The sequence below is a fragment of the Dendrobates tinctorius genome, unplaced genomic scaffold (genome assembly GCF_039654945.1).
Source record: "Dendrobates tinctorius isolate UK_male_01 unplaced genomic scaffold, ASM3965494v1 ptg000060l, whole genome shotgun sequence".
Classification (NCBI taxonomy): Eukaryota; Metazoa; Chordata; class Amphibia; order Anura; family Dendrobatidae; genus Dendrobates; species Dendrobates tinctorius.
In genome coordinates, this window is record NW_027361728.1 from 77,726,017 (window position 1) to 77,798,105 (window position 72,089).

A 72,089-nucleotide genomic window follows, 5' to 3' on the forward strand; every position below is an offset into this window, starting at 1 on the left:
TAACCGATACAGGGAGAAGTACACACCCTTAGTGAAAACTCTCTGATAACACCCACTTGAACTTTACTAAAGGTAACTCATTCAGTGCCAAATATTTGATTACTAATATCTCGGCAATAGAGAGTCCAAATAAAAAAAAATGCTTTATTCCGCTCTGCAGCCACTATTACATTGTGTGTCCAGCTCATCATGAAAACTTTAGTGAAATCTCATCTAGGAGGTTAAACTGCTGGGATTGAAGCTACGAGTTGCAGCATGGCCATGCATTACAGGGCCGCTGCTGTCCCTGATAATGAAAATGTACATGGTGAAGGAACCAACTCTGAGTCCTGACCATGATGTACATTTTCATTATGGTCTGGGAACGGCTTAAACAAATAATTTTTAGTGCAGGATGGTTCCCAAGAACTGGGATGTTTATACTTTTCAGCAAATATGAAAGTTGGGAAGACAAATGTTTATCTTTACTTTAGTTTTTCACCTCAGGATAACTTATATAAGACCATGTGAAAACAGGGTGCTCTATTTTTTCCTGGGAACCAACTCAACGGATTCGATCTTGAAAACACTTATTAATTAATTTTTTAATGTGATAGATTGAAGAAAACATTTACTCATTAGCAGTTCACTGCTTATACAAGTCTTCAGAAACACCGAGCGATCCCTAAAGGGGGTTTTACACTAAGCGATATCGCTAGCAATATCGCTAAAACGTCACTGGTTTTGTGACGTTATAGCGATATTGCTAGCGATATCGCTATGTGTGATACTTACCTCCGACCGGCTCCGCCACTGTCCATCGCTGATCGCGCGAGATCGGGCGGCTCCATTTCTTGTCGGGCGCTTCCTGCTGGGCTTCCTGCTGTGTGAGACGAGCGACGCGTGGAGGCGGGTGGGAGGACGTCTGGATCGCTGTGTGTGAAAGGTGAGTATCGTGCGCTGCGTTGCTGCTGCATCGCTGTGAGATCTTCCTGTGTGGAAGCTCACTAGCGATCATTTAGCGATGCACCAGCGATCCTGACCGGGTCGGATCGCTGGTGCATCGCTAAATGTAAAAGGGCCTTAAGGGCCTAATAATTTGTTTTTGTCCCTTAATAATCTAATGTGTTTACCTTTTTTATATATATTTTTGTGTTCACACAAAACAGATTGTTAAAGGGATTGTCCACTTTATCTTTACGTTAATAAATGTGTTTGGGGCATGAGTTGATGGCACTTACTAATACATACTGCAAGTATTGCAGGTTCTCCTGTTCTTGTTAGTGCTACCTTCCTCATAGACTGCATAGAGGAGTATGTGACCAGACCTGACCATCAGTTTAAAAAACATGGCATGTGGGTATATGGTAGAGCTGTAATTCAGTTGTAGGTGGCTGATGGAGGGATCTGATTACATACTCCTCCACCATCAGCCATGGACAGGAGAGCTGTACAGTCTGTGATGAAGAGGAGGACTAGTTAACTGTATTTTACTAAGTGCAAGAAAATTATGTTCCCAACACACTTGTTAAAATGAAGTGGACAACCCTTTTTTGTTGTTCAAGCTTGAAGTCTTTAATGCTTTCATGAGTGGATTCTCTTGGAGGTTAATAATGGAAAAAATAAGTCAACGACATTAAGACTACACACCTAATCGGCCATGCCAGTCTATGGAGTCAGTATTGTGTGCTCATTGTCTGTTGGTGAACATAGACTATGCTACTGAACATTAGTAGATTATACAGTTGTGGTCAAAAGTATTGGCAACCCAGCAATTCCGTCAGATAATACTCAGTTTCTTCCTGAAAATGATTGCAAACACAAATTCTTTGGTATTATTATCTTCACTTAATTTGTCTTAAATGAAAAAACACAAAAGAGAATGAAGCAAAAAGCAAAACATTGATCATTTCACACAAAACTCCAAAAATGGGCCAGACAAAAGTATTGGCACACTCAGCCTAATACTTGGTTGCACAACCTTTAGCCAAAATAACTGCGACCAACCGCTTCCGGTAACCATCAATGTGTTTTGGGTCATTGTCCTGCTGGAAGACCCATGACCTCTGAGGGAGACCCAGCTTTCTCACACTGGGCCCTACATTATGCTGCAAAATTTGTTGGTAGTCTTCAGACTTCATAATGCCATGCACACAGTCAAGCAGTCCAGTGCCAGAGGCAGCAAAGCAACCCCAAAACATCAGGGAACCTCCGCCATGTTTGACTGTAGGGACCGTGTTCTTTTCTTTGAATGCCTCTTTTTTTCTCCTGTAAACTCTATGTTGATGCCTTTGCCCAAAGAGCTCTACTTTTGTCTCATCTGACAGAGAACATACTTCCAAAACGTTTTAGGCTTTTTCAACTAAGTTTTGGCAAACTCCAGCCTGGCTTTTTTATGTCTTGGGGTAAGAAGCGGGTTCTTCCTGGGTCTCCTACCATACAGTCCTTTTCCATTCAGACGCCGACGGATAGTACAGGTTGACACTGTTGTACCCTCGGACTGGAGGTCAGCTTGGACTTGTTTGGATGTTAGTCGATGTTCTTTATCCAACATTCGCACAATCTTGCGTTGAAATCTCTTGTCAATTTTTCTTTTCCGTCCACATCTAGGGAGGTTAGCCACAGTGCCATGGGCTTTAAACTTCTTGATGACACTGCGCACGGTAGACACAGGAACATTCAGGTCTTTGGAGATGGACTTGTAGCCTTGAGATTGCTCATGCTTCCTCACAATTTGGTTTCTCAAGTCCTCAGACAGTTCTTTGGTCTTCTTTCTTTTCTCCATGCTCAATGTGGTACACACAAGGACACAGGACAGAGGTTGAGTCCACTTTAATCCATGTCAACTGGCTGCAAGTGTGATTTAGTTATTGCCAACACCTGTTAGGTGCCACAGGTAAGTTACAGGTGCTGTTAATTACACAAATTAGAGAAGCATCACATGATTTTTCGAACAGTGCCAATACTTTTGTCCACCCTCTTTTTTATGTTTGGTGTGGAATTATATCCAATTTGGCTTTAGGACAATTCTTTTTGTGTTTTTTCCTTTAAGACAAATTAAATGAAGATAATAATACCAAAGAATTTGTGTTTGCAATCATTTTCAGGAAGAAACTGAGTATTATCTGACAGAATTGCAGCGGTGTCAATACTTTTGGCCACAACGATACATCACTGGCGCACTTCATGTGATTAAAGGAAGGATGAATGGACAAGTGTGCCAAGGCATTCTTGATAAAAATCTGCAGGGGTGTCAATACTTTTGGCCACAACTGTACATGGTATTGATTACCACCGATAAAATTGGAATGTCTACTTTGTATAACTTAAATTTGTGCAAAATTTAAAGGGGTATTCCCATTTCCAAGATCTTATCCCAATATGTAGTAGGTGTAATAATAATAATATTATCAATATCTCCAATTAGAAATTAAGTATTGTTTTTTGATTAGCTATGTTGCTTACCCCATATGCAGGACATTGCAGTAGCCTAGTTATCCATTATCCATTCCCATATGGTCTAGCGGTTAGGATTCCTGGTTTTCACCCAGGTGGCCCGGGTTCGAGTCCCGGTATGGGAACGCACCTTTTCTGTACTACTGCCAACAATCAAAGACAGAAATGTGTTTTCCAGACAATAATATTTCAGGTAAAAATGCTGAACATCAGGGTATTAATCCATTCCCATATGGTCTAGTAGTAGTTGTTATCCATTGTTACAAATAGTGAGAGCTTACTAACTATCCAACTGTCACTATATGAGTGGTCATAATCATGGATACCTAAGCTACTGCAATGCCCTGCACATGGGGTAAGTGACATAGCGAATCAGAAGAACTATACTACATTTCTAATTGAAGGTATTTGTAAATATTATAATTATTATACCAAGTACATATTGGGATAGGATATTGGAGGTGGGAATACCCCTTTAAGATATCTCCTGACATTATGGTAATATTGGGCACATTTTCTGTCTTACTTCTGTGGGAATGAAGCTTAACTGTGTGGATTAGTGCTAATTAAAAACAACAGAGTCTTTACAAAAGAAGAATCAGACAGTCATACATTTTAATCACAGAGAAAAGCCAAACTTACAGATAAAAGCCTAATTCTAAAAAGAATCCAAAGAGTTACAAACATATATGATGGAGGAAGCAGAGGTGCAGAATACTGCTATATTGCTGCTCAAACACATCATTCATGAGGATTGTGGCTGCTTAGTATTACAATGACACAGAGATAAGGCTTCTACAAGGGTTTGTGCACATCGCCAATTTTCGAAAGGTGGGTGGTAACAATTGCCCTGATTGTATGGACCAGCCATAATGTTAAGTGTGTAACAGTACAGACACAGAGGTCTAATAGATGCATAAAGCATGTGGGAACATGATGTGGGGAACCTGGTTATGGCAAAACTTTTGGCTGTGCCATACAGGGATAAATTGACTGAGAGGAGACTTAATTGCTGTCTACAAATATCTAAAGGGCTGTCACATTGTAGAAGGATCAACTTTATTCTCATTTGCACAAGGAAAGACTAGAAGCAATGGGATGAAACTGAATGGGAGGAGACACAGATTAGATATTAGAAAAAACTTTTTGACAGTTAGAGTGATCAATGAGTGGAACAGGCTGCCACGAGAAGTGGTGAGTTCTCCTTCAATGGAAGTCTTCAAACAGAGGCTGGACAGACATCTGACTGGGATGATTTAGCGAATCCTGCTTTGAGCAGGGGGTTGGACCAGATGGCCCAGGAGGTCCCTTCCAACTCTACGATTCTATGATTCTATGATTCTAAATTAGGTTAATGTGTTGAGACGGTAGGCCAGTCTGAATAAAAACGTTTTTAGGGCACGCTTAAAATTGTGGGGATTGGGGACTAATCGTATTGACCTGGGAAGTGCATTCCAAAGAATTGGTGCAGCACGTGTAATGTCTTGGAGACGGGAGTGGGAGGCTCTGATTATTGAGTATGCTAACCTCAGGTCATCAGCAGAACGGAGGGCACGGGTAGGGTGGTAGACTGAGACAAGGGAGGAGATGTAAGGTGGTGCTGAGCCATGGAGGGCTTTGTGGGTGAGGGTAATAAGTTTATACTGAATTCTGGAGTGGATGGGTAGTCATTGTAATGACTGGCACAAGGTAGAGGCATCGGTGTAACGAATGGTGAGGAATATGATCCTGGCTGCAGCATTCAAGACAGATTGGAGAGGGGAGAGTTTGGTAAGGGGAAGACTGATTAGTAGAGAGTTGCAATAGTCGAGACGAGAATGAATAAGAGAAACAGTAAGAGTCTTTGCGGAGTCAAAATTAAGAAAAGGTCAAATTCTAGAAATGTTTTTGAGGTGCAGATAACAAGAGCGAGCCAGTTTTAAGCGTGCCCTAAAAAGCACTTATTTAGACTGGCCTATCAGCTCCCCTCACTTATCGAACAATACCCATTTTGCCCATACAAAATGTTCTTGAAAATCAGGACCCTCATATCATCTGTTCACACCCTCCATGCACTTAATAGCGCTCCATGTCCACATACATACTGGCTGGTGACCGGTTCATGCAGCATTACGTGAACACCTTATTTCTAATATTGATGGCTGGACGTACAATACAAGCACTTTTTACCATTCACTATTGTGACTCCCCAGTTCCTCATAGATTATAAGCTTACAAGCAGCAGGACCCTCACTCCTCTTGGTATCTGATTTATGTCTTGATCTCTAATGTCTCTATTGTCTGTACAAGTCCCTTCTAAAATGTAAAGTGCTGCGGAATATGTTGGCGCTATAGAAATTATTATTAAATAGCTTAATCCAACATAATAGAAGTGAACAATCTGTGACATTGATCGCAATCTGCTCATTCTGAAGTTTGCACATTGTTTCCATGTAGTCTTTTATGATCCAATGTTCATGGAGCCCCCCATGACCGGAGCGTTATGGTCTCAGAAGAAATGCAGTGTTGGAGCAGGCAGTGTGCCGGGAAAGTACATCATCTTCTTGCAGCTAACACTTCTTCACTGTAATATCAGAGTGCACGTAGCACACTTTATAGCCAGTTAATTCCAAGCCAGCACACAGTGCGTTCACTTTGAGATATGGCCTCAAGCTGATTATTTGAACTTTTTCTGTTAGTTTCTCTTTGACAAAAAGACTAAACTTCTTATATAAGGCATCTGCAGGAATGTTCATACTATTGCATGCTTAAGCCCTTACAGGATATTTTATTTCATCTGCTTATTACCACTTATTGCCTATTTTTCTTCTACTGTAATTTACTATTTCTCATACAAAGTCAATGTAGTAATGGAACAATGAGGCTCATAGTTCCTATAAAATTTCCTGCACGTTCACAAAAAAGGATTTCATTTTAGGGCTAAAGATATCTAGGAAGCAAAATGACTTCTATAGTTGGCATTAAAGGGAACCTGTCACCAGGTTTGGCCGATAGGAGATGCAGCCATCACCTTTCAGGATTGATGGTTCAAATCCCACCAAGGACAACATCTGCAAGGAGTCTGTATGTTCTCCCCGTGTTTGTGTGGGTTTCCTCCGGGTACTCCGGTTTCCTCCCACACTTCAAATACATACTGATATGGAATCTAGATTGTGAGCCCCATCAGGGACAGAGATGATAATTAAAGTGCTGTGGAATTAATGGCGATATATAAATGAGTAAAATAAAAAAATATACAGCATTCTATAATGCTGTATGTATATCTGCCCCCAACCTGACCTGAAGAAAAATAAGTTTTATTATACTCACCTGCGGGGCGGTCCGGTCCAGGGGGTGTCGCTCTTATTGGTCGGATGCCTCCCTTCTTCTTGTGATCCCGTCCTTCTTGGTTTGTGTGGATGATGCATCCCTGAGTCATCCACACAGGCTCCCCGGCACCGTGCTCCTGTGCAGGCATATTTCTCTGTCCTGTTGAGAGGCATATTTCTCTGTCCTGTTGAGAGGCATATTTCTTTGTCCTGTTGAGGGCAGAGCAAAGTACTGCAGTGCGCAGGCGCTGGTTCTCTCTGACCTTTCCCGGCACCTGCGCACTGCAGGACTTTGCTCTGCCCTCAATAGGACAGACAGGTGCACCTGCGCAGGAGTACGATGCCCGGGAGCCTGTGTGCATGACGAAGGGACGCATCATCCACACAAAGCAAGGAGGACGGGATCACAAGAAGAAGGGAGGCGCCAGACCAAGAAGAGCGACACCCGTCGGACCGGTCCGCACCGCAGGTGAGTATAATAAGTTATTTTTCTTCTCTTACAGGCCAGGTTGGGGGCAGATATACAGCATTATAGAGGGAAAGAAAGCTGGCTTAAGGCGGTCTGCTTACTATGTTCAAATACATAAATGGACAGTACACAGTTCTGTCTAATAATGTTTTTAGGTCTACAAGATTCATCATAAGTCATAGATGTTAAACTCTGGTCTGAGGGTCAAATGTGGCCAGGGTCATTACAATATTCAATGTCTACTATAGCTGGCCCGCTCTAGTACACAATGCATGCTAATTCCACTAATCATTTGTAAAGTCTTGAACCCCCCATCCTTTCTTCTTCTTTTATTTGTATGAGTTTTGTCTTGTACATTAGCAACTTTGTTTTAGTTTCCATAGTTTAGTTTCCATGGTTACCTCACCTGCCCTCTTATTGATTGTCGTAGTGTCCACGGCAACCTTGCCCTTTGTCAGCACGTGCGCTGTCAGCCCCATCATGGTGCAGGTCTCTCCTGGCTGGTGGTCCAGTTATGTGATTTGACTCCCGGGTCACTTGTATATCATATGCGGGTAGGGATTCAGGTCCCGTAAGCCACACGGTGATGTGTTCGCCCCGAGCTGTCATCGTACCTTGCACCAATTAATGGGGCTTTTACATCTTGGTTGACACTACTGTTGCTTTCTGTCGGCTGAAGCCCAGTCTGGCTTATGTGTCTCTGTTCTGCCTTTCTACTCTCCACCAATGAAGGGGGCTGTTACATTCTCGACGTTGTTGAAGTTATCCTTGATTGGTTGGTGACTGATACTGTATGAAGGTGCCCTTTAAGTTTGTTTCCATATGAAAAAGTTCATTGTTATATATTTGATGATAAGGAGAAACTTCCTCAATTTTAAACATTTTTTTAAGGAAATATCAAGGTCAGCCAACGACTTTGTCCAAGTTTTTACTTTTGGCCCTCTGTGTATTGGAGTTTGACCTCCCTGACATAGAAGGTGATGCTTTACTGTAATGCTGAGATTACACATATCGCCAGCAGCCTTTAAACGACGGCCAATCAGCTGCATGGAATTAGCGATCATTTAATGGCCTGTTTACACATGTCGACCACAAAGTTAATAAAATATTTTATCGGGGTATATTGTCAGTGCACATGGTGCTTGTTTCTTCATGGAACAAGTTCAAAAACGGATGAACGACTTTCTTGAAAAATCTAATATTACAATTTATGAGTAGTAGAAGTGGTACATTATAGAGGGGTGAATGTTTAGTTTTTACCATTTAGTTCAGTATTGTCTTGTATAAAGATGATTAAATATTGCTAGGACTCATAGACAAAGCCCCCGGAGTCCTGTTTTCTCCACCCACAAAAAAAGAATTGACTTTTTGTTGCATGACTTTGTACATAGGACGAGCTGTCAATCACTATGTGCGGCTGGGAGAAGCAGGACTCACAGGACTTATTTTCGAATCCTTGCAATATTTGAAGGGACTTGGTCACCAGGTTTTTACTATCCCTTCTGTGAACAGCATGATGTACGGACAGAGACCCTGATTCCAGTGAAGTGTCACTTACTGGGCTGCTTGCTGTCATTTTGATAAAATCACTGTTTTCTCTGCTGCAGATTTAGCGGTTCTCTAATGCTGTGCTCTGTATAACCCCGCCCACACCACTGATTGGCCACTTTCTGCCCATGTACAGCCTATACAATAAGCTGCCAATCAGTGATGGGGACAGGGATATGCAGAGCTCATGAATATGCTTGACAATATGGCATGCGGGTTTACTAGTCCTCTAATGATGATTTTCCTGCTGGTAAAATAGTGATTTTAGCACAACTACAGCAAGCAGCCCAGTAATTAACACTGGAATCAAGGTCTCTGTCTCAACTCTCAGATCAGGTGGCAAAACTTGGTGATAGATTCCCTTTAAACAGCATTTAACACAAAAACACTGATTCAACCCACTGAAAATATTTCACAAAGATCAGCATCTCCCCTCTGCTCTCAGATAGGAGACATGACAGATCCACTCTAACAAGACATCGTATTGCAGCAGTCAGCAGAAATCAGGTTAGCCTTCTGATCTTGTAACATTCAGGATCATGACGTCCGCTGTTATAAAAACATAATACTAGATGGAGCTCTGTCATACAGTGAGGGATAAAGGCAACCTAGGCCTAAATAGGAGACACCATCCTGATCACCGTGGGGCTGCCTTCCCAAACCATCAATGATCAGAATCAGAATTATCAACTGTTGGGAAAATGCAGCATTTCATCTGAATGTCTGACCATGTAATGCATGCACAGACACGGTCGTTCTCCTTCATGACTCTTAAGAAGGATGTATATAGTCTTCAGTTGGGCAAGTGGCCAGTGGTCAAGGATTGTCTTACAAGTCCTTTAATACTATATAATACATGTCATGGGAAGCTACATCCTACAGAGACTATAAGGGCTCGCTCACACCACTGTAGTAATGGGACGAGTGCTAGCTGATGTTTTTCTATAGGACCGCACTCTGACCAGTGTTATTCAATGAGGCAGTGCTGGTGGCATTTTTTTCATTTTCCCTAATAGAATCTGGCTGTGAAAAAAAACACTGCACGCTGCGTTTTCATTATGGGATGAGTATGAGAAAAAAAATCGGATGCCATGGGGAGGCACAGTAGAGCATCAGATTATGGCCGGAATCACACATGCGAGAAACTGGGACGAGTCTCGCTTCTTAATACGCAGCACTGCCGCCGGCACTCGGATTGGAGCGGGCGGCTGCATAGAAATACATGAAGTTGCACGCTCCTGTCCGAGTGTCGGCGGCAGTGCTGCGTATTAAGAAGCGAGACTCGTCCGAGTTTCCTCGCATGTGTGGTCTCGGCCTATAGTGGATACTTTGCAGTTCTGTAACATAGGAAACTGTAAAGGGTTAATATCTGCTGCTGCAATAAAAAAAACGGATTGTACACGGGTGACAAGTAAGAAAAAGAAATCAGCCCACTTTTTTGGATCGAAATCTGACCCATTTTTTATATGCTCATATGATCCTGCCCCAAGGGTAGGTTCACATGAGAGAATAAAAAAAAGTTCAGAGTTTTAGCCAGAAAATTGGGATGTTTTTTTCTCACTTGTCATCAGTGTACAATCCATTCTTTTACAGTAGTCATTATTAATCATTTACAGTTTCCTATGTTACAGAATTGTAAGGTCTCCGTAATTATGGAGGCTATACTGTGTCTCCGCATGGCAGCTGAGTTTTTGCGCTCACCCATAGAATTGATTGGGCGAGTCTAATCTGATTTAAGGAAAAAAAAAATGGCTGAGATTTTTTTTCATGAGCAGACTCAGTCAGTACAAAAAAAATCGCTCATCTGCACGGCCCCATTGAATAACATGGATCCGAGGGCTGTCCGTTTTTTTTCACAGACAGCTCTCGGACCGAAAACACTGTCGTGTGAATGAGCTCTAAATGTGAGTTAGGCCGGTTTCCCATTTGCGTTAAAGGCTGCAGCGTCGGCCTGCGCACAGCCGCCATTAAGCCCCGCCCCCTGCAGCGCCTCCGCCGGTAGCTCCGCCTCCGGGCGCATGACGCTGCATGCGTCATGCGTCCCCTATCTTTATCACTGAGGCCTAGGCCGTGCGCAGTCTGCGTTTGGTGGCGCCTGCGTCCTTTTGACGGTGCGCCGAGCGCAGCCAAATTGCAACAGGTTGCGTTTGGCGCTGGTCGGCGCACCGTCAAAAGGACGCAGGTGCCGCCAAAACGCATACTGCGCACGGCCTAGGCCTCAGTGATAAAGATAGGAGACGCATGACGCATGCAGCGTCATGCGCCCAGAGGCGGAGCTACCGGCGGAGGCGCGGCAGGGGGCGGGGCTTAGTGGCGGCCGTGCGCAGGCCGACGCTGCGGCCTTTAGCGCAAATGTGAAACCGGCCTTAGGTCCTGTGGTTAAGTAGAGATGTTGCCATCAGTAACGTATATTTTCTTTTATACACTACACTCAAACATTCCACAAAAACTCTCTGTTTTAAAATGGTTTGTGAAAGTCATAAAGCTTATAAGCACTGATAATGTTGGCACATTTTTTTTAAGTAAAACATGATTTCAGATTTCTGGTGTAAAACAAATAGTTTGTACAAATATAAACCGAATTAATAACATATAAAAACCTCTTTTTTTCTTGATAATATTGATAAGAACGAGCTTGCATGACTATAAATTAGAGATTTTATTTTAGAGTGTGTTTATCTGATCAATGATAAGCAGGAAATATAAAACTGGCCAAAAGATGGCAGCATTGAGTCTGTGTTCTGCATGGGACCAGTAGAATATTTCTCCTGGATTTCTCAATGAATGTCTGCCTTCCACATGTGGGACAATCCTGATCCAATATTTAGGAATTAGCTGTTGCACATAGATCAGTAGTGCTGGTTTCTAGAACAAAGGCTGACAATCCAAAGGCTGGTTACCCGTCCGACTGAGGCCGCAGTTCCTTTTCTGTATATCAAGCCCAAATAAAAGTCTCAAACATTGGTCTTGTAGAAGTGATCACGTGTGTTTCAGACGCCCCCAATAAATATTATCTGCAATCTTGTGATCCATACCGTCCTAGCAGCTAGGGAGGGGAGGGATGAGTTGGGGAGATGGCTCTATCCTTGCAGACGTGTAACAAGCAAATAAAAAAACAAAAAACAATGCATATAAGATGGCATTGACGTGTTTGACGCGTGTCACATATGTGGAACAGATTTTTTTTAAAATTCCACTCAATTTTTTTAAGAAAAAAAAAGGCATCCAATGCTTTTGCTTAAAGCTGCTATATGCAGCAATGTCATTTACTCTGTGACGCAGATTTAGCATACGTGACTTTATGGGCCCAACGGTGACGTATGCACGGACTCTGTACAGGATATGTGTGGCGCCTCCCTGAGGGCACTGTGCTCCCCATAGAAATGATTATTCATTCTGCATTGCTTATACAGCACCATCTTACTCCTCAGCGCTTTACAGACATCGCTGTCCCCATTGGGGCTCACAATTTACATTCCCTATCACTATGTTTTTGGGGTGTGGAAGGAAACTGGAGAACCCAGAGGATTTGACCCCAGGACCCCAGTGCAGCAAAGAATAAGTGCTAACCACTGAGCCACCGAGCTATTCTCCTTCCTTAATCTGAAATGATGTATAGTCCGAAAGTACAAAGTGTTACAATGTGGCGCATAGTGAAGTGATCGGAATTATATCAGCAAAGAAAAGGGGAGCTACAGTATTGGTAGCATGGATCTTTGGGAGAAGTGGGCAGAGCTCGAGCAGAACAGGGCGAGACCAAGCGTAGCGGACACATTCATCATAATTTATGCTACCAAAATTGGCGTAAATTATGACAAAAATATCCATCATCCCGTGACTGGAGTAACATTTCTGTCAGTGGGGCACAGCAGGAGAAAGACGTTCCAGATTTATTAAAGCACCACTCCAGCAATTTTATTTTTCCAGCGCTGGAGTGTTGCCTTTAACGTTACCCATTGGATGGCCATGTTACCAGACGGGGGCGCTGCATTGCTACATACACGTGTAAAGAGCGAGGTCACGGCCACTAGTCGGGCTCTGCCCGGGAGTATGCATAACTCATTCATACCCTCCAGTCCTGGCTCAGAAACTGGCGAATCCTCGCAGTGCACAGTGCGTGCCAGGGCCGGACTGGCCATCTGGCAATTCTGGCAAATGCCAGAAGGACCTGTCTGGTCACAGGCTGCCTTGTCTGCTATGTTGTTAGCAGAATCGGAGTTCTCAAATCACCCATACTGCTACGAGTTGTGACGAAGCACAAAGTCGCTGGCTCCGTCACTTACCCCAGCAGGCCACGGGTATCATTAGAAACATTGATCTTGTAGTAAATCTTCCTTTCCTCCATCCAGGGTAATATTAGTCATATATCCCGCCTGGTGCCCGGGGATTCGCTTTGATTTAAGCTTATCATGGCTGTGTCCTGAACCTCGTGTACGCACTGTTCTGTACGGTTGTGTAATGTAGTGTGCACAATGACTCTCCAGCACCGAGCCGGTTAGTCATACAGAAGGGAGATCAGAGGATCGGCCCATCATTACAAGCCTTTGATACGTTGCACTCTGTACTTCAGATTCTTGGAAAGTCTGATAATAACTTCTTAAAATTCTTCTTCTAAAGTACAATACCACTTCCTTGGAACTAATTAGCAGTAATAGTACAACGTAACAATGTCAAATAGGAGGAATATGTAAAAAAGATAGAAAAACAGGTTAACGAAGTTTTCCCAATCTCAGAAGAAAAGTCTGGGCTGCATGTGACTGCAGAATCATGACTGCCACTATTTACCTGTGATGGGGCACGTAACCGCATGCGTATGATGTGTCTACTTGTGGTCACATGACGACAAGACTCTTCTGCACTTCTCTAAATGTACTGTTCAGAGAAACATGAAGGAATCTAGTCTCACATGACTGCGATTATGCTAATTAGCTAAACGCGGTCACATGACTGCCCCTTCGCATCGGGAACCCAGGAGCCTAGTGACAGTTGGCGTATTGCACACTGTCAGGGTGTGGCAGTCTGTAGTCACACCGAGTGACCGAAGACTTTTCTTCTCAGCCTGGAAAGCCCCTTAAGGGCTCATACTCACTGGAGAGAAAATCGGACGAGTGCAATCTGATTAAAAATCGGATTGCACTCTGACCAATGTTAGTCAATGGGCGACATCTCACTTCCCATCCGAAAGCTGACTGTGATAAAAATCGCAGCATGCTGCAATTTGCTGCGATTTTTGCTTTAAAATCGCCAATGCAAGTCAATGGGTGCAATTAAAAACCGGACCAAAAATGGACCATCCGTTTTCCATTCGTTTTAAACAGATACATCACCATTCTGTGGTATAGAACACTGTGAATGGTCATGTAAATGACTGTAGAAAAAGAGTTGCTGAGAAAAAAAACGCATTGTATACGGATGGAAAACGGATGGAAAACGGATGAAAAGATTAAAAATTGCATAGAAATCGCATGACACTCGCATAGCACTCCTCCCTTTTTTACCGTCCAGAAATCGGACCTTTTTTTTAATTGCAAATGGGGATGAGCCCTAAAACTTTAAATGTAAGGGACACATTCTCCATAGGTCTGGTGTGTGAGCCCATTGTGGTAGATAGAAACCAGGTTAGTTTCATATGACAATATCAGTTTCAAGGTTTGTGGCAAGAAGACAAGCCCTGCACATATTCTTTATTAGGATAAAAGGACATCATGGAGGAACGTAGCCCTCCCCTGCGGAGGACCCCGGTAGGCCATGCTCCCGTGCGGCAGATTCAATGCAGAAATGTCTGCGACCGAACATCAGTCCCACTTATCTGAAAGGGGTTGTTCCTGCCGCATGTGCGAGGATTTCTGCTAGCGCTATTGAGATGAGATGGTAAGTGTGTGATTATACCGTACCCGTAGCCAGGAGTGAGAGTTACTACTAAAGAGCACAGACTCGGCCCCTGCCAGGATTGCCAACAGTCCCGAAATTCCAGGACAGTCCGTAAAAATAGGACACTTTTTAGCTCTGTCCATAAAAAAAATTAAGGCGTCTGTGATTTTCTTGAAGCTGAAGAAACTCTACAGATTAATTTGCCAGTAACTATCGTCACTTTACAGTTATGGGCTGTAGATATGTATCAGTTATAATCTTAATGATTTATTATGGTTTTCCAATGTGTCCGTAAAAAATATTATCTCTGTGATGTTTTCATAACCTGTCCAGAAAAATAAAAAGTCATGTTGGCAACCCAGGTCCCTGGAAAGTGCTGATCACATGATTGTCAGCCTGTACTAGTTGTACAAAAAAGGTGATCTTCCTATCATATTGAAATTGTATGCACACATGCACAAAGGGATTGTTGGCAGGGTGTGTTGCTGACACTTATTGCCCCCATTAGAGAGCTGTTGGACAGATGATGGTTCGACCAATTGTTTGGTAGCAGCTATCTCACCCTACTGTCCTGTAAGAGAGCCACTGCCACACATCTCTGGTGGCAGCTAATCACTTGGAACAAAAGGATTGGCAGTCTGAGATGGCTGTGCTGGAGCCTTATCTCCCATTTGTCCAGGCCCCCACACATATTAAACTGTCTGCCAAGCCGTCCATATGGACAGGTTTGGACGAAGTTATGTGTATGGGACCTTCACTCCCTTCTTCCTAAGTACAAGCTCAGCCAACCAGGCATAGGTTTAGGGGGCTTGATCAGCAAGATGTGTCTGACTTCAGTCTAAGGGTATGTGCACACGGTGCGGATTCCATTGTGGATTTTTCTGCACAGATTCTGCAGAATCCACAGGTAAAATGACCTGCGTTTTACCTGCAGATTCACTGTGGATTAACTGCAGATTTTATGAGGATTTCACCTTAGTTTTTACACCCCTGCGGGTTCCTAGAATGGAAAAAGTGTAAAAACGCTGCGGATTCCGCACAAAGAAGTGACATGCTGCGGAAAATAAACCGCTGCGTTTCTGCGTAGAATTTTCTGCAGCATGTGCACAGTGATTTTTGTTTTACATAGGATAACATGGTATTGTACACGAGATTCTGCTGCGGATCCGCAGGGCCAAATCCGCTGCGGATCCGCAGTGTGTGCACAGACCCTAAGAGTATGGCTAGCCTCCGATATAGAGGTAGCAAATGATGAAATGCAACCCCAAAGTTTTGATTGGGGGATAAAGACTTTAGTAGGGGGATTTCATTTTTCATCTGACCCAGGGTTGCCAACTTGACGTTTTAGTTTTTCTGGATTGCTTATCAAACAATCACGGATAATTTTTGATGGACACATTGGAAAACCTTAAAAAATCATTAAAAGTGATACATGACTATTGACCATAATTCTGATAGGAGAAATTAGCTGTGTGCACAGAATCGAGGCGGAAGCTGGCTTTTGTAGGGTTTTTAATTCCTTACGGATATGTGACACGAGAGTTCGCCACATGTCAGTTTCCTGTCCAGGATCCAGGTTCAGGGCTTGAGCCTGCACCTTTGTTGGCAGGTCGTAGCTGAGTGATTTATCTGTCATTTTCCTCCAACAGCCACGAATGGAGCGGAGCTTGCAGCTGGGGGTGCACGGCTCTTACTGCCCCCCTATGTCATGGTGGCACTCCAATGGAGAGGTGGCTCTGAATTTTCCTAAATTGCATGTATATTGCACAGTTAGATGATCGCAGGCTCAAGTGCCCTACAAAGTACAGGAAAAAGTAAAAAAAAATGTTTTTAAAAATATGAAATTTTTTTTTTATTGTACTCATTTATATAGTGTCATTAATTCCACAGCGCTTTACAAACATTATATATATATATATATATATATATATATATATATATATATGGAAAACCTCAAGTGATCCCTCTTTCGACCATTAAAAATAAACACAATTCAAAAAATACTCCTATGTGATATCGCTCCGGCCATAAAAGTCCGGTCTATGAAAATATAATTAATCTGATCGATAAATGACATGATAAAAAATCTTAATCCCAGAATAAGGTTTTATTCAGCAGCCGAATGGGAAAAAATGCAATAAAAGCGATCAAATCATCAGATCCACCCCGAAAATACCATCGATTAGGGTGTCGGTTTAGGACACAAAAAAACAATTCTAAACGGCCTCCAAAAATGGCGACAAAAGCAGAATTTTCTTGCCAAGTTTCCATTTTTTTTCCCACCACTTGAATTAAATGCAAACCCCGGGCGTGATTGGTATGGCCATAATTGCACCAACCCGTCCAAATAATGGACGTTGTGAAAACAAAACCTTAACGATAATGGTGGAGTTGCGCTTTTTTTATCACAATTTTGACGCACTTGGAATCTTACGGCTCGTGGAAAAATGTATCAAAAGCTCCAAAATGGAAGACCGCCCTGTAGAGAAGGGGTTAATCGTGCGCCGGTCAGTTTCTGCCGCAGATTTTGGGGCGGATTTTACCCCTTTCACCAACGACCCGAAATCCTCGGGTTACGCCGCTGACGGCATCGCTTCACTTTGTGCAGTTATAGGACAGAGAACACAGGAGAGGAGCGAAGGCGGAATATCATGGAAAACCGCTTGGAGTTTAGTTTAGGAATCGGTGCATGAAATCCTAGTGTGAACAGAACCAAACGGTGTAAGAAGCGCAACTGCGGCTGGATACAACACATGATATATCAAGGAGGGAGCCAGCGATTCGCTTCCACACGTGGGGCAGACACGACCACTCTCTGTGCGAGCAGACGTGTTATTGCCGCGTGTCCACGGCACGCCAGCACACCGCGCTATACGCTCACTTTTCATAAATAACAGGGACCTGAATGGCGTTTACGCCTTTTTTCTTTTTTACTACGCCACGCTTCAACCAAACTAATATTTAGAATAGAGATGATGGACAGATACCAGCGACCAATGACGTGGCAGGATTGTGCTCCAACACCTCCTGGCCGCTGCCTAGTGGAGAGCAGAGAGGGGCGTGGCTTTAGCGCACTGAGAGCAGCAGGCTAGGTTGCCGCTGGCGGCGGCTTCTGCTGCACGCAGCGTGTGGTGCTGCTGCTGTTGGAGCGGTCACGTGTGGCTGAGAGGGAGACGGAGGCGGCGGGAGCTGAGGGAGGGGGCGGGGCTGCGCTCCCGGGAACTCAGACACAGACACAGCTTGTTTTGGTTTATTTCGCAAGGAGAGGCGGGGGGAGAGGACGCCTGGCAGAAACTCCTGCACCGAGCTCTCCCCCGGAGCACTTATCTATCAGCGCGGCAGCCACGGTCCGGAGTCCGTGAGTGAATTAGGGAGGGGGACGAGTGCCGGGGGTGGAGAGCGGCTACCTGCCCTCCTCTTGTCAGATGCCACCTTCTGCAACGCGATGGGACTGAATGGGGACAGGCGCAGGCAGTGACATTGGCCGCAGCCCCCCGGCTCCTTGCCCGCAGTGCCGCCTGCACACTCGCCCCGTGGCTGTGCACACACATGCAGCCCACGATGAGGCTCCCCGGGTGTGGACGAGGCTCCCCGCGCACGGTCACCGTGTTCTCCCTGCTGCTGGGCTCTGCTACTCTGTGGATTTCTTGATCCGAGGGACCTACAACTCTGCCAAGTGGCCGTCCCCGCTGCACGGTGCTGAATGAGCTGGGAAGCGGCACACTGACTTTTTATTTGCAAGGACTACATATTTTGTTTTTTTTTTTCCCTTTTTGTGCAATTATTTATACCTTGGTACCATGGCCAGCCCCACCGATCCTCCCCCTCAAGAGAACAACTTCTCTGATGTCAAGAAGGTAGGCTACCTTAGAAAACCTAAGAGCATGCACAAAAGGTTCTTCGTGCTCCGCGCTGCCAGCGAGTCGGGTTTAGCCCGTCTGGAGTATTATGAGAACGAGAAAAAGTGGCGGCACAAATCTGGGGCCCCAAAAAGGTCCATTCCATTGGAAAGCTGCTTTAATATCAACAAGAGGGCGGATTCAAAGAACAAACATTTAGTCGCCCTGTACACGAAAGACGAGTGTTTTGCCATTGCTGCTGACTGTGAACAAGAACAGGAGGGATGGTATCAAGCTTTAGTGGATCTGCATAACCGGGGCAAAGCTCCCCACCACCGTCATTACAGTGAAGGAGCTGCCAATGGGGTGCATGACGGAGTTAATGGTGAGGATGTCTATGGTGATGTGTCCCCCCCTGGTCTGGCCTTTAAGGAAGTGTGGCAAGTGATAATGAAGCCGAAGGGTTTAGGGCAGCTAAAAAATCTTGTTGGAATCTACCGCCTGTGCCTGACCCATCGAACAATCAGTTTGGTCAAACTCAACTCTGATGCGGCAGCTGTGGTGTTGCAGCTTATGAACATCCGGCGATGTGGTCATTCAGAAAATTTCTTCTTCATCGAAGTTGGTCGCTCTGCCGTGACGGGGGCTGGTGAATTCTGGATGCAGGTGGATGACTCTGTGGTGGCGCAAAATATGCACGAGACAATCCTTGAAGCCATGAAAGCATTGAGCGATGAATTTCGACCTCGTAGCAAGAGTCAGTCGTCTTCTAATTGCTCCAATCCAATTTCTGTGCCGCTCAGAAGGCATCACATTAACCATCCTCCTCCAAGCCAAGTAGGGCTAAATCGGAGAGCCCGTACAGAAAGTGTTACAGCCACCTCTCCTGCTGGAGGAAGCGGTAAACATGGGTCGTCTTCCTCATTCAGGGTTCGGGCTTCAAGTGATGGAGAGGGTACAATGTCAAGGCCCGCCTCAATGGAAGGCAGCCCCGTTAGCCCGAGTGCCAGCCGGGCCCAGTCGCATCGACATAGGGGCAGTTCTCGACTTCACCCACCTCTAAACCATAGTCGCTCCATTCCCATGCCAACAAGTCGCTGCTCTCCCTCCGCTACAAGTCCAGTGAGTTTGTCCTCCAGCAGCACCAGTGGACATGGATCCACTTCTGACTGCTTGTGTCCACGAAGATCCAGTGCCTCAGTTTCAGGTTCCCCCAGTGATGGTGGATTTATTTCTTCTGATGAGTATGGATCCAGTCCGTGTGATTTCAGAAGCTCCTTCCGCAGCGTGACACCGGATTCTTTGGGGCACACGCCTCCAGCTCGAGAAGAAGACTTGAACAACTACATCAGCATGGGCAAATCCAACAATCTAATCCAGAGAAGCACACCGCAAAGGTACCAGTTAAGTAGGGGTGAAGACAATAGCGACCTTGACAAAGTGTTCAGAAAGAGGACTCATTCCTCAGGTACTTCCCCACCTACTGTTTCCCATCAGAAGACCCCCTCACAGTCATCTATAGAGGAATACACTGAGATGATGCCTTCCTATCCTCTGCGCCTCTCATCTTTTAGACACTCAGCTTTTGTGCCCACTTACTCATATCCTGAAGAGTGCCTAGATCTCCACCTGGAAAACAGACCAAACCACAGTGATGATGGCTATATGCCAATGTCACCAGGTGTTGCTCCCGTGCCTACTAAAAATGGTGACTACATGCCCATGAGTCCTAAGAGTGTGTCAGCCCCGCAGCAGATCATTAACCCAAGAAGACATACACAAGTAGACTCCAATGGCTATATGATGATGTCTCCTAGCGGTAGCTGTTCTCCAGACAGCTGTAACTACAGCAAAATTTGGACAAATGGTGTCAACCCAAAGTTGTCCATAGAGAGTAATGATGGCAAATTGGCTTGTAGTGATTACATAAATATGTCACCAGCTAGTGGTTCAACTACTAGCACTCCACCTGATTGCTATCTGAATTCTGTCGAGGAGCCATCCAAACCTGTCTATTCTTACTTTTCTTTGCCAAGGTCCTTTAAGCACGTTCACCGGAAGAATGATGATGGCCGCTCATCTGTAAGCTCAGGTCATCCTTTATATACGGAGGAATCCTCCTCTTCTTCCACAAGCAGTGATAGTCTTGGGGGACAAGAAATCCAGCAGAGTCGGAAAAGTGAAGTTTGTCTCCATGGAAGAAGCAGCAGATTGACCAGACCCACACGGTTGTCCTTGGAAAGTAGTAGTAAGGCCAGCACTTTGCCAAGGACCCGGGAACCTGCATTACCTCCAGAGCCAAAGAGTCCTGGGGAGTATGTGAACATAGAGTTCAATGAAAAGATATTCCCTGGGGGATTAATTTCTTCAGTACATTCACCATCCTTTGTGCAGAGTAGAGTGGTTCCTCAGAGAGAGAACTTGTCTGAATACATGAACATGGACCTCAAGCACTGGAGGGCAAAAAATGCTTACACTTCATGTAAACCTGTCAGCACCGTGTGCTCAACAGACCTATGTAGTGGTCTTCCGCCTGTTCGAGGAAAGCCTGTTCAGCGGGACTATATGAGTATGCAACTTGGTTCCCTTTGTTCAGACTACAGTCAATTACCACCTGCCCGGACCACTCCCAAACCAATCTCGCCATCTTGTAACAGCAATTATGCAGAAATGACAATTGGTGTAGTCCATGATAATTTGCCTGCTCCCCCACCATCTAGTAATACAAGCCTAGTGGAAACTTCCTGCCCTCTTCTGGGCCAGGGCTCTGGCCCCAGTGCATTTACCCGTGTTAGTCTAAGCCCAAATCGCAACCAGAGTGCCAAAGTTGTCAGGGCTGGTGACCCACAAGGTAGGAGGCGACACAGCTCGGAGACCTTTTCTTCTACCCCTACCACAGCCCGAGTTAGTGCTGGACCTGTTTCTGGAGATGACGTAAAGAGACACAGTTCTGCTTCATTTGAGAATGTGTGGCTCAGGCCTGGAGACTCTGCAAGGAGAGAGTCTCAGCAACCTTTAGACCACCATCAAAATGGCCTCAATTACATTGATTTGGATCTAGTTAAAGATTTGACTGGCCTGGAACATTGTAACCCCCATCAGACTGGGATCACCCACCCCTCAGATGATTTGAGTGCTTATGCTAGCATCACTTTCCACAAGTTGGATGAACGCAGGAGCCAGGCAGAGACAGAAGGTAGGTTACTGAATTGTTTTTCATCCTTGTGTGCATGCATATTGGGTCATTGGCTCTAACCTTGTTGACATTAGACCAGACCATAAAACTAGCTGTTCCTTCTATCCATACTTCACCACCATCACCATGTGTCAGGTGTAGCAGAGATATAGAAGGTGTTCAGTCTAGAAATGGTGTAAACTGATCACTTTTTTTTTTTTTTTTTCTCCTCTCACTAAAAGACCTTTATCACATGTTGCCCAATTCTTTGTTTTTTTGCGGTCTTTTGCAGGTGGACCTTTGTATACTGATCAGTAGTGGGACAGGTTACACAAGCTTCTCTGTTGTACATGTGGTGACAGAGGTCAATAAAGGTGGGGCGCAATTGTCCAGTTCCTGCAACTGATCTTTGAGGTCCCTGTAGCTTCCTGGCTTGAAATAAGTTTCTGTTTTGCTTTTATTTTTTTTTTCCCATGTTTACCCTTTCTCTTATTTTTGTAGCAGAGGTGAATTTGTAACTTCATTGTTCCGTTATGCGCGCTCGTCTTCCCAGAGAAATGCCGGCGATGTTCAGCTTATCTCCATAATGTGATGTTGAAAGTTATTGTACTGCAGCCACGTGTTTTATTTTGCCAGGGTAAGGCATGTGCAGCACTGCGGAGGTCAGGGATCTCGGTGGCATGTCTTCAGTTGGCGATTGCAAATGTCAGTTTTGTGCCATGTGCTAATACTTTGTAGCTTGTCATGGGGCTGATATAGCAAGGAGCAGTCATTAGTCTTAAGTGCTCCTTTGTTTCACGTCTTTGTCTGCCTGAGACCACCTTACACATGAGAAGTCAGTCCTAAAATATTAGCCTCTGTCCTTGGATACGCTCTGGTTTTGCACAGCTGGATGTATTGTGCTCTTCTGGCTGTGTGATAACGTAGTCTAGACTGCTTTCTTTCACGCACTTTACATCGGTCCCTTAAGATTGCGCTTGTTGATGCTTCACGAGTTTATTAAAAATGAAATCCTAATGGGTTTAGCTTGAAATCATATCCTTTCTCTTCCCGGTTTAATTGCACGGTGAAAACCCAATTAGAGGAAATTCCATTACTAATGTGATTGTTCTATTCTCCGCAGTAGTCAATTATTCTCTGTAATTAATTGCAGCTTTTCCACTGTATGATTAGAATATCCAAGGACAGAACTCTACTTTCTGTTCATCCTAATGTTACTCAAGTTCATGTGAAGCGATGTGCCGTCTAATGGTGTGCTTGTTGTTGGGCTGGGTTCACACTGTGACTTGTTGCAGTTTTGTTGGCATTTTCTGACTTTTACGGCTCAGTAAGGAATCCAGATATTATAAAGGCGTTTGAACATTATTGAAAATTACGTATTCAGCGTTTATTATGCCACGTGGAGGTTTGGTGAGTTTATTACAACATGCAGCATGGCCTGAGTATAGTGTTTTTTTTTTTTTTTTTCCATTTTTTTTTTTGTCTTAAAGGGACAGTGCACATAAATAGGGTATGTGCTGTACCTGTCTCCGAGGACACGTTAGGTAACGAGTTGATGAGGAGGTTGTAATCCTGCGCTTTTCTTTAGTGGACCAGAAGAGCTTCATGAATGAAGAAATTAGAGCGTGGGAATCTGTCATTTCTTGGGCTCATTGCTCCCATCCCTCCCTCTCTTCCTTCTTATTAGCACACATCCGCTTAACCCCCAAGCCTCTCTAACCATTTGGCAGCAGCATGCTCTTCTGTGTGTCAACTTGTTTACCCTTCCTCCTCCTGGATGGGATCACACTGTGCTCCTTGTTTTTTTATGCCTTAAGTCATTACATTGTCTTGAGCAGCCATCATTTGCCATGACTTCCTTTACCCATTCTCAGCTCTTTTGGCCGCCCTGGTTGGATAAACAATCCTCCACATCTGTTTCCATGTGCATCTTATTGCGGCTCCTTATGATGGTTTTTGCAGAACACCAGAGAGACTGCAGCCATTGAGATCCCATTCTTAACTCATTCACTTCCTTGTCCGGTGGTAGCCTGACATTTTTTTTTTTTTTTTCCATTGGCCATCTGTCTATCAAACGCTTGTTTTTAGAATGGAAAAAACAGGCAGCTGGTATATCTGCATGTGCAGGGGCTGGCGGCGGCAGGTGTGCGCTTTACAGTGCACGCGCAGGAGACACCCTGTCTGCTTTTTGTGTCTGATATGGAGGGAATTGATGTTTACTGGTGCACAGTCTGAGCTGAAGTCCTGCATCAGCGAAACGTTTCACAGGGCTTGCGACTCTTGTTTCTGTTTAAGTGGCTTTTTTTTTGTTTTGTTTTTAGATTGATGTAAATACTTTTATGCCCAACGATGACAGAAGTATTCTCGGAGTGATACCTTTATTGGATAACCATAAAAAATGTTTGCAATATACCGTAGCTATATAATTTGTTGTTGTACATCTTGTTTTTAGATTAAATTGTAACAAGTCAGGAGTAAAGGTGACTGGCGTGTTTGTCGTATCGGCGTCCTTAGTAGTTACATAGTTTCGTGTTTGTGCCCAGATCGTAACGGTCTGGACCTGGCTTTGAAAATTGTGATCCAGCAAACCGCAATCTTGTAGAGTTTGGACTCGTTGATGATGTGTCAATATTTATCACCCGTGAAATGCCCTTTATAACTATGGATAACTTATCTTGGCGAATTCTGCTTCACAATCTGTGTTGGGTAAACGGATGTACCGCCATATGAAATAATGTGACATCGATCGAAAGAACTGTGCTTAATGAACTAAGGTCATGTAAGGTAATATGATCTCAGACGCTGTATGGAGCACGTTGCCGGAGAGTATAGTGAGAGCAGCAGGACGCGCTCAAATGAGAACTGTAGAAAGAAGTGGTCCTGGAAGAGAGGTGCGTTTAATGATGTAGAATCGGATGTTCACGGTGGATATTATACGGAGCGGGGGCAGTCATGTTAGCGACTGATCTGGTGGGTCTACTAGTACGTTATTACAGTATCACGACTACTGTTATGAATACATGATCTGCCACGTTTTCGATTTGTTAAAGGGATATTCCCAACTGGGATGTTTATGGACTATCCACAGCACAGCAGCAGCTCATTTCTAGAAGTTCCACAACGGTACACGGAGCTTTGTACAGCCGCCTCTCTTAATTATTCACAGACCAGGCTGGTTGGATGACCCCCCACTCACAATACGCGTGCAGGTCCCAGAAGTAGGATCTACATCCATCATTTATATTGCAGGTATTGATGCCATAAATTGCCATGTTAAGATTACCATCCAAGGACACACACATTTTTATTGTTTATAACACTTGTTATAATGCCATAAATACTTTCAGCTTGGAATAATTTGTGCTGTACACTGCAGCATTTTCTCATTCACTCACTAAAATTGTCACAATCTGCAGTGCAGAGCAAAGCCTTTAAGTCACATGTCCTGTAGTCATCCTTTAGGCCGGGTGCCCACTATCCGGAACTAGCAGCGCTTTAGATGCAGAGTATGTTCACTGCGCCCAAAGCGCTGCCGAATCCACGTGTGTTCACTAAACTATGCGGACTTACTGCATCCAATACCTTCTATTGGTGTCATATCTCTTGCGGAGACTCGCGTCTCCACAGGAGGAATTGACTTGCCGCGGTCTTGAAAGACGTGCCGCATGTCCGTGTTCACCTGTGATCCACAGGCGACTATGCACGCATAGTGGGATTTCTAGAAATCCCATCCACGATGCAATAACAGCTGGCCCGCTGCCTGTTTAATGCTGCATAAATACACAGCTCCAAAACTGCAGCAATAACTGATCAAGGACACGTACCCTTGGAAATGATCCAGCTGCAATCCGTTGATATATTAAATATATCAAGGGTAAATAAAAGTATTGTATTTATATAAATATTTTTATCTCCCACCCCTCTCTAAAAAAGATTTTTAGGAGTGAAAATTCATATTTGCAAGCTTTTGGTAAACTTGCCTAATAAAGGGGCCTCTATGCTTCAAAATCTTGCGCATATATATATATATATATATATATATATATATATATATATATATATATATATTATAATATAATTTTTTTTTTTTTTTTTTCTGGTTAGCCAATAGTTATCACTTCTAGAATGCTTTGGTCATAAAAAGTATTTGCATGGATTTTTCTGGCTAACACGGTAGCACAATATAATATATTTTATTATTGTGCATTGTGAAGATTATATTGAAGCAATGTGCTGGCTAAAGCTTCTTAAAGGGAGTCTGTCACCTCATTTTTGGCATATAAGATGTAGCCACCGCTATCAGGGGCTTATCTACAGCATTCTGTAATGCTGTAGATAAGCCCCCGATGTAACCTGAAAGATAAGAAAAACGAGTTATATTATACTCATCGGGGGTCCGGTCCGGCGCCTCCCATCTTCATGTGATGCCGTCCTCCTTCTTACTTCTGCCGCGGCTCCTGCGCAGGCGTACTATATCTGCCCTGTTGAGGGCAGAGGAAAGTACTGCAGTGTGCAGGCGCCGGACCTCTCTGAGCTTTCCCGGTGCCTGTGCACTGTAGTACTTTACACTACCCTCAACAGGGCAGATATAGTACGCCTGCGCAGGAGCCGCGGCAGAAGTAAGAAGGAGGACATCATTCGTATGAAGATGGGAGGCACCGGACCGCGACACCCATCGGACCGGACCCCCGGGTGAGTATAATATAACTCTTTTTTTCTTATCTTTCAGGTTACATCTGGGGCTTATCTACAGCATTACAGAATGCTGTAGATAAGCCCCTAATGGCGGTGGCCGCATCTCGTAGGGCAAAAATGAGGTGACCGATTCCCTTTAATACAACTATAATCAATCAAGGTTTGGAAAATGTCCAATTGGTGTGTTGGTACTGATGTTATTCTGAGAGCTGTCAAGAGCCCGTAGTTATCAGATTTACTGACAGTATTTAGAGGAAAGAGTGGCAATTGGCCACTGTGGCTACTTTTGTCTTATTTGTATGTAATGGTTAGCTGTGGAGTGTGGAATCAGAACGTTGTAGGATTGATCTTGTCTTATTCGTTACCACCAAGAGGTTATTAATGATACCCTCAGTCACATCATGGTGTTAGCTGCAGTAAGTAAACTCCTATGTTCAATATTGTTTTATTGTTTATTGCATTTTGTTTCCTTGTAATCTGCTTTATTGCGCTAGGATGAGATTTGATTGCATTACTTGGCTATGATATCTGCTCACTTGTTTATGGCTTCTGACATGGACATGTCTGCAAAGATGCTGATCTGTTGTGTTTTCTCCACTTCTGGTGACTGTTGGATTGATCTAAACCTGTCACATGCTGTTTTCCTTTTTTTTTTTTTTTTTTTTTTTTTTTTTTTGCCTTTGTTCACAGGCCAGACTCTTTTCTCTTTCCAAACCAGCCCAGCAAATGGCTAAAGAAGTGATTGACTGCTGAGAATGGTATATCAGTTTCCCATGTTCAGGCCAATCTACTGGAGTATTTTTTTAATTAAACCACAGGAATGCCATTCCATTCCCAGCCCTCTGTGATATTGTCAAGGCGGTGGCGCTATGAATCCATTCACATCTTCTGCAGATAAAGAGCTTTCACTCGATGTGTGGGATGCCTTTATTAATGCGTTTTAATATCTTCATGCCCAAAAGATCCATTTCATGTTACTTCTATAAAAGTGGCTTGTGTGCATTTAAATATCACTAGCACAGGTGCCGTGGCTTAAAATGGTGACATTCATGTCATATTTGATTATTTCATATTTTGTAACTTTTGTTAGCTTTGTGAAGCGATGAGAAGAGTGGGCACCGTTTCCTTGGCGTGTGCAGGGTCCGTGTGTTGACAGATTTATAAATACCGCAGCCAGAAAATGGTGAACATTTTGTCATAAATATGTGACCGTTCAGAACAGGCGCAGATTCATTTTCTGGCTTTAGGACAACCTTCCGTGTGCCAAATTTAGAGGCGAGCGCCTTTTAAATAAATGTTATCATAATTTACTCCAACAGCACTCTTTATTTTTTATCTTGCACTGACATATGAAACACCAGTCTTCATAAATCTACAACGTATAAACACTTGAAACAAAACTATCAACTTTATGTTTTATTAGGGTTTCCCAATCTCGTGTCTGCTTGTTTCCCCTCACTGCAGGAGTCCGGGACACTTTTTCAGGGGAAGAAGGAAGGGGGTGTAGATCTTTGAATCGGCACGTTATCCTTTTTATTCTTAGGGTTCCAATACTTATTAGATGAAAGTCTATCTAACCCAACTCATATTATGTGTGTCGGTGCCGTACTCTCCCACAATTATGTAAGGGGAGACTAGGATTAGGACAGATGGCATTTCCACAACAGATTCTTCTGTTTCCATGGGAGATGAGCCACTGCCAGAACTGTCTGGCAGCAGCTTTCTCTTTTCTCTTTAAACAGCATGAGTGCTCCAGTTGAACTGAACATTCATGTGCATGGGGAAATTGGGAGAGATAAAAACTTAATAAATGTTTGTCCTACTGCTATTTCACACTTATTGTCCGCTTTAGTCACTGAAAGTTCTTAGTGATTGGATCCTCACCATTTATTTTAAGGATGGCATACACTAGTAATATGAAATTATGGAAATTTCCCTTTATAAAGGAGGATGTCTTGAGGATACCCCACTGGGGCATATTGAGTTCATAGATGTTAGTATTTGGAGCCAAGCAAGAAGTGTCCATTGACTATATGGTGGGTGGTTCATTAGTCTGGTATTTCATGTAGCATGTAATATGTCACTCCTGCGTGAGAAATGTATAGGCAGATGGAGTTTCTGGCATCTGGACCTGTCGATCATCTGATTGCCCCTCCTAAGTTTAATAGTTGTTTTTTGGTAGAACTATATATTTTAGTTCTACCAAAAAACAACTCTTCAACTTAGGAGGGGCATCAGCTGATCAACAGGTCCAGATGTCAGAGACTCCATCTGGATGGAGAGATACATATTCTACATTTAATTCTCCCAGAGAAACTTGGCAAGTTGTGTATATAGAAATGTCATGTTGAGGAAAAAGTGAAACTTGGCTAATGATCATGGATTGGTGAATGGGTTTTGCATGAATTTAGCCCCTTATACCTCAGGCATTGTGCTGTACATCTTTAATAAGGCTTTGATTACCTCTCTGAGATTGTAACACAATGCCTGTTGTGAAAAGCAGTATGGCCGCTGAGGTCATGAAGGAATGCAATCCTCACTGGAAATTCAGTTTGCTTCTGTTTATCTAGTAAAGCTTCATTACTACATAGCCTTTTATATTTTGTGCCAGACTCTGTGTATCCTCTGAATTATTAATGCCTTTCTGCTGTCTAGAATCATGAATGGATTAGCGCTCTGTTATAGAAACTTCAGTAGTGTATGTGTCTGTAGACTGACAGGTGTGCATTGGCCCTTATGGTGAATTTAAGGGCACACCAGGAGATCCTTGGTCACGTCCTCACGGCTGGTATGGGGAGGTGAGCATGGTGTTTTTGGGTTCTTTTTTTCTAATGGAGGAAAAAAAATTTTAAAGGTCACTTACCCAGTAAATTTCCAGGAACAACTTCTGTCTGGTCATGAACACTGATGACCGGGACTATGAATGCAATGAATGCACACTGGATGTTCTCCAGGATGATATGAATGAGTTTTTGGGTGCTGAGAAAGGGCATCTACTTGACAACCAACTGGAGCTGATCAGGCAACTGTGATAATTTTTTTTTTTTTTTGCAGTTTGCCCATAAAATCAAATAATTGTTACACTACTGTTAAGGGGAAATGCACATTTCCTTCCGTCTGTGAGATCCGATCACTGCACAGTGTTGTGGTCTGGTTGAGATCGCGTTGGCGACCATACTCTGTGATTTACCATACAGCCTTCACCTATGTAGTTGCTTTTATTTTCCACCATAGTGTATACACATTTAGTCGTCTCAAATTTCAGCGGTCAAGTACCGTATATACTCGGGTATAAGCCGACCCGAGTATAAGCCGAAGCCCCTAATTTTGCCACGGAAAACTGGGTAAGCTTATTCACTTGAGTATAAGCTGGGTATGCATTGCCCCCCTCATCCCTGTCCTGCTCTGTGTGGCTCTCCCCCCACCCAGTATGCATGGCTAGGCTCCCCCCTCCAATCCTTTTATGTATGGCTCAGCTCCCAGTCCTCCACAGTGCATCCCCGTTCTCCTGAGTTCGCCCCCGCCCCCCCATCCTCCTCTGCTGCTCCGTCCTCCCGCCTTCCATACTTGCTCTGCTGTGCCATCACTGAACGTCCTTGCATCCTCCGTTGTCCTGGTGCGGCAGCCTCTTCCTGTGTTGAGCGGTCACGTCGTACCGCTCATTAAGGTAATGAACATGGACATCACGCCTATGGGAGTGAAGTTGCGTCCATATTCATTACCTTAATAAGTGGTACCATGTGACCGCTCAACACAGGAAGAAGCTGCCAGCCCTGGGACAACGGAGGATGCAGGGGACATTCAGCGATGGCACAGGAGGGTGAGTATGATGTCCCTGCCGCCGCTCCCCTCCCCCGCTGGTTTCTGCACAATGACTCGTCTATAAGACGAGAGGGCATTTTCAGCACAAAATAAACTTGCTGAAAATCTCGGCTTATACATGAGTATATATAACTGTAAATGAAAAATAGATTGACAATCAAGGCTTCGTTCCAAATAGACACGCTTGTAGGTGACATTTTGGAAAGGTATTTCTGTGCTCTGGAGGAATTCACGATAAGTTTATGTTCCTCATAGACTGTAAGCTTGCGAGCAGGGCCCTCATTCCTCTTGGTATCTGTTATGATCTATGTGATTATTGTTATGCTGTAATAATATCTATCGTCTGTACAAGTCCCCTCTATAATGTAAAGTGCTGCGGAATATGTCGGCGCTATAGAAATGAAATGTATTATTATTATTCTGTTGCCACTGCGGAGGATGTGCTTTTCTGTTATTAGAGGGAGATCCAGTGATGCATGTAGAGATGTCAGTATGTGTTGGGAGACCACGGGGAGTAGAAGAGTTCTCATCAATATAGGGTCCCCTAGCTCAAATGGTTTATATTGTTGTATGTTGTAATATGCTGTGACCTCAAAGGCTTTCCTTACTGGTCATTGTTTGATCCCTACCTGGCTTCATTATACTAATTAGCATTATTCCAGATAATAAAACCTATTTTTTTTCATTCTATTTTCTGCATGTACAAGTGCTTCTCACAAAATTAGAATATCATCAAAAAGTGAATTTATTTCAGTTCTTCAATACAAAAAGTGAAACTCAAATATTATATAGAGTCATTACAAACAGTGATCTATTTCAAGTGTTTATTTCTGTTAATATTGATGATTATGGCTTACAGCCAATGAAAACCCTAAAGTCATTAGCAGTAGTAAATTAGAATACTTTATAACACCAGCTTGAAAAAATGATTTTAAAACCTGAAATGTTGGCCTACTGAAATGTATGCTCAGTAAATGCACTCAATACTTGGTCGGGCTCCTTTGCATCAATTAATGCATCAATTAATGCATCAATGCGGCGTGGCATGGAGGCGATCAGCCTGTGGCACTGCTGAGGTGTTATGGAAGCCCAGGTTGCTTTGATAGCAGCCTTCAGCTTGTCTGCGTTGTTCGGTCTGTTGTCTCTCATCTTCCTCTTGACAATACCCCATATTAAGGTCAGACGAGTTTGCTGGCCAATCAAGCACTGTGATATTGTTGTTTTTAAACCAGGTATTGGTACTTTTTGGCAGTGTGGACAGGTGCCAAGTCCTGCTGGAGAATGAAATTTCCATCTCCAAAAAGCTTGCCAGCCGAGGGAAGCATGAAGTGCTCTAAAAATTTCCTGGTAGACGGCTGTGCAGACTTTGATCTTCATAAAACACAGTGGACCTACACCAGCAGATGACATGGCTCCCCAAACCATCACTGTGGAAACTTCACATTAGACCTCAAGCAGCTTGGATTGTGGCCTCTCCACTCTTCCTCCAGACTTTCATCTGAAAACAACACCTTAAACCACTGAGCAACAGTCCAGTTCTTTTTCTCCTTGGCCCAGGTAAGAGGCTTCTGACGTTGTCTATTGGTCATGAGTGACACTTGTAGCCCATGTCCTGGATACGTGTGTGTGTGTTTGTGTGGTGGATCTTCAAGCAATGACTCCAGCAGCAGTCCACTCCTTGTGAATCTTAACCCCCCCCCCCCCCCCAAAAAAAAAAAAAATTTTGAATGGCCTTTTCTAAATACTTTTAAGGCTGCGTGTATCCCGGTTGCTAATGCACTTTGTTTTTTTATTTCTTTTTAATACACTTTTTCCTTCCACTCACCTTACCATTAATATGCAAGGATACAGCACTTTGTGAACAGCCAGCTTCTTCTGCAATGACCTATTATGGCTTACCCTCCTTGTGGAGTGTGTCAATGTCTTCCTTCTGGACATCTGTCAAGTCAGCAGTCTTCCCCATGATTGTGCAGCCTATTAAATCAGACTAAGGGACCTTTTTAAATGCTTAGGAAGCCTTTGTAGGTGTTTTTTGTTAATTATTCTAATTTACTGAGATAATGACTTTAGGGTTTTCATTGGCTCTAAGACATAATCATCAACATAAACAGAAATGGATCACTTTGTTTGTAATGACTGAGTTTCACTTTTTGTATTGAAGAACTGAAATAAATTCACTTTTTGATAATATTCTAATTTTGTGAGAAGCACCTGTAATTTGTGGTGCAGTTAGGTATGCTCTGATATCTGTGCAGGGGGAAAAGGTGAGCATTGCCTAATGTGAACAGAGGATCCTGAATTACCGTATATGTATATAAGGTGTCCTTTCACATTGTCATTCTGTTTGTGATAATGAAATGGCTGCTGGCTGAAAAGCGATCACTCGAAGAGAGATTATCAGCCTATTACAAGGTTGAAAATGGTCAGTGTGAAAATTGCAGAATGTCAGGGTCTTTTTTTTTTTTTTTTATTGTCGATAGTGATATGGAGAATAACAAAAACTAATTCCTAAATATTTTTAGCATGAAAATGTTTTTGAAATAACGTTCTAATAATTTATGCCCTTTAAATAACACTTTGTACTTAGCAAATATTTTAGTCCACCTTCCTGTAATGTTGGAGGACTAAAGAGGGGTGCAGGAAGGACCTTTGGTACGTAGCATCTTTTGGACCTTTTCCTACATGTAGAAAGGTGGGCCTCACCATTAACCTTCATCCACGCATCAGATTGTTTCAGCACGATAATGGCTGGATTTGTTATGTGAAAGGATCTAGTCCCCCTGACGCTGTTGTGATGGGTCTAATGCTCGGTCTTATAGGCTTATAGGTAATCTTCTGCCTTGGGCAGGCTATTCACTAAAGCATTGTTATGGTCTTTTGAAAGTGATTAAGTTCTTCACCACCAGGAAAGATTGCGTTTTGCTCAGCTCATAAAGTAGGATTGAATTTTCAGTGCAATGCTAGCAAAAGCATCTTGGGACAGGATGAAATGAGGAGTTTTCTTATAATATGTATACCTGGAAAAAAAAAAAATATATATAAAAAAATTAAAACTTGAAGGAACTTTCCATGTTAATATTGATGACAAGTCCAAGTTATAAGCCATCACTAATTTTGCGCAGAGGTTTAACCGGCCATTAGTGTTGAAGTCCTATAGAACCCTTTAAACACGAAACAACCTGTACCTGAGGTTAGAGCTACAGTAAATGGTGATAGCGTTTGGTTTTTTTTCTTATATTTTTGAGTAGGAGTTTCGGTATGGTTTTTTTTTCACATTCAGAGTTCCAGATGTTCCTTGCAGAGCTGCTTTGGCCATCCTGTTGACTAGAGGTCACCGGAGATTTGTCTTTCCAGTGCTTTGAAACATGGGTTTGGAAACTATCTAAATAGAAATTTGCGACAGAATGATGTGTGTGCTGGGTGAAGCACTTCCATTGTTTGTTTTTTTTTATTCTCACTAAATCTGTGAATGTATATGTCCTGGGTGTGGGTTATTATACTCTCCTACTGCCGTCTTCTCCAGTATCCACCTCTGCTCCTCTTCTCAGTGACATCACCGCTCCTCAGACTATCCTGATCTCTGCACAAGCCTGAAGTCTCTTACAGGTCTAGGTAGCCTAGTTCTGGTGCTCCATAGACTTGCATCGTACAAGCCACGTCTAAGTTGCACAGAGCGGAACGTGCTGGATACTGGAGAAGTTGGTGGTACGTGAGTATATTAACACACTTACACATACACAGATTTAGTGGAGCAAGGAACTTCATGGGAGGGCTTCTGTAAATGTGGCTTCAAATTTGTGCTACTAATATAACTTTTTCAATGGATAAGGAGTGTAACCTGGAACAAATGCAGATTTTGCTATTGATTGTGGTGAGATCTGAAGTGGGTAGGTGTAAGTGCACATGTAGTTTTCAGGTTGTGCGGATTTTGATGAAAAATCCGCAGGACAAAAGGCCTGCGGTTTCACACCTCATAATGGATAGGTGTGAAACCGCAGTGAAATCCGCACAAAGAATTTACATGCTGCGGATTGTAACCCGCAGCAAAACCGTGCGGGGAAAAATCCGCAGCATGTGCACTGCGTTTTTTTATTTCCATAAGAAATAAAGGTACTGTACAACGCAGCAGAATCTGCAGCGTGTGCACATACCCTTACACCACATCTGGACTTTTCCTTAGAAAAATGTTTACACTTTCAAAGCCCCTCAAGTTGGGTGTCCCATCCCTATTCTCGCCCAGTGTATGGAGAATCCCAACTGGCAATAGGATTTGCTACACTTGCTAGTCCAGAATTGTGAAAAGGATAAAATTCTTAGAGTATTACTATATTTCCCTTGTGTTGCTATGTATGACATATTTTCCTACAGACTCATTAGATTCTTTAAAAAGCGAAGCATATCCTATTTGGTTGTATCCCTCCGATAGGTGTGGCTGCATCAGCCATGTCGCTCGCTGTATTTTGCACTGTCCTTGCCTGTGTAATTTCCAGTAAATGTGCTGTTAAAAATCCAAGTTCCAGTGCATTAAAAAGAAAGCAAGACTGGCAATTGTTTTGTTTAAAGTCATGTCTCTGGAAAGTGCCCTTTGCTCCATAAATCTCTAATTTCTTGTGAGATGGGAATGAGCAGTTTCATTTGTTTAGTTTATTTGCTGGGGAGCATGGAGATGTATTGACATGCAATTTTCTGATGAAATGTGACAGTTCTAGGTCACTAACTCAGAAGATGTCTTCAGAGATTTATCCTTAAAGTTGCTGGGAGATGTTCTCTTTTTGTGTTATTTTTCTCAACACTGTTTTGCTGTGGTGAGAATTCGCGTTGTGCTAGAGATTACGATTTTAGAAAGAAAAATGTAAATTATCATTATTTTTAATCATTCATTTAATTATGTGAATGCTGTGATTATTGGTCCTTTCTTTTGTCAATTAGTATTTTTGTGTGTCCATTATCCCGCACTTTTTTTTGCCATGGAACATCTTTTCATTGAGGAAAAAGAAGCATAGCATTTCAGGTAGCTTTCCTGATGTATCGTTGAAGATCATTGTGTAATGTTGAGTGTTTTTGATCAGCTGATTGTTCTTCATACCTGCCTGGATGAGAATATCAAGCTAGGAGTTGTATATAGGGAGGTAATATCCCAAAGTGAAATACACCCACACATTAGCCTATGTCCAGCCGTTTTAGCCATCTAATACTATACATTGGAACGGAGCCTTTTACAAGTCAACAAGTCAGCCTGTCTGTTCTTGCTACACGTGTGCCAGGCTTCACTGGTTTTATCGGAGCTTCCCAACGCTGACAGCCAGCTGCAGACTTGCATCCCACCTGCAGCTACCTAATTAGCACAATGTCTGAGATGCCTGAGAAAATCCCTCATTGCTACAAAGGGTTCATCAGCCAGACGGCAACGGTACCTAGTGCCGCAGATATGAAAAGATTTAATCTCTTAATAATTAATCTGATGGGAAGATCACTTAAAGTCTCTACTTGGAGTCAGTAGCTGCTCACCTTCAAACAGAACATCCTCTATGATTTGTTACCTCTTTCAGAAAAGCAAATTTAGAACTATATTCCCAACCAAGACCTTTCTCTTACAGAACTTAATTAATGGAGGTAACATTGCTTCAAATATATCCTCAGGTCATGATTCTTTTCACGTATAGCAATCTACTTATGGTTGCCATTGGCTTTTTTTCACTCCAGTCTTGATGAGGCTGTGTGCTTGGGTCAGATGCTCCTAATTCATTGAGACGCATGTCTCTTATTGAATCCAGTGACTCAGAAAAGTGGTTGTACTCCATGTGCACTTCGCCACAATCCTTTCAACATTACTCCAGTCCCTCCAGGTTTTTTGATGTAAGGAACTGCTTGTCAAGCTCCCGTCTCACCCCATCTCTTCCCACTTTGTCAGTTGGGCAAAGCAAAAAATGGTGATAATGCCAAAAGTAAAATAGTTAGCAAGGCTAAAAAGACATTTGTCAATCCAGTTTAGCCTATATTCCGTCAGAATAAATCCCCAGATCTACGTCCTTCTAAAAAAACCTAATAACTAAGATACAATATTGTTACGCTCCAGGAAGATATCCAGGCCTCTCTTGACCCCCTTGACTGAGTTTGCCATCACCACCTCCTCAGGCAAGGAATTCCAGATTCTCACTACCCTAACAGTAAAGAATCCTCTTCTATGTTGGTGGAAAAACCTCACATCCACACGCCAACATTTTGTGACTTTTCCGGTCTGCTCTGTCGATGGGGCGGGACTTCGGAGGAAATTCTGATCGACAGCCAGATCCCCGCTGCCTAACTGGGAGTCGGCTGTCAATCAGAATGACCTTGGAAGTCCTGCCCCATCGCATCGTCAGAGGGAACTGAATCCCTGGCAGGAACAGTGTGTGACCGCTCATTACTGGGGAAGAACGGCATCGGGCACCACAGGCAGGTAAGTACCAATTAGTGCTAAGAAACATTTTTTGTTTTTTGTAAAGTCCCGGATTCCTATTTTATGAAATCCTTCCTGGGAAAGATGTGTGGATCAGGGTGCTGAGATTTGGAGGAGACCACACCCTAAGTGCACAGCACTAAAACAAATTCTCTTAATATTTGGTATTGGTGGGCAGAGTAATACATAAACTGCATATAATTTCCTGTAGTCCCCATTGGTCCATGGCCTAATAGCACAAGAAAATTTGATGTTAATAGTCTCCATTTTTATTTTCAAAAATGTACGTGCTATCCTCCAAATCTAGTTTTTATGACATAGGGAGAAAGCTAGCTGCCGGTGCCCATCCCCCTTTCTTTTAGCTATAAATATGCAATAATTTGTGGATTAAATATGTTCTTCCACATAGTTTTGCAGCTAGCAAATACGCCTTTTTAATGGCTCACAATATAGCACTTTGTCTGTAATAACATCCCTCCACCCATCAGAGGATTGTGGTGGAGAACATTACAGAAGCCAGTGGAGGTTGGTGTTGGGATCATCGGTGTGCTAGCCATGGTGGCTTTTCTACCATTTCAGTGTTTGACTTCTGCAGTAGACGTTGCTCAAGCTCTGCGGCAGCCATTGGCGACTAACGTGGGCCCCTAATGCTGGCAGTGTAGGCAATATGGTGGTCAAGCCAGATGTATATGTATCGTGATGACTGCAAGTCCCTTTACAGTGATGTCATTGGAAGAAAACAATTAGTTTTACATAGCGCTAACATATTCCGCAGCGCTTTACACTTTGCACACATTATTATCACTGTCCCCGATGGGGCTCACAATCTAAATTCCCTATCAGTATGTCTTTGGATTATTTAGTTGGCAGTATTGGCTGTAAATACCAGGTCACTTTCCTGAACGTGAGTAATCAGATTATGGCCTTATCTGTCTATCAGATGTTTTGCCCAGGATAATGTGCTGCAGATTCTGAGAATTCGGCTCAGTTTCTGAGGTCACCTAATTTCTGAGGCCCATAAGTACATTAGAGGGATGTGGTGCTGTTATGAACAGGTTAATCTTCCAGCAGAAAGGTGCAGCTCTGGCATGTTATCTTGCAGGCCTTTGAACTTCTGGTTAGGAATGTGCTTCAATACGGAAGAGCGAGTGGCTGTTTTTGGCGCTGCTGAACCCGCGGGGCTTGAAACTCAGCAGAGGAATGTTATTGTGTCTTCAAAGCTTGTTTCACACAGGCCTTTGTTGGGCCGGATCTCTGGGGCAGAGGCTTGCTATTATCAGGCGTACACAAAGCCCCTCCAGCCTTCCCATTCTGATCTAATTGGGTGGCAATGTCTATTCATCCTCGGGGCTTCAGTGTTTTATTCAGTAGGACATCGCATTGGAATCTGGTTTAAGTGAATCATCTTTGAATAGCTGTGCATGTTTTTTGGAGTTTGGTTTTTAATGGTTTATATATTTTTATTTTTTTTAAAAAAAAAGATTTGCAAACGTTTGTGTAAAAATTTAACAATTGTAAAAAGTCTAAGCTCCTCGACTAACATCATGAAGAGGCCACATCAACTTCCGGGTCCAGCCTCCTTGCTTGTATGTATTTGAGCTTGTGCTGCCAATGATCTGGTGCGCTACTACAACTAATCATTACAAGAGAAGTAAAACTGTTTCGGACCATAAAAATAATGCAAAGACAGCTGCGTAAGATGTTGCTTCCTAAATGGACATCACAGAAGATGGGAATATAAAACCCTAAGAGCAGTAGTGAGTGACTGCACAAATGGCGGCCGGCCAACTCGCCATAGATGTGTTCCAACATCTATTGTCCTGCTGCTCTAGTATTCCGAGTATGTAGTAGCTGTGCGGGGCTTTTGCCTCCTAGCAATGCAAACACATCTACAGCTTGTCTTCTCATAATTCTGTTTAAAGACATCTTGGGGAATTAATTTTTAGACTCTGGAAGAGTTTATTGCCAATTGAATGTTTTTAGAGAGATTTCTGCAGTTGTTTCAGGGGCTTTTGAAGTACCGTACTATTGTAATATATCTAACATCTGGATGCCATTGTTAAATTCCCGTTCACTAAGACCAATTAAAGTTAAAGAGTGATCAGACTTCGTGGTCAAATTATGTAATGTCTGCTGTGTTGTAATCTCCTGCATGGTGTCTCACATATTGCGTATTACTGTAGGCTCTCTTATGTCAGTGATACTAATGCGGCCATCAGATGGGGCATAGGGAATGTAGTTTGTGTGGTCTTGTTACTTGTCATATAGGGTTAAATGTGGAAGTTTTAGGATTCCTAAGATTCTGGCAGGACTTGTGTATCTTGTTTAAACAACCTCACTTCTTAAATTCTCATTGAGTATGAAAACACGGAGTATTTTACTACCCTCCACCCTTTCCAAACAGTCTGACCTTGAATTCCTAGACGGTATTACACATTTTCTGTGATTCGTGTCCTCGATTCATCTCCACTCTAAACCTTGGCAGAAAACAGTCTGGTCGCAGGCCAGTTTTAGACACTCAAGGCTGAGATTTGGTTAGGGATATTGTAATGAAATTAATGGTGTATCAACCTGCCACAATGACTTTGCAGGGCCCTAGGAACAGGTCTTGAACTGACAGATGCCTAGAGTAATCCTTCCCTTCCAAATACCGTACATTTTTCATCCAGCCATGTGTACATGCATATAGCGGCCTATGTCGTCGTTTTTTTTTTTTTTTTTTTTTTAACTTTGCACAAAAATGTGCATAAAATATGAAAATTGCTTGTGTATGTATTTTACCGTATGTAGTTTTTATATACTTTTTTTTTTTTTTAATCATATGGTAGTTGCCATCTTTACTGCTGCCTCTCTCGCTGTTCTCTAGTATGTGTTGCACGTTGCCAAAAACTTTCCCCCATTCCCCTGTTTACAAACCTTGCCCTTAATAACAGGTTGCTATCCCCTGAATTTCCAATTGGATGTCCAGGCTCTGCCAGAACTTCAGTTTTGGGAGGTTTCAGTAGGACCCGGAGATCTCTCAATTTTCCAGTAGGATCTGGAATCTAGGAGAGTTGGCAAGTACCACATGCATTTTATGTACCGTTTCCACCCAGACTTGGGCTTGTTTTATAACTCGTACTCTGGAATGGAGACTATTACAAGCACTCTGGGACTGGATGTGACTACCTTGCCTGGTGGAACAGTGGACCTCAGCTCAGCAATTAGGACCCCTTTCTATCAGCCATTTGTGACATTAACCTTTAAATAATCCATATAGATGGAGCTACCCTTTAAAAGTGCTTACAGTAAATCTACCTTCATCAGTCTGATAAATAATAATGGCAATATATTAACTAATATATATTTTATGGTCCTGAGTATGAAAATATATATATTAGATTATTATTATTTTCTTTTATGGTCCTGAGTATTTTATAGGATATACCAGCTGCTTAACATACTGATGTCATAACCATTTGTGCAATTGAGGTTCCAATATAAGGTCCAGATTATGTGACGCTTGCCCTGTTATGAGCACTTTGTCAAATTATGTCTGTATAAATAAGTGGCTGTAGCTGCTCCAGTACAATGTTTTTAGCTATTTAGGAGCGTCTGCAATGCCTACCAATTTCTCACCTACCAACTAGTTAAACAGCTGTTCACCTCTGAAGACTTTAGAAGATGTCTCCAAGGATTGCTGCCCCCTGCAGAAGCCATAGTGTCTTCATGGTGCTCCCGGTAGCGCTGCACAGGTGCTAGCATCTCTGGTCTCTCAAGTATTCTTTAGACTTAATGAGGATTCTAACGATCCCTTTCATGTCCTAGTGCATGCTTTCAGTAATGAGTCATTAAACCGTGTGCTTCATAGTAAACCATGGACAGAAGCAGACAACCTGTGTCTGTCCGATGGTGGAGAAACAACAAGCTCCAGTTGGAATGCAAAGGGCGGCTTACCGCAGTAGAAACCCATGGCTGTATTCAGACGTTACTAGTTTGCCTCCAGTAGGTGATAACTGCTCATTATGGGTGTAACTTTTTTTTTTTTTTTTTCCTCACCATGCACTGGCGGCAAAAAGAAATAAAAAAAAAAAAAAATATCTGCAGCAAATATATTCCACACTGCAGATGAAAATAATCTGTAAAAAATGGCTGAGCACTTTAATGACAATGAGGTTGATGACCGGTGGGGGTCTAACAGCTAGGTCCCCCATGGATCCCGATAACGAGTTGGCCCACCACTGAACCACAAATTATCACCCTTCCTTTTGAATAGGTAATAACATTTAATGATGGCTGTACCACTTTTAAGCCCCTCAAAGGGCTCCCCTTTCTTCCCTCACAGGTATTGTCAGGGGGATAAGGTCATGCACTGTGAATTTAAATGCCTGCTCCTTTTGTGTCCCCAGGAGATAAGGCACCAACAGAGGTGATTGTCAGAGGCTTATTGTGGGCTTCCACAGGCGGACCCACTATGTCATTTGGTGCTTTTTCTACTAACTGACCATGATGGGGACAGAATGGTTGCTAATGTGATAGTCCTGTCCCCATACAGGATCACGTGATGGGCAGCATATCTGATAACAATAGATAACAATCAATCAATCTGATCACCTAACCAGCGTTTTGCTCATTTATTTGGTGATCGTTGACATTTGCTTGGGTGGATAATTGGGAGACAGTGTTCCAACACTCTCGTTCTCCAGTTTTGTGCTCGGCTAAATGCACCATTACTCATGTATTCTCAGTGAGCTTGCCTGTGTATGAGAGTCGGGAGGAACAGCTGTTGGTTAAATGTTTAGCTAGGGTCTATGATCATTTTTCGGTTCAGAAGTCCTAAACGTGGACACATTTGAGTCTTGTTAACCTCCATCTTTCACTCTTGCTCTCCAATAGAGGTCCTGGAAGCTGAGAGATGCTGAGTTGTTTGCCACATTTTTTTTCCTTCTTTCTTTTTCAGCATTTATGAAGTCCTATGCGACTGAGGGGGGTGAGAATGAATAGTAACAGATGTGAATAGTAGAGATGAATAATTTTGCATTCTAATGCAGATTAGCCAAGGTGGAGCTTCTCCGTAAAGGAGGGATGGCATCTTTTTAGGATGTGTATTAATGCAGTAAGTCTTCGAATTGGGCGTTTTAGAACATGACTAATTTTTTTTTCCCCCATTGCCTAGTAACTTGTGATCAAAATTGAGTATAATGTAATACAGTTGAACTGTACTGGAATTTAGACTGTAAACATCTTTCTGGAGAGCACATGTTTGGCTCCGTGTGTAGCCACGATGGCTGTGAGCTCGAAACCCCAAGAGGGCTTTACTTTTTAAAATGTGTCCTCAAACGTGAGGTCACGCAGCTGATGGAAGTTCTGTGCGATCGGAAAACGATACGCAGGGAAAGCAGGGAGCAGCAAAGAATTTAATGGCTTTGGGCCACAGCTCACAGCTATCCGATAGCTCGCTCTCCGCCCCCACAAAGCTGGAGGTTTTAGCACAAACTGGATCTTCTGGAGAAAGAGGCTGTGAATGCCTGAGGAGGCACAGCGCTTTGTCGATAGGGGTTCCCATTGAGCCTTTGGATGTTCCCTTATAGCCGATCGCTGCTTAGGTCTATTCTTTTTACAGTGAAAAAGAGCCCAGTGCAAATGCTGAGAAGTGGAGTATGATGATCTTCTTTCAGACATGGGGATGCATTGTACTGGTAGACTCAATTGTTTGTCGATGTGCACCATGACATTATCATTTGCTAAGCTGGAGACGTCTAATTACTCATTGTAAAGATGTGATTTATTAGCCTTGAGAGCTGTTAATACCCAGCCGCTGATACTTGATATCTACAGTCCTATTGTGCTCGATCACTAATTTTTCTGTAGTTTCCATGTACATTTCATTCCCCATTCACATGGTGTATGCACACTCAGTATGATGGAAAGGGAGCTCCTAACGCCCCCCCCCCCCCCCATACACAATTTAGTACCATTTACACAGACTGACCAGCGGCCCATTACGACTGCCAATAACTACATTTTTACCAGTCGGCGGTTGTTACGTTTCCTGTCTAAACAGGTAGACCCAAGTAAAAACTGTGCATGAAGTGATGGACACTAGATCGTTCTGTCCGCGCAGGACGCCATAGATGTCGGCAGACCAAGTCTATTTTACACAGGACGATGTGCACACAGGAGTGATGATCTTTTGTGCTGCAGAAAAGATTATTGTACCCGAATATCGAGTGTTTTGATCGTTCTTCGAGTAATCGGCATCCTGCTTACAAGGCAAGGTAATCGTGAATCCAGCGTTCCTAACAACGTTCGGTCACGATTATCTCACAATGTAATTGCCCCTTTAGACTACCGACAAGGAGTTCAGCTGACGGTCTGTGTATGGGCTCCCCTGATTCCTACCTAGCAGATGATGTCGGGGGAGATAAGGATACGTCATGCCCAATTTTGGACTGCTGCTCCTTTTGTTTTCAAAGATATTTCGCCACCTCCAGAGTTTGCACTGTCTAGAATATTGCCATCCATTACTTGTGGCCACTCCGGCGGCTTACATGCATCTCCTCTGATTAACATGTAAAATCCATTGTCATTTCACAATGATAAGCCTGGTAGCCTTTCCTTCCGTGCTGCTTGAAGCTCTGTGACTCTGGGTATTTGACGCGTGGCACAAACGGTGCTGTTATGCGGTTTTGCTTCTAATGTTTTTGGCACGCCTTTACGCTCTATTCTTCCCAGGGAAAATAAAGCTCTCAATGCTCTGCATACTTCTAAAGACTGTAAAACCACAAGATGATATAAAAGGAAGGCACTGAGAAAATGCAGCAATCTGAATGAAGAGACTAAAAATAGTCCGAAGCACAGCAAAACAAACAGCTTGAGAACGCTATGTGACCGGCCCTGTGAGGAATTTATCACAATTACAGCATATATTGTATTTGCTCCTTCTTAACGGGAATCTGGCTGCAGGTTTTGCTATGTAATCTGAATCTGAGAGCAGCATGCTGTAGGGTCAGAGACCTTGATTCCAGCAATGTATCACTTACTAGACTTCTTAGTGCAGTTTTGATAGAAACCCTGTTTTCTCTGCTGCAGCTGTGGTCAGAATGCCGATCACCCACCCCCCCACACTGATTGCAGCATCCTTTGTACACTGGGCATTGTGAGCAAGCTGCCAGTCAGTGGTGTGGGCGGGATTACACAGATTAGCTGGACTACCTGGCACAGGACACCTTGTCCTGCAGTGACTAAAGCAATGATTTGTATTGAAATTACAGCTTGCTGCAGATCATGTGACAAATCCTTGGAATTTGCAGGTTGCTAGACCCTTCATTCCGCAGCTACATTAGAATTACTGAGTTCTGCAGCAGCCAGAAATATGTGGGACTCACTGATAATGCAAGATAAAGCCTCTAATTTTGTAAATGGGTCTCCATAAACCTCAAATCCCCCGCTTAATTGGCTAAAGGGTTATTGTTTAATAAACTGATGGCACATACCCAGGATATGAATGGTGGAGGCCTTGTCTTTTTGCTCCCTTCCAAGCCTGAAACTATAGGAGTCTATCTGCTCTGCGACACCTTCAGTCTTCACCTGCGCAGCGGCGGTCCTAGCCACTTGACTGTTTAGGTGACTGTATCCAGCCCGGCTCCATTTGATGCAGTTCCCCTGCGCAGTGGGTGATTGAGGCACCTCTGCGACTGTTAAAGGACTAAAGGGCCTGTCACACTAAGCGATATCGCTATAACGTCACTGGTTTTTGTGACGTTATAGCGATATCGCTATGTCTGATACTTACCTCCGACTGCTCCCCTGCTGGTTATTACTGAGCGCGCGAGAACGGCCTGGACCGTTTCTCGTCGTCAGCTTCCTGCTGTGGCGACGCGTGGACACGGGTGGAAGGACGCAGGATCGCCTATTGTGACAGGTAAGTAGCGACCCCTGCGATGTCGCTGGTGAGATCTGCCTGTGTGGCAGCTCACTAGCGACCACTTGGCGATGTACCAGCGATCCTGACTGCGTCATATCGCTGGTCGTGATCGCTGGTACTTCGCTAAGTGTGACAGTACCTTAAAGCACCACCATTGTTTGGATCATTTGGGAGTCACAAGATGAAACCACACTGATTATAAAGTGATTGCATATCTTGCCCTACAAGAGTACCCTTTTACCCCAATCTGACACACTAAATGTCAAATGCAAATTGTACCATTTTATTAATTTTGTGACATAGGACTGAGTTAAAGATGGTTTCCCTCCGAGAGAATGCCCATTTGTTCTTTCTGGTAAGAGCGCTTCGGGATCACTTGGGAGTATTTGTTGAGTTGAAGACTTTGTATGTAATTCATCGGAAAATCTTTGTGCAGCTGCAACAATATCTTCTGCAGCGTGTAACGTGCACAGATTGGGCACACGCTTAGACGGGCTGCTACTTTGTTCCACTCGGCTTCATTCCTGTCTTCAGAACATATCTGTATCGTATCTACGCACAATTTTGATTTATATTCCACGGTGCCTGTTTCAGCTACTAACTTTAGCTTCCCATAAACAACACACATTGCAGCTTGGAGGTATTAGTTTTCATGGAGGCAGCAAGCACAGCAGCGCTGAATACTCTGCTATATTAGACGGTCGGAGCGGAGCTGGCTTCCATGCTTTGCAGTTACTATTACATTGTGAGACAGCAGCTTTTTTGGGTTGGCACTAAGTTGTGCTCTTTCCATCAATCTCTCCAAAGGGCCAAAAACTATTCTCCCAAGCCACATACGCAACAGATGGCTAGCAACCTCTGCTTTTGCATTTCTGACGGCAGCGTAATTGGACCAAGCCATCAAAATCCTCCAAGTTTTTGGCTCTGAGTCCCCTTTATTTTTTTAGGCTTTGTGGCTTCCGTTCATGGCAGATGACACTATTCTTTCCTTCTAAAGAACATGTTGAATAGATTATATATTGGTCACTATACCTTGTGGTGTCCCTGCCCTGTAGCTGGTAGATCACAGCATGGTGCCTATGACTGCTTGTTGCCTTTCCCTGTAATTCAGATTTTTCTAATTGGATACATCCATTATTTCAGCCTGTTCATTGTCCTACCTGCGATCTGATACGCAAGTAAGCCATGCACCAGAAATCCCATTAAGGAGTGATAAGTGCTGGAGTGTACAACGGCTTTTCCATTTGCTACGTTGCAGCTCGAGTAGCAGTAGCAGGCGGCTCAATGTGTCGGCTTCCACCTTTCCCTCTGCTAAAAGATGAGAAAAGCGAATATTGGCCAACATGACAGCTCCGTAAAATGGGTTGTAGCATTGGCAGATCTCCACGTCCCTCCCTGTGTGATGGCAGCTCTGAAGAGAAGGTTCCTTTTGAAGCATGCGGCACCTCTCAGCCGCGGGTTGCGGGCACGTGCCTGCCTGTCCTTGTGATCTCCCATTCATGATGGCTTTGGCTATAAAACGATCACATGCCACAGCTTCATGGACCTGGGCTGGTGCTGCCTGTGTTCTCGGCACAATAGGGACATCTGTTAATTAGTGCTTAACCCTCCGTCAGGCGCAATAGATCTGACAGGCACACAGTAATTAGTTTCACTTCTCTCTCCTTGCCCACTTATCAGAAAACCCCACCCCTCCTAGTTATCTCCTGACTCTACAGGCTCTGTGAAACCTGATATCACAGTGACTCAGCAGACCTTCTAGTGAGCAGATATCAACACTTTGGCTTCTCAGGCACATTGCGCCTGATTTCAACACAAATTGAAAGGTTAGTATTTTCTTTTTTTATTCATCACGATTGTGTATTTAGCTTGTTTTATGAAGGATTAATGCTAAGTTAGTGTACATAAGTACTGTTTTCTTAGACAAAAGGAGGGTGGCTTCTAAGGCACATTGCGCCCTAACACATACTCTTTCTCTCTTGCTTCAGATTTTCTGCTGCAATGGCCAGAAAACAGTATGATTCATCTAAACCCCTTCATTTAGAAGAAATGAAGATTTTTTTGTTAGAAGATGATGAGGAAGAACCAGCAGTAACTGAGGATTTAGAGGAATCTAGTGACATTTCATCTGAAGATGAGGTAGCAGAATGTAACACTGATTCTGGAACAGAGCAGGATGGTGATGACACTGATACAGAGGAAACAGACACAGATCTAGCTTATTATTTGGGCAAAGATAAAAATACAAAGGACGTCCCAAGGACGTTCCAGAACAAACACCGACTCTACCATCTTCTAAAAGACGCAGTTATACTACCTGCTCATTTGTATCTGGTTTCAGAAGGCTTTCTAAATGTGACTGCAAAATATGTAAAGAATCAATCTGCCTTTCCCATGCAACTTTCGTCTGCCAGCCTTGCTTTTCTAAGTGTACCTGTGCTGCTTCTGCTGCAATTGAAACCACTGAAGATGAGTAGAAAATAATTAAGTAACATCTAAGTGCAATATCCTTTAAGTTTTTTTCCATAAATTTATAATTAAGCAATAGTTAAGTAAAGATAACTGGAGCCTATTTGGCGGTACTACCGAAAAGTGGTACTTTTAGTTTTAATAAGTTTATGGTTAATAAATGGTTTTTTTTGCATCTGATTTGGTGTAATCTCTTTTAATACATTCCTATGAAGGTCACTGACTACTTCTATAGTCCTGAAATTGAAATATGTAGCTACTATAGGTGGTTTTCTGACCTGTGCTTGTCAGGCACATTGCGCATGAACTGAGGAGAATCTATATTGCGCCTGACGGAGGGTTAATGTTTCAGAACATGTAGCATCTGTTGTGATTACGGGGCAAGGATGACGCTCTGCATACATGTTCCTCATTACAGGGCTCGGCATCCTACGTGGTTTTGTCTTCTTTTTTCTTTCCGGATCAGGAAAGTTACATTACATAATCTTTCTATGGCGCTGGTTCAGCATGTTTTGCCAGTGGATGTGTTTCTTAATCGGGTCACAATGTGCTTCTTTTTAAGAGTGTTTCCCCCCCCCCCACTTTAAATAAAGTACTGTGAAATATAATGCACATAAGTGAGCCATTTCTTCTCATTCTGTAATCTACGACCACATGGATTCTCCCTTTTCGCAGAATACCTTTTAGGACTTGTTCACAAGTTGCGTTTTTGCAGCATTTTATCTTCTTAGCGGTTTTGTCGCAGAGAAAAAGTGTTTTAATGTACTGGTAAAGCGAATGAGATTTCTGAAACCTTATGCACACGCCACTTATTTTGTAATTTGCAGATTTGAACCATCAAAGTTTTTTGTTTTTTTTTCTCAAACCTGCAGCATGTCAATTCTTTTGGCGTTTTTGCAGCATTTTTTGCACCCATTCAAATGAAAAGGGAAAAAAACGCACACATTTTACAGAGTTTTTCCTCCTAATAATCCAGTGTTTGCCTCAGGTGTTTCAGCTGCAAAAGCCAAACCTGTGCACATAAAGTTTATAGAAAACCTCTATCCTGGAGAATGTGTTAATATCGATAATGGCCGGCTTTTTGGTTGGAAACGATGCAGCTAGATGGTTTTTCAATCTATAAAAAAAAAATATAGATGAGTATGCATTGACTGTTTTAGGAGGTTTTGCAATGTTTGGCTTTCTTGGAGGTGGGTGGGGTAATTTTTCTTCCCAGTCCTCTTATTGGGACTCAATATGGAGAAAAACACAAAAAACCCACATTTTTCGGGTATGTACACTTGGAGCCTTTCTTCCGTGGCAAAATCTACAGCAAATTGGTACGGATTTTGCGATCGTAATTCCAGCCCTGAAGCTGTGCAAATTTAACACATCTCGACTCTTTACATTGCAGTAAAATCCACTGTGAAAATTCTCAACACTAGTTGATCTACGTCGAATGCAAAACTGCAATGCTGCGCAATTAATGCTGCAGATTTTCACTGCAGTGTGTGGATAAGTGTTTATAAAAATCACATTGACCATGACGCAGGCAGCAGCTTTGCCGTCTCTATATAAAACAAAAAATTTAAGCGGTCGTCTAATCTTCCTTCTTCATGATCACACCTCTCCTCTGCCTCCCGGCTCCCTGCCTCGTGCACATTGACAGTTCGGATCAGCAACTGCATCTAAGAAGCAGAAAGGACACTTACTGGTCGAACTCGACCATATTCAGAGCTGCGCTTACAAGCTGTATAGCAAACTGCATACAAGCTCGTGCTCCTTGCCTCGGTGACCGGCCACCTCTGATAGTCTACAGCAGTGGCTGGTAAATTGGGGGGTGACAAGCAGTAAACTAATGAAATTAAAAATCCCGACATCTTTTGAGACGGGAGAGGATTTGGAAAAAGAAGCAAATTTCAAAGTGGTTTGTTATTTTAAAAAAAAAAATTTACTCATTTTAAAACTTGAGACAATTCCTAAAAATAAAAAAATTAAATTAAAAGCATGGCATTCTTTGCAAGTATTTAAAAACTCTTGAATAATTGTGATGGAGGCCAAAACCTAGCTATGTAAGAGCGTTCCTGGTATAAAAATCCACTTTTTCTTCTGTGTGCAAATCTTTCTTTTCACCACCTACAAGTGTCAGTCTTCACTGTTGTTCTCGAATTCAATTCACAGACAAGAAAACTATGAAATCGTGCTCAAACCATGACTGAATAGGAAACATGTCAATTTAGGTTGTGTGCTGCCTGCTCTAATCTGCATAATCGACACTTATCAGCGGCACATGTGACACCGTAAGTAACTGATTTGTGCCATGGCTGCTCTGTCTATGTCACACATGGTTTTCTTCTCTTTTTTTTTTTTTTCTGCGCCTAATTATAATTAATGAACAGTTATAGGATATTTCCTTCCCCCTCCACTTATCATACTTCTGAGTGGTTTAAAAGTAATGCATCTGTCACACATGCGAGGCCACATGCGTGCTGGTGCCGGAGTGCGTCATGTTCCCCCAGCTGGCACCATTCCAGTTGTGGGGGTCCAGGGAAGCATTGGCTGCTGCCCTCCCACTCTGCGCCTGCTTAATTCCTCCGTAAACTCATCCCAAGAGCATGTCGGTGCCATTCAAAGCCAAACCCAGGAAAGCCCTTGTGATATCCTTAGTGATTATACACCCTGTCTAGTGCTGTGGGCTTCTTCCTTTGTCACGTAGCGTCGTGTTGGTGTCTTACCTCTTGTTTTAAGCCCAGTATGGCAGGGGATAATCATCTTTACTTTAGTAATTTTAAAAGCAATGTACGGTATGTTTCTAGCAAAGCAGAAATGGGAGAGCCATATAGATTGGGGGTTGGTGATGAACAGAAGCTTGTATTTCCTCACCTCCTTCCTTTGTTTTTCTCTGTGCTGCAGTTTCCTCCCAAGTACTGATGTTATCTGATTCCTGAGGCAGTGATGTGCCTGTATGATAGGGAGACCAGGCTGTAAGCATCACTGCACGCTTTTGATAACTGTGCTAGGCTCTATTCACATCTTGCATTTTGACAATGTTGATGTGTATACATTGGAAGTGTTGTCCAGTGTATAACTTCAAAGTAACCCTTCTCCCATTTATCCATGTTTACTTTTGGCATACACTGTGCCAGTATGCCTCAACATACCTGACTATGTGACGGCTGTTGTATGTATGTACATATATGTGTATGTGTGTGTGTGTGTATATATATATATATATATATATATATATATATATATATATATATATATATATATATATATATATATATATATATATATATATATATATATATATGTGCTTGCTCGGCCAGGCACTCCTGTGTTCTACATGGAAGACCTGTCTAGCAGCATCTTATCTCAGGGAGAACAAATGGATCACCATTCCGGGATCAAACGTGTCAAACTTTGGCAAAACTTATGTTATGTTGTTAAGAAAATCCCCAAAATAATAAACGCCAGCATGTTAAAATGGTCTATATATGAAAAATACTCCTGCAGGCTGCAAAATTGGGTTAAAAGGAACCGGTCACCAGGTTTTCCCAATATAAAGTGTGGCCACCACCAGTAAGGCCTCTTTTACAGCATTCTGGCGAGCTGTATGTAAGTGCCCAATCCCCTATGCATAGCACAAAAAATACCTTTTTATTATACAGATATAGAGTGTGGTCTGGTCCGATGGGCGTCTCTGGTCTTGATTTGGTGGCGCCTCCTCTCTTCCCACAATCTCCGTCCTCCTGCCCTGCTTCATTTGGCTGACTGGTCCTACGTCATCCACGCAGTGTCCCCCAATTTCATTCCTGCGCAGGTGTACTGCCCTTCTCAGTTTAGAAAGCACTATAGTGCACATGCACCTGTTTTACTTCCAGGTCATCAGTGCTTTTTGGCCGCTCTCTGCGGAGTAGCGTGATTGGGAGACACTGCATTACATGTGATATGCCATCCTAATGAAGCAGAGCAGGAGGACAGCAATTGTAGTAAGAGAGGAGGCGCCGAATCAAGAACAGAGATGCCCATCGGATCAGACAGCACTATGTGTGCGTATAATTAAAGATCTACTATTGTAGAATGCTGTAAAAGAGGCTGCACATGATATCAGGAAAACCTGGTGACACATTCCCTTTAAGGGCATTGCACTACTTCCACTTTAATTATGTAATCACAAAACGACTCGACCTTCATTAATGAAATACAAGGCGCTAACGAGAACCTAACCCCAAGTCTTCATCGATCTGGTTTTATTTGCTAACCATTGCTTTCCTAGTGTTTAACAGCGTCTTGTCCCGTAATGAGCATGGATGGCCTAACCAACATCAACCAGTTTCTGAGGGCTGAAGCAAAATCGCATGCACCCAGCCGTCCAGAGGTGGAAGCGCTGTCCTGGGGACACTTGCTTCGCATTTGATTTACGTACGTATTTCAGTATATAACTGGCTTAGTGATCGGACCCAAAGAGTGGTCGTAAATGGCTGCACATCCAGTTGGAAGAATGTCTCAAGTGGGGTACCACAGGGCTCTGTCCTGGGCCCTGTATTGTTCAACATTTTTATCAACGATTTAGATGAAGGAATTGAGGCTAAACTGATTAAATTTGCTGATGACACAAAGCTAGGAGGGATAGCTAATACTAGAGAAGAGAGAGAGAGGATTCAAAAAGATATAAATAAACTGGAGAAGTGGGCAGCAACTAACAGAATGGTTTTTAACAGGGAAAAATGCAAAGTACTACATCTGGGCAATAAAAATGAAAAGAGCATATACAGAATGGGAGGAATAGGCCTAAGCAACAGCACATGTGAAAAAGACTTGGGTATACTAATAGATCACAGACTGAATATGAGTCAACAGTGTGATGCAGCAGCAAAAAAGTCAAATGCAATTCTAGGATGTATTAACAGAAGCATACAGTCTAGATCACGTGAAGTCATTATTTCCCTCTACTCCTCTTTGGTCAGACCTCATCTGGAATATTGTGTCCAGTTTTGGGCACCACATTTTAAAAAAAGACATCAACAAACTGGAGCAAGTTCAGAAAAGGGCAACCAGAATGGTGACCGGTCTGCAAACCCTGTCTTATGAGGAAAGGTTGCAGGATTTGGGATTGTTTAGTTTGCAAAAGAGAAGACTGAGAGGAGACTTAATAGCGGTCTACAAATATCTAAAGGGCTGTCACATTGTAGAAGGATCAACTTAATTCTCATTTGCACACGGAAAGACTAGAAGCAATGAGATGAAACTGAATGGGAGGAGACACAGATTAGATATTAGAAAAAACTTTTTGACAGGGTGATCAATGAGTGGAACAAGCTGCCACGAGAAGTGGTGAGTTCTCCTTCAATGGAAGTCTTCAAACAGAGGCTGGACAGACATCTGACTGGGATGATTTAGCGAATCCTGCTTTGAGCAGGGGGTTGGACCAGATGGCCCAGGAGGTCCCTTCCAACTCTACAATTCTATGATTCTCTATCCAGAGCTGGTCCTGAATATACATTCTAGTCTTGGCACATTAACTTTTACTACTAGAGGCGCTTTCCCTGTCACATGCCTACAGCCCCTTAAGCGTCTGCTTTTGCCTTTGTTGTTTCCTTGTGTATGGAAAGCTGTTACTTTACATATTTGGGCCATGAGAACGTTGATGATAAATGCGGTGATTTGCCATAGCCGTTTGAGATCACGGAGTAATAAGAGTGTCTCATGATGTTCTTTTCCTTTGCATATTTTAGTCCCTGTACAAATACTTTTCAGATGTGAGTTACAACCCCAGATGGCATTCAGGGACACTTACCGTGGGTCATTTCTGAGATTTGTATATATGGATCTGGCAGATTATTAATCAGTCAGGGGGTAGATGGTCTACATGCTAACTTACACTGTGATGTCATGTCACCCGGAACTCCTTTGTGTTTCAGTAATTAAAATGTTATAGTTCTCGTTATTTCTAATTATTTGATGCAGTGAAGTCATTTGGTGTTATAGCGGTGTCGGGAAATAAAACATTGCACTTGGACATAATCACTATGCATAGCTAAAATTGCCCCCCACACGTCAGGCCCTTTGTGTCACGCTGCTTCTCTGTGTCTTACATATGGTAAATGGGCGCAGTGCTGTGCTGGTGCATATTGAGGCCAGATCATATTGATTTTTCAAGTTTTAGTTGTCTTGTTTCAGTTATGATAATTGACCAGCACACGATCTGTTAACACTTTATAGAAGCCATAGCTATGTAGAATGGCCAGCAATGGCTATTGTTGCTAGGCACTGTTGCTAGGCAATGCTGATTCTCCTAGTTTGGCAGGGAGGGGTTTTCACACCTTTGGCTGTGCTGATTCAATTTGATGGAAATGTCCATCAGATGCTCACAAACTACCTTGATTACCACCATCATACAACAGTAACAGCATTGTTGCATCAAAGAAAATTCCTGTGGCTTGGTTTTTTTTTTTTTTTTTGCAGCCAGACAAAGTGCTTGTCCAGTATTAGAAAAACATTTACTGATTCCATTCAGAAACTTACTACATTGTTTAGAGGTTGTGTGGGATGTAAACCACAAGGCAAAACCATATAGGCAGGGTTTGGGATGTTTCTTTCAGAAGGCGGCCATGCTTCTCGAATTCTTGACAGCCCCTTTCGCTCTGGATCCAGTATCAAATGTGTAGGTGGAATGTAAACAAGAAAGTTTCCATTACTTGCAGCAAGCAGAGATCCTAAACCTTAAGGGTTAAGTCGTAACGGTCTATAAAACCCAGTTTCATTACGGTGTAAGATAAAGGGGCTGTCCGCATCATGCTCCCCTCCCATATTTGTGGTGCTTGCTGATTTGCCGTTGCTCCCTGTCCCGGTACCCCCAGTTTATTCTGCAGGAAGAAGCTGCCGCCAGCCTGTATTCTATAGCAGCCTTACAAATAAATGGGCATTCATATAATACATCAATTGCTTAAATCTGCCAAATTGGGAGCTACTTTCCCCTCTGTCTCACAGAACAGGTGACCCCTTTGACGTTCATGGGGCGAAAGGACCGTTGTTTTTCTCATAACAATCATTTATCTACAATGTTGTGTACTGTTTTGTGCTAAGCCTTCTTTGTCAGATTGTGTGATCAAAATCCTAATTGTACACCTCCTTAGTCTGCCGCTCGGCACGCCTACCCCTGCTGGAATGGCCGTGTTATTAGGCAGTGCCCAGAACAAGGCTTCCACATATGGAAACGGAACTTTAATGATCACTTTTGCAAGACTTTCAAAGATGGCTAGATGAAACCAGACATGACGTCTTTCCTCGTCCTCATTAGTTGTTTCTCTCAATTATGGGGCATAACAGGGATCTGGATTAAACATGCGAGTACGCTGAATGTATTCCTCCTAGGAACAGCCAGCTACCAGCCTAAACATTGCATTATATTAGATCGGCCTTCCACAGGTTTCCCTCTGCATAGAAGATTCATCTAGGTATAACAAGCACGAGAGCGTACCTTGTATTCAACTATATGTAATGGAAATAATAAAGGAAAAATCCTACAAACAAAACCCACACCTGGCAATATGGAGTATCAGATACAGCATTGTCTTGATTTGTCCGCTGGGGGGCAGCCATATTTAAATGTCTGATATTTGCGTATTCTGTGTGAAACACTTCGATTTTGTTTTTAGGTTTGCATGTCGTCACAGGATATGGTAAATCATTTAAGGTCTGGCAAGTTTTCCTTGTGCTTTTTCCAGAAATGCATACCAAACACATTACATGGAAGTTTCTAGCCGTCTGGGAACCAGCGCTGCTGGCAGAAAGTAAATTTATCGACATCTTTGCAATATATTTCACCTTGCAAAAGTTGCGAATGAGCCCAGCGTTAGGGTTTTTCTTTCTTTTTTGGTTGATATCTGAGGTTTGCACCTCGAGCTGACGGTCAGCGAGGGGTTATAGAGTTCATAGGTTTGCTCTAGCATTTGAACTGCAAGCTAAGCTTTGGCAACCTTGTTTAGCATGTGAGCTGCTTAAAAGATTTAGTAGATTCCTCCTTTGATTCTGCAGGTTTGTCTGCAGCTCTAAACAGAGACCACATAGTGTGGTCAGGAGGCGCAGAGTCTGTAGTTCATACCACTTGCAGAAAATCAGAAAAAAAAAAACCCAGAATGGGAGAGTAAGGGAATGCGGGAGTGCCCCTGTTAGACAATAATCATATATCTTATAGCATGGTTTCAATGGCTCAGCTGGGCCTTGCATCTGAAAAGCGGGATTCTGGGGTATGCGCTGATGGGAACCATTTACTATGATGATGCAGGAGTCGCTGTGCTGTGTCGTGCATCATTTTCAGCCATATATGCCTTTTTGTTGGCCGACACCATGACGTAGTAGACTGCCATCTTGCTTCCAGCCCCCGCTAGGCGTATGCAGTTTAAAATGTTGGGTAAGACGTGATGTGAACCCAGCCTTGGGTAGTAATGAAAATATGTAAAGTGCAAAACTTTGTATCTTGATAAGATCACCTGGTGGCAGACATGGCAAGGAGTCAAGTGAAGCTTCTAGCATAGTCCGAAATAATTGTCTGCTGTCTCTGGCCCATAGCATGCATGATAATCCTATTCCTATATATGTACAGAAAAGTCCTTTCGTATTTGGTAATGACAGTAATTTACCCTTCAAAGAAAATAAGGTTCTGTCAATCTGCTTGAAACACACCTTGGAGCAAATGTGAGACACATGTCTGATGCAGAATCCCTCCGTCCTTGTAGCCTTCTTTTACTTGTTCCTCTTGCCAGGAAGCCTTGAGTAAGCCAGCAAATATGTGCAGCCCAACCACAAAGCTGCATTATCGGGGACTCCAGCGATTGCTGGCGGTAAGTAGGAAATAGATTAAACACAGGTTTCCCCTGTTCCTAAGCTGCCAGCACTGATGTCAGTGACATTAAATGATCCTGTGCTGAGCTCGCTGTAGCCCGAGATCCCCTGCACTGAGCCATTTGTGTGGAGCGTAGTTTTATAGGTTGTTAAGGAAATACTGACTGTTGTTGATGAGAAACAATGGTGAGCCCAGACACCGATCTCAGCTCGGCTTTCAGCGCTCGCCGTCTCTTCCCCTGCTAAGTCCGTGATGAGCGGCACAGACTGCATTCATTGCATCATGTGGAAATCTTGAGGTTTTTGTTTGACACATTTGTGGATGTTTAAAAAGACCTAAAATGCTTTTTCTGTTTTTAACGTGTGCAAATGAAACCTGCATTACTGTGTGTGATAGATGTGCCTCCATCACCTGTAACACTATGGTGTAATAGTAGCCGTATCCTGCACCACCGGGGGCGCTCTCCTTATTTCTTTATAAATCACTCCAGCTGTCACTTGCCAGAATTATGTCACTTTTCTGCCAGTTGTTAATTGGGCTAGTCTCGTGAACCTGGTGGTTTTTATTTTGCTCCTGTGCCTCTCCCATTTTGTTTTATTTATTTTTTAAGTTATGGCTCCGTTTCCCTGTATATAAATCTAGTCTTGTTATCCATGTGGTTATCAACGCCCTTTTGAAATCCACATTTGGTTGGCTTAAATACTACTTTTTATATGCAGAAAAGAGGTGGCCATATTTCAAGAATGGAGGCCATGGAACAAAAAATACATCACCACAGAATTTAAGGGAAAATAAAAAGCTGCATTAGAAAAACACTTATTTTTGGCACATGACAGAGTCTCTCTAAATATGCAGCATCCTGCTCTTTACTTTGTATGCAGCGCTGTCTTAATCTCTTCACCATCTACCTATTTGTTTGTTACCCCAAAATAATAGTTTTTTTGTAAGAGTTGTCTGACACACCCCACTTACCCTGGCCATAGAAACGAATACAGAGGAGTTGAACAAATCGAGGTTAGGTCCACATGTGGTGAGTTGGCAGCATGTGTCGCATGCAGATGTGTGACTGATTCGCCACAGACTTCACCCATCTTTGACTGAGATGAAATCCGAGGTGATTATCCGCTAGTGAAACGGACATGCTGCAGTTGCTAGAATCCGCGTCACTTGCCTGGTACTGTAATCCTCTGTGGATTTAACTTGACTGAATCAGCAGGTAAAATCCAAAGCACTTCCATCATGGGCTGACCCACCCTAAGGCCAGGGTTCATACGTTCAGTATTTGGTCAGTATTTATAAGCCAAAACCAGGAGTGGGTGAAAAATGCAGAATGTGTGAACATGGCCTAAAGAAGTTTTCGATCAGGTTGATATAAACTGATCCATGATAATGAAGGATCCCTGTCAGCAAAATGGTCATCATGTGCATAGTCACTCTCCATCATTATGATCGAGTGATGAAGGACATGGACATCCCCCTTTTTTTTTTTTTTTTTTGCTTGTCATTTACTTTTTGTCCCTGTTTTATTAAAGTTGATGTTTCTTAGATGTTACACAAATATGAATATACTAATTTATTTATTTTTTTTTTTTCTCCAGAATAACAACCTCTACAACCTCAGCAAGATACCCGTTCAATCTCAAGGGATTATGGACTCTCAGTAGCCTCTACACATCACAACCAGGACCTCACATCCTCCTCTTCAATAAATGGTACGCTGCATCCACTTCGCTTTGTTTACTACACACGCAAACCTCAGGAGTCCGCTGACTGAACCGCACCTTCTCTGTTGTGCCAAGCAAAAAGCACTGTGACGTCTGGACAGAAGCAATCTGCTCCTTCTTCTACATCCGTGGAGACCACCTCAGTGATCCGATCGTCCCCGCACCTGCTCACGGTGCGCCCGGACTTGCATCCTCGCACATTGTTCTCAGTTCATTCAATTTAATTTGCTGCTGAAAATTTCGAGAGAGAAAAAAACTGTATTACAAATCATTGGTGTAAATTATTAAGTACGAGAAAAAAAAACTGTTAATAATGATTGAGAATTAAATATTTAACATAGGTTTTGATTTATACAATTTTTTTTTTTTTGTTAGAGCCCATTTTTACTTGGGCATTTGAGGTATTCTGTTATAAACAGACTTTGGATAACTGATTGCTAAAATATGGCTAATAAAATAGGTAGGGTACTATTCTCCTTTCTAAGAAGCAAAGCAGGTCCTAGATGGTAAGGACTCCTTTATTTTGGGTCATTTATTTAGCTTCACTTGTAATATAAGTGTATGTAAAAAATAAAATACATCCGCACTCCCAGCAGTGACGTGCTTTAACTCCTCCTGTGCCAGATAGGACCTCAGTTTTTCTAAGATGTTTTATCAGAACTGACGACCCCAAACGTGCTACTCACAGGTGTAAAAGATTTATATAAAAAAACACTTTTTTTTTTTTCTTTTTCTCACTGCACAGGTACAAGAAAATATAAATATGAAATCAAGAGTCTTCCATTGTATATAATGTAAAACAAAGATAAAAACATAAAATAATAATTAAAAAAAATAAAAGGGAAAAAAAAGTGAAATTTGGCTGAACTCTATAAATGAAACTCCCTGGAATGAGCAATGTGGCTGTTTGTAAATTCTGGAAAATCTTTCTATATGTAATAAACTAGATACTGTTTAATTTTTTCTGGTACCAGAGTTGTATGTTTATTTTCTTTAAAGTATAAACATTTGTTATATGTACAAAGTTGAAACCATTGATACAGAGGGAAGGTGCTCAGACCTTTTATAGAGCGGTCAACGGTGACCTCTCTCGAATGTCCATACACATGAGCGCTAGGCTGAGGCTTCATGTCTTGTGAGGAGCTAGTGAGTCTCTGCCGGACTTTTGTGGTAGCGGATTAGACGCCTGATTAGACCTTTTAATTCACAACGTCCAATCCTCTTCTTCCCTGATATTTGTCGAGGGAAAGTAGGGAGGTTCCTTCACATCAGAAGGTTGTCTTATCAGGTTAAAGTTGGCCAAATCCACCACTATTTAGGCCTTAAGAAGATTTAATGGCATTTCATGGGCACGTATTTCAGTTATTCAGTTTATCTTAAAGGGGTTTTCCATCTTTGAGGACAACGTTTGGGGATAATATTTTTGCAGTTGGGTTTCATTAAAAAAATGTGCACCGTTTGACTGGTACAGGATCTTTGTCCCCTGCACATTCAAATTTAATGTGATCTGTGGTCACTAGTAAGCTGAGAGGTCAAAACTACAACTATTCTAGAAGAAACCGCTCCCAGAAACTTTTCCTTCTTTGAGGAATTTTGTTTTTCGCTTCCTGAATTCTTACTGTTTTGAAGAGTTTTTCAAGAGGTTTCGATTAGTTTATTTCCTGAAGCGGTTTTTTTTTTTTTTTTGCAGCTTTTCAATTGGACACTGCTTTATTTTGCGAATTTTCCATCAGAAGACAATTCAAAGAAGTGACATGCACTTTTTTTTTTTTTTTTTTTATTACTCCCACGAGGCATTCTTCATAACCTGAAGTGGAAGAAAAATCTTAAAGACCGATCATATGATCAGCAAAGTGTTTTTACTGTTGAAATTGAGAGAGAGAGAGAGTCTTTATAGCATTTTTTTTTTTTTTTTTTTCAAGAGCAGACTCGTTCTCAAAAACCTCTATGTGCACATACCCGAAGGGTATTTTAACGTTTCTTTTTGTCTGTGTTTTCAAGTGTTTTTAGAGTGAATCCGCCCAAAGAAGATGCCTGAAAAATTTTTCAGAGCACACTTAAAAGATTTATTCATTTCTACAGTAAGACCACTTTTACATGCATTCAATCAGTTAAGCGTAGTTTAACATGGCTATGTTCCCACAGTGAGTTTCCGGTAAGTTTTTCACTTTGCATATCTTTCGAAAAAGGTAAACTATGTTACTTAATGGGTGCAGAAAACCTGCAACATCAAAAGCTCATCGTGAGGACTTAGCCTTAATGTTTCCAAAACACCAATTGGTTAAAAGTATGCAGGGTATTCTTAGGACATTTTCCATTATGAAGCCGTGCCACACTTTATAATACAATGGGAAGGTTAAAAAAAAAAAAAAACCACCCGGAAGATGTCTAGGTCCATTTTTTTTTTTTTTAATGCATTTTGGAATCGTTAAATATTCACAAAAAGAAGCCAAAGAAAAATGTGTGTGTGTATGTGTGTATATATATATATATATATATATATATATATATATACACACATATAATGTAGGTTATAAAAGACAATTGTGTGTAAAAATATGAACGAAATCAATTGTAAAAATTATTTTTATCAACAAATATGTCTTTATGTAGAAAGGAAATTGTCCTCAATGATGGGCATTCCCTTTTAAAGACACATTACTTTGATGTAAAATCTACACATGTGGCATACCAACATTTTTTAGTATATCTCCCACCTTATTCTTTCCAAACCTCGCACATGAACCCTAATTAATATCTAAAGACAACCAAATGTTCTGAAAGCTTACACCTCAATTCTTCCCAATGGTAATTTTCACAGCGAGTACTCGCACATTGGTGCCACGCTGCAGCTCTAGCATACTGATAAAATAGTAGCGGCAGCATATTAGTAACATTATGACAGCTGTACCATACTATTTTGCCAGTCACATACCGGTTTCCATCAGGAGTCCAGTTACACAGCTGGTTCTATAGAGTAGTTACACAATGAAATGTCCCAAGTTTATGAAAGCGGCTCATGCTGTTTAATAGCGTTGCTGCATTTTTAGACTGTCTAGTGTGTTTATACCACCTATTAGTTGACTTTTTTTTGTGCCACAAATTTTGGCCAAATATGGCACCTGTTCTTGCATGTTAGAACATGCTTCTTTCAATTTAAACCACACTTTTATCTCGACCAAGCTGCATCCCATGTTGAGTGAGTGTGTAAAACACACAACTATGGTGCATAGTGAGTAAAACCGTTAACTCAAATTTAGCCAGAATTCTGGTGCAGGTAGCTTAGTAAAATTCTGGCAATGCGTGTCAACGAGTAAGAATGTAATAACTGGCCAAATGTATGGTTAAGGAATATTGGCTAAGGGGGTAAAAGGAAATAGACCAGTGACGTCACTTGTAAGGGCGGCGCCAGTCCTCCTGCATGCTGGGTTGGGTATAATGACATCGCTCTGCTGCCAGCTTATTATAATTCAGCTAAGTAGACCGGACACCGCTCAGGACACTGGAGGAGACACTTCGAGACAGAGCAGGGACCAGCCCATGAGAGGAGCGAACTTGTGACGCTTCGTTTCAGGGAGGGGGCAGGGGCTGTGACAATGACCGCAGCCTCTGCCCCCTGATAATGCTTGGTTTGAGTATCCCAGCATGCAGTGGGGATACTCAAACAGATCGTGTTCAGACAAGAAGTAGAGAAAAAAAAAAATACAAGAGCCGTTGGAGTAGTTCGGGAACGGTAGGGAATTTTTAAAACAAGTACCGTATTTTTCGGACTATAAGATGCACTTTTTTCCTCCAAAAATATGGCGGATAATGGGGGTGAGTGTTATGGTCCGGATGTACTGGTTCTGGGTGTGGTGGTAGGGGAGCTGCATCGGCGGAGCAGCGGGTCACAGAGGCAGGAGCCTGCTGCTGCGGCTAACTCCTGTGCTCACTGCTAAAGAAAAATGAATATTCACTGCATTTCACTCCCAGAGAGGTGAATATTCATTTCTCTTAAGTAGCGTCACACGTGACCGCTCGGCAGCTGCAGGAAGTCTCCGGCTGACACTGCTCGCTATTAAAAACCAGTGAATGCTCACTGCTCTCTCTGCACACAGTCCCGGCGTGCAGAGTAGTGAGTATTCCGGCAGCTAACCTTCGGCTTGCAAGAAGCGCGTGCCGCAAAGCCATGATGTACATCTGAAAGAAGAGCAAGGAGGACATTTGGTGCGTCTGGATGTACAGCGTAACTGAACTGCGCATGGGCAGCAGAACTCTGACGCCAGTGGCATTAGGGCACCGCAGTACACAGTAGGGGAGAAAGTGATGATCTACACAGACTCTAGATTTCCTGGCCGCCACATGATGTCACAGACTCATTGAGCTATTACTTGGATGCGCTGAGGATGGAATTAACTTCAGGAGGCAGCGTTTCATATAAGGGGTTGTCCACCATTTGAAGAACCTCTTCTCAATCTGTAGGTTTCCTCCTTTTAAAACACTCATACTGCTCTCTAAGGCCGATTTCACATTTGCGTTAAAGGCCGCAGCGTCTGCCTGCGCACGGCCGTCGCTAAGCCCCGCCCCTGCCACGCCTCCGCCGGTAGCGCAGCCTCCGGAATTATGACGCTGCATGCGTCCCCTATCTTTATCACTGAGGACGCAGGCCGTGTGCAGTATGCCTTTTGACGGTGCACCGACCAGCGCCAAACGCAACCTGTTGCAATTTGGTTGCGCTCGGCGCACCGTCAAAAGGACGCAGGCGCCGCCCAACGCATACTGCGCACGGCCTGCGTCCTCAGTGATAAAGATAGGGGATGCATGCAGCGTCATGCGCCCGGAGGCGGAGCTACCGGCGGAGGCGCGACGGGGCGGGGCTTAGCGGCATCTGTGCGCAGGCCGACGCTGCAGCCTTTAACGCAAATGTGAAACTGGCCTAATGCTGGTGCTTTCCAGCGGTGTTGACACTGGCGATTGCCTAACAGTGTGATGTCACTCAAAACACTGCGGTCAATCAATGGCAGCTTCACTCTCCCAGCCTAAACAAAACCACATTGGGAGAAAGTGAGTGCCGCTGCTCTTTCTCTTTCCTGATGTATGTAATTGGGAGAGCGCGATGGCCGGTTTTCGCATAACATCACACTGGTACTTGATTACCAGGAAAGACAGTGCTGACACTGAAGATGAGTATGTGTTATTTTAAAAGGGGGAATATACAGATTGAGAAGGGGTTGTCCGAAGAGTGGACAACTCCTTTAAGTGCTTTGGGTGTGGTAAAGCACTTAAGGCCTCATTTATATATTGTGAAAATTGTGGACTTTTCAAAATTCTGGTAACAGCAGATATAAAGGTACTAATTGGTGATAAGCAAACATGCTCAATTACTAATTTACCCATGCACTTGGCTTCCTCTGGCTGCCTATTGCAGTTAACATGTATGGCCAGTGCATCAAACCTAACATAAAATGTAACACCCCTCTTGGATACATGCTGATAATCTAATGATAATTAGTTTGAAGTCCCTTCTTTTTTTGTGTGCAGGAAATCCTTTTTGTAAAGAGAATTTGTCACCGAGATAAATACCCCATAAACCAGTTATCATTGCCCATATACACACATTAGTACTAGTGATGAGCGAACGTGCTCCGGTAAGGTGTTCTCCAGGTACGCTCGGGTGCTAGCCGATTGACTTTGGCATGTTCGAGTCCCCGCACCTGAATTTCTTGAAACTGTTTGACAGCGGTGAAATATGCAGGGATTGTCTGGGTAAATTAGTAGTGCGACTACTGTATATAATTTAGTTTGTATGAAATCTTCTTAATTACAAATGTAACTATATATAATTAGTTCTAATGTATAAAACCTATTAGAATGATATTATAGTAGATATTACACATTTGCTTTTCCTCCATATAAAAGTAAGATAATACAGAGATTAGCTTGATGCCCTTTAAGGTAAAATGATTACGTAATTGCCTCCACTCTTCCCTTTTTCCCCATTTGGTGTTCAAAGCTGTTTGCTGAGAGAAAAACATGCTGTACGTGATCAACTGCGAGACTAGATATTCGAGAGAGGCCCATGCGTGGGGAGCCACATCCGTCAGGCCGGGCTGAAAACATGCCTGCAGTAACTAGTAAAATTGTTCCATGTTGTTTTTCCTGCTCCTCAAACCTCGTCCTGATGAATACTGACCATATTGTAGTAACAAAGTGCTCATTCATTAAATTCTTCATGAAGTTGATTCTTTCTTTCCTTTACACAGTTCCCATGATAAAATAATGCACACCATTAAAGCCACATATATCTTTCCCCCAAAATATGCTTTGATATTATTTCCTACAGCCTGGAATTACTGCCATTTATTCAGTTAATACATTTACAAAAACCCTTTCTTTAGATATTTTGGAGCAAGAATATTTCCAAACACAGAAATCTCCCATTGTATAGCTGACTAATTCTGAAAAGTTATGTGATTACCACTTGTCAGTCTCCTGAAGTTATCATTCTGGAGTTTGGTAAAGTTGGGTGGAAAGATCTACAACCTCACACCAGAGGAGAACTCTTTGGGCCCGATTCATCATTTTCATTATTTCTTAAATCACTTTTTCAATTTTTGTTTTGTATTGGGAAAGTAGTGCATGACAGCTGACACCCTGCTGATCCCGGACAATTTTTGGAACCAATTGGGGTTGATTAGCTTCTTAAATAATGCTGTCAATCGCAACAGCAGTATCTTGAAGTGGATCGACCTCCCACAATCGTAATCGCAGGTGCCGATAATTGTCATGGCACCAGGGTATGGTGGCCTGTTAGATCTCACTAACGCAGTCTTAGGCCAGGGTCACACTCTCTCAGCTGCATAGAAATACATGCAGCCGCACACTCCGGTCCCAAGTGCCGTGTCTTGAGACGCGAGACTCATGTAAGTTTCTCGCAAGTGTGACCCAGGTCTTACAGAGACACTCACAGGTCTCATGCACTGCTGTACGCGAATACTGCAATGCATGAGACCAGCGATCAAAGTAACAAATTTTCATGTCCCACATCGGGAGTAAGAGAAAACGTTTATTTCTAAAAATCCATAAAATATGTAAGAAAGCACAAAAGATGCGCACATAACTCATGAAAAGCTGCTTCAGCACTAAAATGCAGCGTTTGTATTAAAACAAAAATACACATAATTGATATCGCCACGTCCGGAATGAATCCTTCTATAAAACTAGCATGTTATTTACTCTGTACCGCAAACACCATAAAGAAATAAATAAAAAACATGCCAAAAATGTCTCTTTTTCATTATACTGATAGACAAAAAATGGAATTAAAAGCGATCAAAATGTCATATGTAAACAAAATGGTATAAATGAGAACGCCAAACCGTCCCGCAAAAAAAACAAGCCCTAGTATGGTTAATCCGGCAAAAAAATAAAAAACTTAGCTCTCAGAATATAGCAATTCTAAAACAAATCAATGTTTGTAAAATATTGATTCTGGTGTGTAAAAGCATAAAAAACAAAACAAAATATTGCTGGTAGCCCTGTAGGCATACTGACCAAAAGAACAAATCGGTCTTATTTATCACTTTTACCACTCAAAAAATAAAAATACCCATATATACTCAAGTATAAGCCGAGATTTTCGGCCCATTTTTTAAGGCTGAAAGTGCCCCTCTCGGCTTATACTCGAGTCATAGACCAGGGAGTCGGCGCAGAAGGAGGAGCACGGCTGTCAGATAATACCCCCTCCTGGCGTGGTCTCTGCAGCCCCTGCTTCTCAGATCGTCTCCGGCGCCGCAGCTCTTCCTTTGTACAGCGGTCAGGTGGTACCACTCATTAAAGTAATGGATATGTGCATATTCATTACTTTAATGAGCGGTATCATGTGACCGCTGAACACTGGAAGGAGCTGCCGACATCGGAGAAGCAGGGACTGCAGAGACGTGCCAGGAAGGGTGAGTATAACTGGGAAGCATATGCGATGTTCACCTGTCCCCGTTCCACCACCGCGCCGCTCTGTCCTCCGTGTCCTCTTGCTGTGATGTTCAGGTCAGAGGGCGCGATGATGTAGTTAGTGCGCACCCTCTGCCGGAACAGTCAGTGACAGGACCTGGAAGACAGAGCAGTGCGCAGCAGTGGAAAGGGGACAGGGGAATATCGCAGGTGCTGGGGCCCTGAGCCAGTGGCTACACCAGCACCTGGCCCCATAGAGCGCCGGTGTCCCCGCCTGTTCAGGACACCGGCACCTGGCCCCCAGCGATGAGAGGTGAGTATGTAATTTTGCTTTTATTCGCAGCAGCAGCATATGGGGCATATTCTATGGAGCATCTTATGTGGCCATAACCTTTATGGAGAAGCATATGGAGCATATTTAATGGCACATCTTATGGGGGCATAACCTTTATGGAGCAGCACATGGGGCATATTATATGGTGCATCTTATGGGGCCATCAAGATATATGGAGCAGCATATGGGGCATATCCTATGGAGCCTATTATGGGGCCATGACCTTTATGGAACAGCATATGGGGCATATTCAATGGAGCATCTTATAGGGCCATCAAGATATATGGAGCAGCTTATGGGGCATATTCTATGGAGCATCTTATGGGGCCATCAACCTTTATGGAGCAGCATATGGGGCATATATATCTATGGAGCATCTTATGGGGCCATCAACCTTTATGGAGCAGCATATGGGGCATATTCTATGGAGCATCTTTTGGGGTCATTATTAACCTTTGTGCATCATTATATGAGGCATATTTTTTTGTATGGAGCATCTTATGGGGTCCATCATGAACTTTATGGAGCATTATATGGGGCATATTTTCTATGGAGAGCATTTTATGTGGCCATCATGAACTATATGGAGCATTATATGGGGCTCCTGATTCAATATGGATATTCAAAAACATTTAACCTACTGATGTCTCAATTAATTTTACTTTTATTGGTATCTATTTTTATTTTTGAAATTTACCAGTAGTTGCTGCATTTTCCACCCTAGGCTTATACTCGAGTCATGAACAAAAGAAAAAGGTTTGTGGATATGACACCACCAAGAGTATAAATCACAAAATAATATTTATTAATGTAAAGTACAAGTAAAATATTACATCAGAACTGCAAAGTGCCACAAATTCAGAGACATGTTATCTCCATATAACCAGCCATTATCAAAATTCCATAATAGACATAGCCACACAATATTCAAATACACTTCTTTTTGCAAAATGCAAATAAATAGAGGGCCAAAACATGCAAAATCTAGTCTTGAACAATCAGCATGAAAGGACTGAGGTAAAACAATATCGAAACTACCATAAAGTGCATCAGTGCAAAAATTTGCATTGTTTCAGTGCCTTCTATGAATGCTGCCAGTCTGCTGTTAAACACCCATGTGAACCGCTATGTCAGTAATAAGGAATACTTACAAAAATAGGCAATAATGGAGAGAAACGCTGTCCCTGCCGCCCCAACGCACGTTTCGTTAAGACTTCCGCAGGAGGCGTGCTGCAGGTTAAGGGTTCTGACTATTTAAATGAACGCTGGCCAATGAAAAGCCTGATAATATACAGTTGTGGCCAAAAGTATTGACACCCCTGCAATTTTGTCAGAAAATACTCAGTTTCTTCCTGAAAATGATTGCAAACACAAATTCTTTGTTATTATTATCTTCATTTAATTTGTCTTAAATGACAAAACACAAAAAGAATTGTCCTAAAGCCAAATTGGATATAATTCCACACAAAACATAAAAAACAGGGTGGACAAAAGTATTGGCACTGTTCCAAAAATCATGTGATGCTTCTCTAAATTTTGTAATTAACAGCACCTGTAACTTACCTGTGGCACCTAATAGGTGTTGGCAATAACTAAATCACACTTGCAGCCAGTTGACATGGATTAAAGTTGACTCAACCTCTGTCCTGTGTCCTTGTGTGTACCACATTGAGCATGGAGAAAAGAAAGAAGACCAAAGAACTGTCTGAGGACTTGAGAAACCAAATTGTGAGGAAGCATGAGCAATCTCAAGGCTACAAGTCCATCTCCAAAGACCTGAATGTTCCTGTGTCTACTGTGCGCAGTGTCATTAAGAAGTTTAAAGCCCATGGCACTGTGGCTAACCTCCCTAGATGTGGACGGAAAAGAAAAATTGACAAGAGATTTCAATGCAAGATTGTGCGGATGTTGGATAAAGTACCTCGACTAACATCCAAACAAGTTCAAGCTGCCCTGCAGTCCGAGGGTACAACAGTGTCAACCCGTACTATCTGTTGGCGTCTGAATGAAAAGGGACTGTATGGTAGGAGACCCAGGAAGACCCCACTTCTTACCCCGAGACATAAAAAAGCCAGGCTGGAGTTTGTCAAAACTTACCTGAAAAGCCTAAAACATTTTGGAAGAATGTTCTCTGGTCAGATGAGACAAAAGTAGAGCTTTATGGGCAAAGGCATCAACATAGAGTTTACAGGAGAAAAAAAGAGGCATTAAAAGAAAAGAACACGGTCCCTACAGTCAAACATGGCGGAGGTTCCCTGATGTTTTGGGGTTGCTTTGCTGCCTCTGGCACTGGACTGCTTGACCGTGTGCATGGCATATGAAGTCTGAAGACTACCAACAAATTTTGCAGCATAATGTAGGGCCCAGTGTGAGAAAGCTGGGTCTCCCTCAGAGGTCATGGGTCTTCCAGCAGGACAATGACCCAAAACACGCTTCAAAAAGCACTAGAAAATGGTTTGAGAAAAAGCACTGGAGACTCCAAAGGTGGCCAGCAATGAGTCCAGACCTGAATCCCATAGAACACCTGTGGAGAGATCTAAAAATGGCAGTTTGGAGAAGGCACCCTTCTAATATCAGGGACCTAGAGCAGTTTGCCAAAGAAGAATGGTCTAAAATTCCAGCAGAGCATTGTAAGAAACTCATTGATGGTTACCGGAAGCGGTTGGTCGCAGTTATTTTTTGCTAAAGGTTGTGCAACCAAGTATTAGGCTGAGGGTGCCAATACTTTTGTCTGGCCCATTTTTGGAGTTTTGTGTGAAATGATCAATGTTTTCCTTTTTGCTTCATTCTCTTTTGTGTTTTTTCATTTAAGACAAATTAAATGAAGATAATAATACCAAAGAATTTGTGTTTGCAATCATTTTCAGGAAGAAACTGAGTATTATCTGACAAAATTGCAGGGGTGTCAATACTTTTCGCTACAACTGTATGCAGGCTAATGAAACACCTGAATGGAGTGCTGATGCACGGGACTGTGCTGAGGAAGGAAGCCATGAGGAGAACGGCGCATGCGGCAAGTTTTTTCACTTTATTGTTTTGGGTCATTTGTGTTAATTATACTTGAGTCAATAAGTTTTCCCAGTTTTTTGTGGCAAAATTAGGGGCATCGGCTTATAATCGGGTCGGCTTATACTCGTGTATATACTGTAATAACTGAATTGCTGTTTTTTGTAAAAATCTGAATAAAAAGAAATCAAAAAATGTTATGTGCCCAAAATGGTAACAAAAAAAAATCTCCCACTAGCTCTATTTGCCAAAAATAAAAAAGGTATAGCTCTGAGAATATTGCGATGATTTTTTTTTTTAATAAAAAAGCATTTTTACTGCATGATAGTAGCAACACATTCAAAAACAGTGTGGATACACAAGGGTCAGTGGGTGCTCTCGTCCGCTGGCCCGGCTGTCTTTAGGAAGATCGCATGGACCAGTGCTCATCCCACTCAACCACAGTAATCCTTTACCATGGGCAGAATACTACTCCGACAAAATAGGGTAAGGGTAAAACAGGTTGTCAATACTTTATTTAATCACCAACAGACAATAACATATAGTACAGTTCCAGCAAGTACATAAGATGGTTCAAATTACAGAGTCTCACTCTTTTGTTGTTTTCCCGGGATTAGAGCAGCTGCGACTTCGGGGCTTCCAGGGCTGACAACTCGCACCTGTGGCTCCCCGCTTTTGGCGAACACCCACGGAGATGAGGTAATGACAAGCTTAGGAGGCTAACAGTCCATTGAGGTACTGTATGTGGCCAGGTAACCTGATTGTCCTTTCCTGGCTTCTGCGAATGTCTCCATGGGGCCAGGTGACCGGATGGTCCCAACCAGGCTTCTCCAAACATCTCCATGGGTTCATTCAAGGTCAATGGATCAGATCTATATTCCTCCAGCTGGGGCCATGGTCCCTTAAACTGGTAAAGAGTCAAACTGCTAGCACAGCCGGAGGGGAAGTGCCTCAAGTAGGTTCCTAAACCCTTAATTGTAGTATAGAAAACTTGGCACATTCTGGTAGATGAGGTGAAGGGATTTAATATGAAATACATGCAGTAGTCACAACAAACTTTTCAGTCTTTCAAGACTTTCATCAGTGTACTACAATAAAACATAATGATAATGAAAACAAATAGGCAGGTGAAAAATAATAGAAAAAAAAACAATATACATAACAAAAGTATATACAATATGCTCAAGGTTATAATCAAGGGTCACATAGGAGTAATGGATAATCCATTTTGTACCACAAAATTGTACAACAGTGGTATAGTCAATAGATACTACTGGAGGGTGAAAATGCCACATAAGTTCATAAGTGGTGAAAAACGGATAATGAGATATAGACCTACCTAAATGAAATTGTAGTAGGATGTGTGATTTGACACATACACTAACTGATCTGCAAGGGGAGGTTAAAAAATGAGGTCAATGATCCGCAGATTAAACATGCAAAGTGATGTTTAAAGGAGATGCACCTACCAATATTTGTGGCATGCTAGTAACGTAGGTAGCCAGGATTCAGCTACTGACATATCTATAGAGGATATTATTTATACCCGCATCATGTTCCCACCTGCTTTATGCATCCATTAGCCCTCTGCATCTTTAGTATTACACACTTAACATTATGGCTGGTTCATACAATCAGGGCAACTGTTACCACCCACCTTTCGTGTCTACCTTTTTCCTCATAGATTGTAAGCTTGCGAGCAGGGCCCTCATTCCTCTTGGTATCTGTTATGATATATGTGATTATTGTTATGCTGTAATGTATATTGTCTGTACAAGTCCCCTCTGAAATGTAAAGTGCTGTGGAATATGTCGGCGCTATAGAAATAAAATGTATTATTATTTATAATTAAAAAACCATACCATAGTGTAATGAGGACTAAGTGGTGCAAAGACTTACCAAAGACTGAGTGGGGCCGTGTGTCCTAGGACACGGTATCCACCACTGGTCCGTCAGGTACATTTAGTCAATATAGTGCCCCTATAAGTAGTAACGGCGTGCGCACGTTCAACGCTGTGTTCTGGGACCGGAAGAGGTCTACCGGAAGTGACGTGTGCGTGTCAAGGACCGGAAGTGCCGGCGCTATGTGTTCCACAAAGTGGAACAGAATGGTAAGCATTCCAGGAGGAGAAAAAGCTTGCGTGTCACCGGGTAGTGACATGATGAGTTGCGAAAAACTAAAGAGCTATCTATTGATCCGTGGCGATCAGAATAGTGACATTGAGAGAGCGGAGTGTTCCAGACAAAATCACGGAGGATATTCAATAAAGACAACTCTGTAAAAGAGATAATATATTAGTAACCTATATGTAGAGTTGAGTATAACAGACAATAGAGAACTACAGGACTATATGCAAAAAGATAAGGATGTATGATACCGTAACATGGATTATGTACAATATAATTACATGAATGATTGTAAATCTTAATCTCTGTTGAGACCTTTGAGGGATAGAGTATTAAGTTCGTGGATCCAAAATACCTCCCTACGTTTAAGGATAGAAACACGATCACCTCTGCGACGGGGGGGCGATACGTGTTCTATCACCTGGAATCTCAGTTGAGCCACATTGTGACCCATGGACACGAAATGTTGTGGAATAGGAAGTAAAAGATTCCTACATCTTATAGGTGACGTGCTTTGAGATCCTATCTTAGATTGGCTGGGTGGTTTCACCCACGTAAAGAAGGCCACATGGGCACTTAATCAAGTATACCACAAAAGTTGAGTCACAAGTGAAAAATTGGTTAACAGCCCATTTTTTACCGCATATGGGTGATGTATGGAGTCTCCTTTAACTGCTTCCAGACCGCCAACAGTAGATATACGTCGGCGCTTGCTGGGAATTGTGCAGCACCGACGTTTATCTACTGTCGGCGGCTTTGTGCCCCCCGAGACCCCCACATACCTTATAATGTGGGGATCCCGGTGCACAATGCTTGCTGGGACCCCTGACCTCATCGACATCTGATTGGTTCAGGTCCTGATGACGTCAGCGGCACAGCAGCCAATGAGAGAGCTCGCTGGGAAAGCTTGTTGTTTCCTGGCGATCTGACTCATAGTAACGCCACTTCTCCTCTGATCTCACACTGACAGGAGCTCAGAGGAGAAACAGTGTTACTGTGTGGCAAGATCGCTGCCTGCATTCGCTAAATCATCCCAGTCAGATGTCTGTCCAGCCTCTGTTTGAAGACTTCCATTGAAGGAGAACTCACCACTTCTCGTGACAGCTTGTTCCACTCATTGATCACTCTAACTGTCAAAAAGTTTTTTCTAATATCTAATCTGTGTC

The 72,089-nt window shown here is 42.7% G+C and overlaps 1 protein-coding gene, 1 long non-coding RNA gene and 1 other non-coding gene across 3 annotated transcripts; 2 read left to right on the forward strand and 1 right to left on the reverse strand.

Moving 5' to 3' along the window:
* Positions 1-3,488: 3,488 nt before the first annotated feature.
* TRNAE-UUC (transfer RNA glutamic acid (anticodon UUC)) lies at positions 3,489-3,560 on the forward strand. Its single transcript has one exon. It is a non-coding gene; the product is annotated as a tRNA-Glu (tRNA).
* A 12,327-nt stretch (positions 3,561-15,887) lies between these two features.
* On the reverse strand, positions 15,888-17,676 carry LOC141092698 (uncharacterized). Its single transcript, XR_012232877.1, has 2 exons — positions 17,054-17,676; positions 15,888-16,426 (listed from the first exon to the last, which is right to left on the reverse strand). It is a non-coding gene; the product is annotated as an uncharacterized lncRNA (long non-coding RNA).
* A 219-nt stretch (positions 17,677-17,895) lies between these two features.
* Positions 17,896-58,497, forward strand: IRS1 (insulin receptor substrate 1). Its single transcript, XM_073579084.1, has 2 exons — positions 17,896-21,666; positions 57,402-58,497. Exons 1-2 carry the CDS (start codon positions 18,432-18,434, stop codon positions 57,404-57,406), a joined length of 3,240 nt encoding a protein of 1,079 aa, XP_073435185.1. The 5' UTR covers positions 17,896-18,431; the 3' UTR covers positions 57,407-58,497.
* Positions 58,498-72,089: the final 13,592 nt, after the last annotated feature.

Excerpts from the sequence above, each read along its gene's own strand:
- IRS1 (XM_073579084.1), top strand. The coding sequence starts at position 18,432 with ATGGCCAGCCCCACCGATCCTCCCCCTCAAGAGAACAACTTCTCTGAT.